Genomic DNA, 60,948 nt, shown 5'->3' with positions numbered 1-60,948 from the left:
AAAACAGTAAATGAGATTTGTAACAGAAAAACAACAAAAATACTCAAATTTATCGGGGTGGATGGTAAAATTATGATAAAGACCAGGATGTTGCAGAGCAAATAAATTAACAATATTTTTTCGAGTATTAGATGTAAATTAGGAAATAAAATACAATAAAAAATATTAATAAATTTTGCAGAGGAAGAAGTACAAGTATTAGCATAAGAAAAACTTAGGCTAATAAATAACAAATAATTTTAATGTCCTAAGTAGTGGCCAATTTCCAGAAGGATTAAAGGTGGCAGAAATAGCGCCTATTATTTAAAAAAGGCGAATAAGACAATGTAAACAACTATTGACCAATTTCTTTGTTAAACATCTTCAGCACAATCCTGAATAAAGCAATAAAAGCTAGAATGATAGAGTTCATAGATAACACTGTCAAATTTGACAAAAAAATTTCAAAAGAAAGGCAACAGTTTGGAACCAACAGTTGATATATTAAATTCTGTAACCAGTGAGATAGATAAAGACAGGTACATGTATAACAACTGTTTGTTGACCTGCAAAAAGCATTTGATACAGTTGACATTAATTTGATATTAAAAAAAATAAGAAAATTGAATTTCGAAGTGTATGTGAGCTCTTACGAAATTAACCTATTAGAAGAGGAGGACAGAGGTCAATCAAAAAGGATAGGACTCTCAAGTTTATCAGTGTATAAAAACATTTAATTTTATACCAAATTCTGTGTTTATAGAGACAAATGAAAAGGTTGGGTATCACAACCTAAATACTTTCTGGAAAAACAAGGACAGCTAAACAAAAAAAACTGTTAAAGTCTTTGTTATTATGATTTAAACATTGCTGTCTCGGTAATATTAAAATAGTACAAGGCCTCGGTGCCCGATTTATTGTAATCTGATTTGAGGCCATGACTAATTTATTAAAAATAAAAAAATATATATTTTGGTTTAATTCTAATATAGAATTATTCTGTAAGTTCTGCTCATAAATCAATGGTTTTGTGACCAAATGGCGTTAAACAGTTTAGTAGATCCATACTGTGGAACATATGAAAAGGTTTCCAATAAGCATTTTAATATTATAGATTTCCACTGATGTCTTGCTAGTTACCCACCTTTTTGCTTATTTTCTTTGACCCGTCCACTAAACTTCCCTTTGCTAACGGTCTGTGTGTAGGGCACATAAATAAAAAACAAAATTTTAAAACAAACTGTTTATTTAATTTTCGATACTGTAATAACACAATTAGCTATACTGTTACATAAATATGTTACATTTTTAATAATAACATAACATAAATATTAAATTATCTGAATATCCATGTTATAATTTATAAATTATATAATTTTTTTATTAAGTTAAATTCTGATAATGTTAATTTTCTTTTATACAACTTATGTTACAAGAGAGTACCGAGCAGTCATGAATCATATTCCTATTCCCTAAAGTTTGACGTAATAAAAATTATTAATGTACACGAGGGATTTAATAAATAGGAAAATTAGTTCTTTTTCACTAAGAATGTGAACAAAATTCAGTACCCTAACTACCTAAAAGTTAGCAATACTATTTACAGTACATTAGCGTGTTATTTTAAATGGGGAAAAAAGAAAGTTACCTATTTGTTATTTAATCTACAAACTTACCACACATGAAACAACCATATAATTGGTTTTCAAATACCCTTCAAACCGATTGGAAATAATCGATCAAACATTAAAAGGAGAGATCGTGTGAGAGTGTGGAGCTCATGCTGCACACGATGGTTATGGACCATTGATCAAACTGCAACTCTGTTGTCAAATAACTACTGCCATACTGGGTTTTTGAAAAGCTTCTAGTTTAAATTGGACAAAAATTTTTGTTATATCTCGAAATGATATAAATTAGGTTTATATTTGAAGTGTTTGGCTAATAAATGAAGTCTTACAAGGAAAAATGAAAGAAAGGTAGTTTTAGGAGTTATAAAGGACGTAGGTGGCCTTTACCATAAAGGTCTCTAAAAGAGGCTAAACCATAGCCATGGATTGGTTTAGTTATGTGTAAAATATGCTAATTTTATATTTGGTACCTTAAAAATGGCTTAGCACCATTTTCGGAATTTGTATTCCGGGCTTTTAAAAGCAACAGTAATAATTGACAAAGAAACAATAATTAATTTTATTTGAATCTTTGGTGATTGTTTATCCTTCTTAAATCTCTTTTTTTTTTAAGATTTAAAACTGACCTAAAAATTTACATTTATTAACAAAACACTTGTTAAGTTTCTAAAAAGTTCAGTCACAGAGAAACAAAATTGGTAAAGTGTAAAAAAAATGATTCTAACATCTAGAACGTCTAGGAATAATAAATGCATGGGTGATTTTTAGCAGCAACTATTTATCACAAGAAAATGTTTCTACGTTCCTAACTTAAGTATCAGTAACATTGATTAGATTTGTTTTTTTTCCATATAGAAGATAAAACGTTGTCGCCTATATTTTAAGTGAAATAGCTGAAATAGCTTAAAATGTCTGCTAAAGTAAGCTTTTTGGTTACTATAAGTACAAATCTGTGAAATCGACAACTCGCTCTATTTTGAAAAAAAAACTAAATCGAATCGAATTCATTTCTTTAATATAAACGCTTTTAATTGATAAATGACTAAGTGGTAACAAAAATGGGGAAAATTTAAGTTACTTGAGTGGATTATCTACAGAAAAATTATTATATTTAAGAATTCAGGTATTCCTACAATAGTTCAAGAAGAAAACTTTTATTTTGTGATGTACATATACCAAATTTACTTTTATTGTGATGTACACTTTTTGTTATTGTATGCACAAAACAAACGACAGTTGTCAGATTTTTTAGTTTTTTTTTTAAATTTCAATTAGGTACATGTTAAATAAGTTTACATTTCTTAATATTTTTTATCACAGTTTTATACAAAAATATCAGAAAAAATATCGAGCAAACACAAGATAAGGGTCCTTTAAGTGGGAGTCATAGCATCCATCGGATATGATAATGTTATTTATTTTTTGATATAATTTTTCCCAAATTTTAAGTTTATCATAAAAAAGTAAAGAGACTGGATCGTTATCTTGGTATTATACTTGAGAAACTGAAGTAATTTGTTTTCCATTACTATCTTAAAGAGCTAGAAAGAAATATCCGAATTAAATAATAATTTTAGGACTACGCCTGCGTACTACATTTTTACAACACCTTTTATACGATCGTATATACACCAACTATCACCTAATAGGTTAATTTTAAACACACATAGCAACAACACCTTTACCATTTACAACTACATAAATTATTCTCTTGCATAACAATACAACGTATACAAAAACTATGAGGTACTATTTGGATTTACAAAATTTACAATTTCCGTGGGAAATTGGTGAAAACAAAAACAGTTCAATTTTCTATCTATTTTTTAACAAAATAATGATTAAGCGGACAATTACATTTAATCTATTATATGCTTCAGTCTAAAATGAACATTTATTTATGCGGAGCGCAAATTTAATGCCATTACCCTATTTAAAGCAAGGTGAAATACGTTAAATTGTACTTCTTGTAGCACCTTTTTTTTACGTCAAACAGTGAATTTTAAAGAAAACTGATTTTGTTGCTTTTAGAACAATATTCACGTATTTAGTCTTCTTTTTATTCTTTAATATGAATATTTATTCACTAATAAAATAGCGCAAAAAGAGAAAACAGCATTAAAGATAATCTCTTTATATAATAAATTTATTCCCTAGTCATATACTTTATGTACACCATAATATTGACTAATGTACATTTTTTAATTGAAATTTTTTTTATTCAACCCACATAAATTATTAAAAAAAAATCAAAACAACATTAGCGAAAAACAAGATTTATAAACAATTATTATATTTCCTTTGAGGCACAACCAACGAAAATCACACAAATTAAACATAAAAACTGGTCCACTTTAACTACTATACTGTCAAATTAAATTAATAAGTTCACCTTTTCTTATCCAAACGTGTATAAAAACCATTATATACACATTCACACATAAATATATCGCTCTTGCCTATAAACATTCACACTTCCTATAATATGTGAAATTTGTCACTATTTGCTAACTCACTCGATCTCATAGCTGTCATCGATGTCGGTTAAAAAATCGATGGATTCAAAGGAGGTATGCGCCGAGTGTTAAGCGGCCGCTTCCCTATAAAATGGGTTTACTCCCTTAATTGGTAACGGGTGGGCTTCAGTATTGTAGACCCACTGGTCTAATGAGAAATAATCTTCGTCGGAGAACAGCAGGTACAAGTACTAAAAAATAAGAAAAAAAATTACTGAGACAAAAGATCAATTTTATGAATTATTGTCTAAATTGATTTAGCCTCGTAAAAGGATTATCCGTTTTGACTAGAACATAAGTGTTATTACAAATACTTAAAACAAGTTTTCGTGCATGCTTAAGAACTCCACAATCCATTCATGTAAAATAGATTATATCTAATCAAAAAAAGAGTGCTCAAAGTTGTAACAAGAGAAGTGAGGATTGGCCCGTCGCCGTACCGAATTTCAAAGCCAGATCAGGTGTATCATTAACCGCATATTTACAAATTTTTGTATAATGTTCACTTATTTTCCATAAAATACAAAACAGAATATATAATGTTGTTTCGTAATATTGTTATATAATATTATTGTTTTGTATATAATGTTTTTAAGGGAGGAGAGACCAGCTATTGGCAATTCCAGAGGGATTGCAAAACCGTCAGTTATACCAAAATCGTCCGATGCATTAATTTGTGGTCAACTTAGTTCGTTATGCAAGAGAATTATTGCTACAATCAACAGGGCTTTGTCAAGGAGAGGCCTACATCCACAAATCTGGTGGTTCATCTTTTGGCTAAGTTAAAAGCAATGCGTTTTAGTGAGTTGCCTTTAAAATGGTTGGGCAAATGCAAGGCATTACTTCATTGCTCTATGAAGTTTGCAGATTATATAAAAAGATACAAGTTATTAATTCTGAATCTGTTGCAGCCGTTTTGCAGCATATCTTGGATAATTTCGTTAATCTTATTGGTATAGTAGAAACCTCCTCTTTCTTAATGTCAGTCAGTGTTCTTACATGAGTTTTATAGTTAATATTAGTTTTTAGATCTGGGAATCTTGACACCCAAATCATTTTTTGAGATCATTAAAATATAATAATATAAAATTCAATGAATATTCTGTGTTTTGTTCCAAGGTTAATACGTCATTTTAGGTCAATCTTTAAGGAATTAATTAATTTATTTATAAATATGGATTTATCTATCGGATTATTATAGGTCACACATTCTGATCAACCAAACGCCAAGCCAAAGCGGTTTTTTTTCATTCATTCCAAAAATGTTTACAGGATTAGCAAAAGTTGTTTACTCTACTTCCAAACGTTTAACACCGCCACATATAAAATTATAATTACAATCATTTGTAAATATAATTTTATACTGCTTAGTTATCAAGATATCTCTGACTTAAATTATTTAAGACCTAAAAGTAATTCAGTCTGCTATTAGGTAAGCGTTTTTCTAATTTTCTTTTGTATATCAGCTTTGGCCTGAACAATTTGTAATATTTGATTTTAAGTTATTAATTATATTTTTTAAGTAAAACCATTGTAAAATCTTTTAGATAATTTAAGAGGTGACATAAAATACGATGTATATAGTGTTCCCCGACTATAAGACAATCTGTTTTTAGTCCCGGTTTTCTGTAATAAAATTATACTATAACAACAAAGCAAATTCTGGCGTTATTATTTATATTGGCTTAACCCACTACCTAAAAGAGTCCAGTACAACGTTAATGAGTTCTATTCTTCTATTGAGAAGAAATGAAAAATTTGACGTTAGGTATCATGGAACAAACTATGGAATTTGTCCATATGGTCGATAATTAAGTTCTGAATCGACATTTATCTTTTGATTCATTTGGAGGCTCACTCACAATTTTAAAGAAATTTTATGCATGTGTTGGAATAGGTTCAAAATTATATTATGATATTTATATCTTATATTTAAATGTATTTGCAATTTTCTACCAAATTCTTTATGTTATGATTGTAACATTTTCAATGGGGTTCTCCCGTTTGTTGATAAATAAACACTTCGCTTACCTTCAAAGTTTCAGCCAAGAAGAAACTTTGCTGAACGTCGTCTTGTTGGGGATCTTCCGAATACACATTTTTAATACCTGTGTATCCACCCGGCACCCTACAGTGCTTTTCCAGAGCCTTGACCGCCTCCCATCCCCAATCCCGATATTTTTCATCTTTGGTTAACCGGTAGAGATAGAAGTAAGACTCTATGGTCTCCGGTCGGAGAATGTAGTATTTTTCTGAACTTTTTAGGGCACGAGCTTCTGCTCCTTCGGTAAACCTAACAAAAATGTATTATTAAGTTTTGATTAGGCATAAATGATTTTTTTTATTATCACAAACCTAAATGATTCTGGCCCCAGCTTAGTATACGTCCTGTCATATGACTCATGGCAAGTATGAGTAATTCTCTTGGCAATATCCATGTATGACGTCGAATGGTCATCTTTAAGTGTTCTAGAGGCTAAAGCTAACATACCACCTAAAAAAAATTACTAAATAAATAACACATACTACCACTAGTAAAGACTTTATTTTTGATCTACTGTACCTTTTATGTTTATAATTGATTACACCTTAACCCCGACATATTGTAGTTTTAATCATATAAAAATAAGTAAAGTAACATAACAAAGAGAAAAAGAAGTCTGACATTGCAGAACTTAAGAACATTACACACAAAAAATTGCAAATATGCATGTTAAGGAAATAAGTTATAAATGACCATATTTATACTTCTTCACAAAGTAGTTGTTTCATTTTATTATCATTTTCAATTAACCTATATAAGTTTAACTCAAGTATAGGAAAAAGAGCCTAAAACCATGGTTTTAGATAATTCATAGAGTACGTTGAAGCTTATTCTACAAGAGTGAATGAGATTTCTCCGAAATAATTTTTAAACCAGATATGTGGGACTTTTAGTTTTGACCAATTTATGAAGAAAACGAGCAAAATATAGCTTTTCTCGCTTGGAAATATTTAACCATTTCAGTTCGGAAAGTATATGTTAATGTTTAACCTTCTGAGCTTGAAATTAAGAACATCTTTACTCTTGTAAGCGTTTTAAAGATTATAATAAGCTTTTTGAAAAAGCCTAGACACATGACTTCTAAGCTTGTTATCAAATTCCTCAATAACTGGTCTGACCAAGTTTTGACAAGACCATATCAGGGGTAAAAATGATAAAAAAAGGATCCAAAAGTGACCCTTAAGGTCTCACCGAGCCTTTAAAGAATTGATTTATTAAATTTGGGTTTTTTAGATGGTTAGCAATTCCTACATTTTTGTTAGATCTGTTATAGATATTAAGTTGGTCAAGGATTTTCCACATGTATCAATGTCAAAGTGCTTAAAACTGCGATATTTAATAACTCTAGGTTTAACGGCAGAGATTTAATATTTATTGTATAGTGTATAAGCGGATGATCGGAATGCTGATACAAATCCTGATGATGATCGGAGAGAATGATGACACCAATTAAACTGGCCTTTTCTGGGGAATAAGTTAGGCTTGAAGTTAAAAGTCTAAAGTTATTGAATTGACTGGTTATGTTAGTATGTCGTATTAGATAATATTAATATCCCCCATTACAATTAGTTTATTACCTATGGATTCTTTCAGTTGTCGCAAGCCAATGATCACATTAAAACAAAAGGGGCGATAAATAATGCCCAATACCAATTTTATTTTGTGAGTAAGCCACTGCTGTTCAAAAATTTCACTTTGGTTTTCAGTTACATCTAATTCGACTACTTTAATATCAGATCTAATGTACTCCCTTATTTCGCCTCGCCAAGATCCCCGATCAACATGATAAAACTTAAAATTATTTATCTTAGTTTCATGTTCACTAACGCTTTGAGTTAACCATGATTCAGTTACATGTTATATGGCCAATTTAATTTATCTATTGAAGCTTTGATTTCATTAAATCTCTCTATCTTTATGTTATTTTGAAGATTCGTAATATCCATGATAAATTATAAAAATTAAATAATAAATATATCTACCTGAGAAGCAAGCCAAATGATCCATCTTGTGTTCTACCCTTTCAAACTTTAATTCTGCAAAGTACGTCAGCCCGCCAGGTGATTCTTGAAGCATGTGCTTCATGGCAGCCTCCATCGCTTCATCGAACATCTGTCGAGCTTCATTATCTTCACGTCCACTTTGCAGCCATGCTTTCAAAAGATATTCATAGTAGCTGTCGCCCAAGGCTCCCATTGACATGTGATCTAAGAGAAGAGATAATAAACGTAGATATGATTTTGTTATTTTTAAAATTAAATTGCCTAATATTAAATAGTAATTTCACTTACGTTGTCCCCATTTTCCACTTCTAGGGTTCAAATAGTTGGGATATAGGCCGTTCGGTTTCTCTATAGTATTTAAAACTTGTCGAATTTTATCCACTTTGTTCCTGTATATAGTTTTGCCTGTGATATCGCTTAGGTATGAAAATTCCAGATGCAGGGTGCCGAATTCTGATAAGATGCTAGAGCTTCCGCTTGCCCATCCATAGTTTTTACTTGACTAAAAATAATAATATAGAATAATCTTTTAAAACCAGCATCTCAAGTTACTTACTCCGGTTTTAAAATTGACCAGGGCATTAGGAATGCCAGTGGGTGTATTAAATGCTGGGAGCAATTTGTCTGCAATTTTCTGGGCCTTATCTCTAAACATGACGTCCCCCGTTAAAGCGTAACAAGTCAGCAAACCCCCAATAAATCGAATGTTTACTTCAAATACTGATACGTCAGCAACCTGAAAAACAGAGCTTGTATATTATAACTCGTAGAAGTAATTTACAGGTTCATTAATAGAGTCAATATTAGAGAGTTAACAACTTGAACTCGAGAAAAGTAAAATTGGTTGTTTAGCAAAAAAATTACGAATATCGTGGGTAGTTCAAAATAATCATTTAATTATATTAAAATGATTTTATTGTACAAATAAATGGTATACAAATGAAGTTCAGTCTCAGGGTTATAATACAATTAACAAGCAATAAAAAAATATTCTTTATATGTAAGACTAAAAGAAGAGTAAAAAAGTGTAAAAACCAAAAAAACATAAGTTTCGGTCTAATTGTCTATATGGGTCCTAAAAATCATCACCCAATGTCATTTGAACTTTGATCTCCTTAGTTTGCAATAAGAAACCGCACTGTATACTTCAAGTCATTAGCATGTAAAAGTTGCTTAAAATACATTTCTATATAAAAATCTGTTAGTTGCTTGCTCATGTCCACCTACAGCGGAGCGGAAACAAACAAATTAGAAACCCATTATAAGATATGGCTTCTTTATAATCTTTTTCTTTCTTTACTCTGACATTGGCTATTTATAACAGGAACGTAGATTATTACCGCGAGCCCGGAAAATTAACAAAATAAAATTATTTTCTGCAAAAATATAAACGGCAAAAAAAAGTGTGCACGGAACGGACAAAACAGTTTCGACTTTCGGATGAAATCGATTATCGCGGGTAATTTACCGAGTTGAATCTCGTCCCAGAATTGGATTTATGGGACCGCGAGAGATTCGCCGGGTTTTCGAACTCTCGTTGTTCCCTATGGTTTTATGCTTCTCACCTGCACACCCGTGCAACTTTTGTGGCTGAAATTCATACCAGACCGAAAAAGTTTAATTACGTTTTGCTTTTATTTAGAAAAGCACTAAATTGAATATGTTGTTTTTTAATTACAGAGTATTTAGAAGTTTTTAGCAACAATGACAGAGTAGGACAATAAGAGTTAAAAATACATCCCTGTTCACGGACTTCAGATGAATGCATTCTAATATGATATATATACACTTTTCTCTGATTCAAATTTAAGAAAACTGTTTTCCCTAATTTTTTCCTCAATTTAATTCCCTAATTTTTAATCCTTACCACATTATTAACATCAAATTCCTTATCGACCCAATCCCTGGCCTTCTTAAACTCATCAAACATTCCCATAATGTACAATGTGTCCAAACCGTCTAATATGGATGCTCCCAATGGCTGAGTGCCAAATATACTACCTGGGTGTCCACGTTTGGACACTGGACGGAGTTCGTTCTTGGCCCACGCATATTTGACGTAGTTGTCCCATGCGTGTTTCATCATCTGCAAAAGAAATTTAAGTTAGCTAAATTATTTTTTTAGTTGGTATAAAAGGAAATACACATCAAACATATCACCCGTCAGTTTAATTACTTTAATTTGAGCATTGTCAGGCTATTTAATTACATTTGTTTCATTCCTTACGTGGAAAAACCTATAAGGTGGATTAAGTTATAATAATGGTTATTCACATATGAAATAATATGAATTACATTTTAGTAAGGGTTTAAAAAAAATTACAAGGTTTTTAATTAAATATACTGTTACAAGCACTTATTTTGATTTTTTTTATTTGGCTAATAACCCCTTGTTTGAATCTTGAGGTGCAATATCAAATACGCTATATGACTTTTGAATGATGTAACTTCAATTTAAAAGATTTTAATTACTATTTTCTGTTATATAAACATATAGCTTGCTATGATTGACGTATGTATAAATATAATGAAACATGAAATGTACAGATGAAAAATTAGACAAAATTTAATTAACGTGTTTCCCTTGTAATGGGACAATATTTCTTTAGTTACTTATATATTCACTTATTAAAAACACAAATTCCCCAAAAAAGCAAGAAAATTTATGATTAAAATTAAAATTGAAAACTCAATTGAATTTAATTAAGCAATTTGCCATATAATTTAATTTCATCCATCATGTTTTCTTGGCCTGAGGTAGGTTACCATGTCTGAAAATATTTAATCCTTCATTTCGCCCATGCATGACTTCACTCTAATTAACCATATTTCTGGGGGTTAAAAGGGATTTAATAATTTCACTTGTGCTTCACATAGAAAAACCAACAGAATTCCATAAATCCCAATTCCAAGTCTTGGAATTTCCCGTTATGTTGATGACACTAATATTTAACATGAGGCTTCATTGACTCATTAGTTCAATTCTAAGCCCTCAACCGAGCCCAAGACCGTATCCACAAGGTCAAGAATCCCCATAACTGTGCTCCTCCCTAGTCTGAAGCCAACTGAAGGTCACTGAATAATTTGTTGTTTTAGACGTATTGAAACAAGTTGTTTTGATGCTAATATTTTCGATATAATGGACAATGAAATTGGTCTGTAATTTGCAACTAGGTATTTGTCTCCGATCTTAAACACAGGTGTGATAAAAGCTCTCTTTAGGATCGTTTGAAATACAGACTGAGAGGAATGTAAATTTTGTACAGATTTTATAAGTTGCACATTTAAACCATATATATTTGCACATTTTACAACTTCGAAAAATTCGATACGGAGGATCCTAAAAATAAAAAATCCCAATGGGCACTATCGGGAAAATTCCAACGGTTTTGACTTAGTTTCGTTCTTCTCAATCCAAGGAGACTATCCGTGAGGTCGTAGGTCTCATATTAGCTGAGATCTCGCATTTTTAGGGCCCATTTTTGACCTCAAAAACGGGTCAAAAAATGACTTTTTTTCCGAATTTTCAAAGTGCTCTAATTCCACTAGTTCTGGTCGAATTCCATTATAAACCGCTATTTTCATGATGTAGATGATGGGAACAAGCCGCTGATAGAGGTTTCTATAGTTAGTTCGAATTTGAAGAAAATCGATTTTTCGCATTTTTAGTGCTATTAATAATAATATTTTTAAAGTCCCTTAGTTCTGCTCGAAACTCATTATAACCCGGTGTTTTCGTGATGTAGGTGATGGGAACAAGCCGCTGGTATAGTTCAAATTCGAAAAAAATAAAATTTTAGTGAAAAATTCGATTCGGGGGGGTATACCCTAAAAATAAAAAATTCCAAACTTTGGAGGTCCATATCTCGGAGCTGAGACCTCGCATTTTTAGGGCCCATTTTTGGGCTCAAAAAATGACTTTTTTCCGAATTTTTAAAGTGCTCTAATTTCACTAGTTCTGGTCGAATTCCGTTATAGAACTTTCCAGAATTTTTGCACTTATAAGGAGTCTAGGAGGAAAAAAGAACTAAGGAATAGAAATATCGAAAATTTTTAGAAAAACTTTAATAAAATATTAGAGTTCTAATTTAACATATGGAAGTGCTTTGTCAGAAACCAGTTAGTTGACGTAAAGTAATACAGGGCATCTTAATATAGTTTTGCCATCCCCGGTATACGTGTGAAATTAGAAAGAAAAAGAAGGTTTAAAATAAAATAGTCATACAATTAATATTACAAAATCGATTTTTTCTACTAAGTCGATCCTTTAAAGTTTAAACACAATAACACTAAAAATGAATTACTAAAAATGTTACTAGCTCGATGTTTTAAATGTAATTAAAAGCGCGATTAGATCCAATACACTTTGAATAAGAAACATCGAAATATACTCATAACAAAAAATATAAAATGAAACAAAACTCAAATTAAAACAAAAACTATAATAATATTAAATAACAGACAGTATTCAAACTGTTTGTTTATAAGTGTTGATTCTGTTAACTCCAATTATAATTTTATTTCAATTGGCAACGATCCATCAGCATTTAACGTAATACTAATGCAATGAAAACACTAAGAATTTGGAAGGAATAGAAGTGTATTTTCTTTAAGGCTATTATGTTGATCGCTATAACAACGCCCAGTGAGATCTCAGAAACTGGTATATTCAATTAAAAAGTCTGCATATTTAAAACTTCTACAAATAAATAGGAAATATTCTATTTTTTGTTTGTTTTAGGTAATACCTAAATCTATAATTGTGGTATCTACGTGCGTTGAGATTCAAAAGGTTTTTGTGCTGATTGTTCTTTATCATGCAATAAAAAATACATTTTCTGTTGTTTTCATTCAAAATTTTTTACCCAACACGTGTCTTATTTCAAGTACCTGCTAAAACTATTTTTAGTGAGTGCCGTATCTGTGTCAAGTACAATTCAAAAATATATTGAAAACAAGATTATGGTGGTTAGATTTAACTTAATGTTATATTACACTTAATTATAACAATATTTCGGAACAATTAAATATATTGTTCCAAATGTAAATTATATATTATTGGTCGCAAGATAATTATAAAACACGAATATATCCGATGCCGATTGCTTCCTGTGTAAAAAAAAATACTTAAAATTGATTACACTTGTTAGTAATCGTGATATTGCTAATCTTGCATCCTTGAATTGATTTTTATTAAAGTAAAAATATGGTTTTGTGAAAAATCCAAAGTATACTATTGCCTAATTTTATATTATCCATGTTTAAGTTTTGTAGACAGACAACGATTGCAAATAATCCAAAATAACTTACAACTTAAAAAATTCCATAATATTTCTCACAAAATTAATCATCTTCAGTGGCTTAATGTTTCTTTTTCGTATCAGTACTTTTTGATAATATTTGCATTTAAACTACTTAAAACATCAGTTCCGCAGTATTTAAGATCCAAATTATTGTATCGACAGGATGTTCATATAGTACCCATTAAATCTTTCTATGCCGAATCATCACAAGGCAATTTTTCAACGTTGTTTTACATATAATATAGTATCATTGTATAATAAGTATATCAAACATTTTAGTTTAAAAAATCTTTTTACATTTCGCAAAAGAATTTAAGAAATACTTTTTAGGTCTTAGCAAAACGTTGTTGAGGTGTAGCCTGTTAAAATTATGCTATTAGATTATATCGTATTTATTAATTGTTAATTTAAAAAAATTGTTACATAAAATGTATTAATTAAACTAGTTAATTTAAGAAATTTTAATATAGTATTGTTTAATCTATAATTTGTTGTAATGTATGAAATTTTAGGGTTAATGTTGAGTAGCTGGCCTTAAAGTCAGCTAGACTTCGCCTTTTGAGAAATGTACTTTTTCTCATGAAATCATATTTTTCTTAATAAAGACATTTATTATTGAAAACATCTTGTCGGACTTGCATTGTCTTATTTATTTAATGTAACACGACGTTTCGGTTGGTAAGTATCTCCAAATATCTCAGTTTCTCGTATCTCAAGTATCTCAGTTTACACTTGATAAGGGTTGGAGATACTTACCAACCGAAACGTCGTGTTACATTAAATAAATAAGACAATGCAAGTCCGACAAGATGTTTTCACTGTACCATTGTCTACCACCTTCAAAAACACATTTATTATTATTATTATTATTATTATTATTATTATTATTATTTTATTTGTATGATATTGAAGATCGGCTGATTCTATTGGAAGAATATTAAAAAACTGTAGTCAATGACCAAAGGGATGAGACTGTACCACATATTTAAAAAAAGTACGTAAATATAGGGAAGCCTTTGCAAATGTACTTAAATTAATTAAAAAACGTACTGTAACTTAAGATATGCTAAACTGGACAAATACCAGAAAAATGGCTTCAGTCAAAATAGGGAATTCCTTTTTAGCACGTTTCTATTTAATTGATTAGTGTTAATAAATTTTATTTGTAGTTGGGCCAGTTGACTAACGGCCATTTGCGATTTCCTCTTCTAGTGTGTGATACTCGTTTAGCTGGCCCCAAGAATCGTGATGTTCGTGTTCCGGGTTGCTGCATTCCATGGAAAAAATTTTACCTTATATTGTACTGGTGGGAACCTGATTCTTTTACACGGGAAAATAGCTAAATAAAATAATGCCTATTAATCTAGCAGTAATAGAAATGATTAAAATTAACTGGAGCGTAAAGTGTTTCTTCCTTTATTATTAAAGGAAATCAAGTGCATTCTTACCTGCACTTTAACAAAGAAGTCTGTGGCATGTGTTTCTCCCTATGTTAATATTACCTAAAAATTTCAACAAGGACTCATCGTGAGACAAACCCATTTTACACATTCCCATATGAATAGTTCTCACGCTTTAAAGTTGTCAATAGTAAACGTTACAATAATTTGTTAAACGTTACATATAATTGACATAGCAATAATTAAAATAAACTGTTATTTAATACTTGCTTTAAACGTTATTTTATTTCGTAGAAAGTTACCATTAAATGAAATTATGCACCTAAATAGTTTTTTTTTATCGGGAAGTTTTAAGAAAATATGGTTCGTGTTCGTGGAATTACCATGAATTATTTTATTGTGCTTTGTTATTAAGTAATTTGTTAGCAGAAATTAGACCTCTATCATATTTCAAATTGAAATAAAAACTCTTATTATTTAACGTACTTGAATATGTATATTTTTTCTTGGTACTAACTCAACAAGAGTATAATACTTTATGTTTATTATTAATATAGAACATAATACGTGTGTTATTAGGATGTAGACGCCTGAATACATAATTCTTTAAAAATGTTCTTAATCATGTTAATTTTTTTAATGCATGAGTTGTTGAGTAATGTTTCTTATCGTTCAGGCCGTAAAGGATTTTCTCCTGATGATTTCAGTTGATAAAATAAAGCAAAGCTTAAAAACTATGGGAAAATTTCAAAAAAATGTGTGCTATAAAATATTTATACATTCAACTGCTTGAAAAATAAGGAATTCTTTCAATGATCCAGAAATTCCCTGGAAGCAATGCTTACTTGTTGCTTACCTAAATGTGCTGTTTATTTATTCCAGGCAATTGGATTTTTTTAGAGCATAATTTTTATGTTTTCTGACTTGAATTCATTAAGTTTAATTACTAGGAAAAATTCAAAAATGTCTTCAGATATAACGAAATTACATCAATATCCTAGAAGCAATTCCAAAAAAAACCTCAAACACAATTAAATAAAAAAAACTGACTTCTGGCCAATTCTTTGGCAAAAACACCTAAATTACCTCTTTCACTTTCAATCTCCTCAACTTCAAGTCTGTGATCTCCTCTAAAGTAACATTATCCAGATTCGACCCCACATCTTCATCCGCCACCGACTTCGTCACATCCAAATACCCCTTTGTGGTAACTAAAACATTTACTGCTTCATTCACATCCTCATCATAAAATGTCTCCCACGAATCGTAGTTTATATCATCGTTAGACACGTTCAAAACCACTCCAGACATATTTGGACTAACGTAAATATTAATTGTTGGTTGCAGAACTAACGTCGTCGCATTATCCAATGACACCTCCTTAATAGTTTGGTTCATAACAAGTTTCTGAATAAATGGCGAGTTTGTGACTATGGTGGAATCGTTTTGAGACGTTAAGTAGGTGCTAATTTTGATCGAATGCCAGTCGGTAGAGTTAGAAGCTCGTGGTTGACGGCTCAGATAAACGGCAGTACAGGCCATTACCAGTAGGGTACTGGCCATCCCAGCTCCTAAGGAAATAGGGGATATATTGCACTGAACCTTACCTGCAAGCGTTTGGAATGCTGAAAAGCTTTTCAGGTTATATGTTCATTTTAATTGGTTAATAAGTTTTATAGGAATTAATAATGATGCGCACGCAGGATGTCCGTTCAAGAGAATCATCAAGGCACGCCCATACAATAATATGACGTGTGCGCACCGCATATTCTGATTCGAGCATTTAAATTATACGAAGACTATGCAGTCATTTGACAGGTGTTAATGTAACTCTTGAACAAATCTGCCCCTTCTAACTTTTGTCTCGCTTTTTTACTGCTTTGGGCGTCCTAGTTTTTGTTTAAATATGAAATTTTCAACTATATGTGGTATTTTGGCAATTGCGCAATATATTAAAATATTTTGGTCCCTATTAAATAAAAATTGAAATGGGAAATGACAGATCCAACTATTAAAATGGCACTCTTAAAATTATTTATTATTAATTATTCACTTCTTTGGATGAGTCACTAATTATGAGAATCATGCCACTACGTACTAACTTAATACGTCACGAGTGGATACCAACATACCACTGAACACAGTGAGGAGGAAGAAAAAGAATTTTACTCTCAGATTAAAGACCTTATAAAGAAACTCCCTAAAAAAGAAATCTTTACCTTGATACTCCGAGAAGTCTTCGAGTAGTAGCCGTAAGATAACCGGCTAGTTTAAGTTTGCTGTCTTTAAGAATTTAAATTTTAGAATTAAACTGGTGTTCAAATCTGACGGTGCCTTTAGGGGCGAAACACGTGTTTCCAATTAATCATTAAGTCTCTTTGACGACATTTTTAATGGACGTCTACTTTCACTCATGTTAGTGAGTGACTTCAATGCGAAAACAGAAAAAGGAAAAGAAGGTAAGAGAAGAAACTCTCAGTGTATTTGCTTCCGAACATAACTTGATAATAACAAACACCTTTTACGAGTTACTACGTCATGCACCTAGACTTTTCCTAGAGACGACCATATCATCCGGAACCAGATAAATCGAAGATATAGAAACAGCTTCACAAGCGTGAAAACATACCCCGGTGCGTACATACAGTCGGACTACAATTCACTTGAATATAGGACAACATTTAAGATTATTGTTTTGTTTTAAACAACCAAAATCTAAAGAAGCTGAAGAATCACACAGTAAGGAACCAAGTAAACAACAACGACAATTGCCGATAAGAACAAATAATGATACTTGCTAAAACCATAACTGATGTCCTAGGTACCTGAAGAATGAAAAAGCGAAATATAAATCATGGCAGAAGAAATGATGTTACTAATGGAAGATCGGAAAACAAAATAACAGTTGCTCAGCATGCAAAAGCATACAAGGAGATATACAGATGAAATTTCGAGAGAGAACAAAAAGAATTGGATGAGAAATGCCAAGAAAATAGAAGTTTTTTAAAGCAGATTCGATGAGTTCAATATAATAGGAAGGTGAAAGAAGTTAGAGGAAACTTTAAAAAGACAAATGTGGGAAAATTCATAGATGATGCAGTAGAGCTGATTGAGGATAGAGAAGATATTAAAGAAACTTGAGAAGAAACCCTGGGCCTTCATGCTGAGTCCGGACCTGATACCATGAGAAAGAAAGTTAAACCTGCCATTAATCCTTTAAGGAAGGGGCTGGGTGGAGTACATTCGGAATCCCTCAGGTTTCTTGACGATGGGTCCATAAAATTCCCTACTGGCTTTATTAATAACATCTACAATACCGCGAATAATCCAAAAGCATGGCTTATATCTGAGTTTATACTGTTACTAAAGAAACAGGGAACCAAAGCGTGTGATGACGACAGAACAATTAGATTTATGAGTAAAGCTTTTTCTCAAAATCATCATTCATCGAAGAATCTATAGGATCTGCCAGGATAAAGATTGAAAATAGCAGAGATTGTTTTGGACTTAGTGAGTGTCTTAAAATTGGTGAAAGAATGGTTGGTTTTACCTATTACTAAAATAATCAATTGGAGAACGTACTTTTCTAGATATCTGGAAAAGGGCCCTGATAATTTCTGTATTTAAAAAGTGAAATAAAAATAATATGTCTAATTTTTACCCCATATCCTTATTACCAATTCTATCTAAAATTCTGAAAAAGTGCATTGCTATAAGAATCTCTGAGTGTCTAGAACAACTAATTAATTTACTAGTCAACAATTCGGCTTTAGAGCAGGACTGAGTATCACTTCTGTATCTTCAAAAATATCACTTTATTCCCATCCTTCTCTTATTTGTAAACTAGGACAAAGATATATAAAAGAGAAATCAACTTTTCCTCTTATTTCTATATCATGGTTTCATTTTATTAATAGTGTCTGGATCATCTAGAAAAAGGGTTTTTCAGGTTTAGTTTGTCCAATTATAGAAGAAAAATATTCCCATTCTCTTCTAATTTGTAAACTGGGACAAGGATATATAAATTTGAATTCAACTTTTCCTCTTATTTCTATATCATGAGTTCATTTTATTAATAGTGTCGTCGTAATGGAACAACAGATCTGTCTCTTGCATTACTGAGGCCTTTGAGAGCGGAAGATATGTAAATACCATATTTTGTAATCTGCCTTGTTTCGACTGTTTATCGCATGCCCTCCTATTTCATAAACTTATTTATTACCAATTTAGGGGTAATTCTATTAAAATGATAAAATTATATTTAAGGGAACGCTCGCAGGTAGTAGGAGTAGGAGAGGTCCACAACCGTGGCCTCTGCGATCTCCCGATTTAAACTCATTAGAGTTTTTCATATGGGGTTAACTAAATCAATTATTTATACTAGTGCTTGCATTGAAGTTGGAGGGCAACTCTTTCAACAGCTTCAGCTTTTATAACCTCTACTCCTAGTTTGTGTTTTACATCATGTTAATCACTTTTCCGTTTTGTGAAACCCTTTGATTTTATAAGAATTAAATTGAATAAATAAATTGGTTGTTTTCATTGTTGTGTACATAAGAACTATCAAAAAAATTAAATTTAGCACCTCCTAATTATTTAGAAAAATTGAAAACTAAATTAAAATTTCAACGCCGTGTATCTCCGTCGGGAAGCATTTTCAGGCCGCCTAGGTTTATAGGAAGTTTTTTCAATATTTTGCCCCAAGGAATACTCCCTTTAATTTTCCCCTGAATATATTTTGAAAAAAAAATTTTATAATATAATCGGGTGCCTATTTATACGTTTTATTGGACTCATAAAACAAAGTCGTGATAGACAAGCTTCTGTATAGGCGCAGTAAAATTTCATCACAATCCATTAATAACATTTATTGTGAAAACCGAACGCACGATTTTTTTTTAAGTCCTGATAACTGGTTGAAAAAAAAGGAAGGATTTTATGACAATAGGGTTGCAAAGTGCTTTCTATAAATGCAATTTTTTTTTTTAATGATTATGAAAATTTCATTTTTTTCAGCATTCCAAACACCATAAGACCTTTGAGCAGAAAAAAACATAAACAAAGCTTACCTGCAGCCCTATACATTTTAAAGAAGAAAAAAAACCGTTTTCCAACTATAAAAAAAAATTAAAGCACTTCGGAGTAAACGGGTCGTCGGAACACTACAGCGGCAATTTAAACGAGAGAGAAAAAAAAAAGAACGAAATTCCGAAAGTTCGTAATTTCCTACGAAACCGACGTTAACCTTAAACGCCGGACGAAACTCACTGTGTGCCTCTCCGCAACGGCAACAAATGTTAGCCGTTAGATCAAGAATCAAGACAAGAAGGAACGAAATAACGTCGGCTGATCCACTGCAAATAAACCGACGTCGACGGTAAAGATAAATACGGAGAACACACACATGGATAATGCTTAAACATCCGCGGATCCAGCGGTCATCATCATCATCATCTGCGAACCATTTTCATATACAGAGTTTTTGAAATGACCCGATGGTGTTTTAGTGGACGTAATTATTGGGCAGGAAAACGAAATTTTAGGGAATTTCATTTTTTTTTTGTAAGTTCACATTCTTTATTTCAGGTTTATAGTAAGTGACCTTATTTATTTAAGTACAAGGCTCTCCTAGAGATAGACTAAGCAATCCAATAACAGGAAAGCACAAAATATCTTTTATGAATTTAAATACAAGTAAGCGCTTTGCCAAATATTAAATTTTCACCAAACCTAACAAATATATCAAGTAACATAAACCTAACTACCTAGGTATTTATACATATGAATACAAAGTATCTATACATATAAATAATGACAATAGGAAAAATAGGACAATATTTATCGTTCCTTGCGAAATTTCTTAAGTATCGCTCAAATGAAGCCATACTGGAGAAAAATATAACATTATTTAAGTTAGTTTCTTGAAAATTATTAAAACTACGCATCTGAAGAATGAAGAATTAGAAAAATACTTTGAAGAATATCTTGAGATGATAAAGGTCGATCTATTATACAAAATATAAGGATTAACGTTGATATGTAAATTTTCCAGACAGAAAGGGCAGTCTATTAAATTATTAATATTTTTATAAAACAAAATTGTTTCTACGACTCTCTAAGACCTTCATACCATAAAACTTTAAGTTATAATAGTAAGTAAAAAAATTTATTTATCTATTAAAGCGGAAATTTACTATATTTACAAACTTGCGTTGTACACTCACAATTTGGTTAATATATTTGTGATACATCGGATTCCAAGCTACTATTGCATATTTTATAGTAGGTTTAACGAATGCATTGTATAATAATATTAATGATGTTTGATTACTAAAACCCTTTATAATTCGAGATATAAAACCGAAATTTTGTAGAGCTTTCTGAACAATGTTTTCTATATGAACGTCGAAGAGCGGTCTAGAATCCAACGCCACACCTAAATCCTTAATAAACTCTACATACTTCAAGATAGTGCCCCCGAGATAGACATCACATTTGTTTTGTGTCTGAGATGGTTTTCTGCTAAAAAGTATAGAATGACATTTTTCTGGATTAATAAATAATTTATTTAAGGTACAGTATCTTTCAAAATGTGCAAGGCACGAAAATCTGATACCCTCTTAATTGTTGTAAAAATTTTTAGGTCATCTGCATATGCAAGATATTTACAGATAGAGAAACATTGACCAATGTCGTTTAAAAAGATTGAGAACAAAATCGGTCCCAAATGAGAACCTTGCGGTACTCCTGAAGTTAGGGTTGTACAAGAAGACTTTACTCCATTTACGACAACGTACTGAGAGCGATTCGTTAGATAACTTTTAATGAGTTTGAGTAGGGCTCCGTGCACACCGAAACTCTCCAACTTTACGAAAAGTGTAGGATGATGTACCTTATCAAAAGCCTTGGAAAAGTCGTTGTACACGGCACAAGTTTCCAGACCCCTTTCGCTTATACTCTGAATAAATAGTATTAAGTTGGTTATTACCGATCTTTTTTGGAAAAAGCCATGTTGGTTAATAATAATATGTCTTTATTTTTACAAAAAGAAAAACAAATAGGAAATGGGTGGCGCCGATTTGATCGCCTCTTCCACGTAACCATCCCATCTATACCAGAATCCATAAATAAGTCACAAAAAGAGTTTCGTTGAATTAAAGAAAAATGATCTTCGGAATACACTGGTTATGTCTGAAGGGATTCGATATAGACACGAACGAACAAGATGAACATCTGATCCCTTACCCATCTCAGAATAGTCAAATACAAAACATGCTTTATTATCATGGAGTCTTCAATTATCTGTCAGCCTTTATGTCATATTTTTAACCTTATTTTGAAAACTGGCAAATTTCCAGGCGTCTGGAAATGTGCTAAAGTAATACCAATTCACAAAAAAGACGATATAAACAGAATCGACAACTCCCGACCTATCTCCATACTTTGCAATTTTTTCAACACTTTTGAAACTATTGTTTATAACAGAATTCTTCCCCAAGTTCAATCACTAATTTCTATAGATCAGCACGGTTTTATTCCTAAAAGTTCATGCATCACTAACCTCTATAATGTGACTCATTTTGTTTCTTCGGCCCTCGATAGAAAAAGTCAGGTTGATGTGGTGTATACTGATTTCAGTAAGGCTTTCGATCAGATAAATCATAGCATTTTGCTGAAAAATTGAACAAGCAATTCAACTTCTCAGAAAGGCTAATTTCGTTGCTTTCGTCATACCTTATTGACCGTCTACAGTTTGTTGAGGTGGAAGGTTGCAGATCTAATACCTTTGTTTCAACTTCTGGAGTCCCACAGGGATCCAATCTCGGCCCACTTCTTTTTATATTTTTTAAGAATGATCTTATAGAATTGATTTCCTGCCTTAGACTAGCTTATGCTGATGATCTGACAATACTCTGGTGTATCAATAGTATCTTGGACTGCTTGTTCTTACAGAGTAACTTGGACCTAATTAGGGGGTGGTGCAGTCGAAATCAGTTATGTCTTAACATCTCGAAATGCTGTGTGATCTCCTTTCACCGAACCAAGGATCCTGTTTTGTTTAATTACAATATAGACAATCAAATCCTCTGTAGAAGAACAGACAGTGACCTCCTCGTTGAAACTTCTGGGTTTTGCCATTCGAAATAGCCGACTCTTTAACAACTCACACTCAATAAAACTATTGTACTTTTCCTTTGTTAGATTAAGACTGGAATACGGTTCCTTGGTGTGGTGTCCTTTCTATGAATGCCATGTTGGCTACATCGAGAGTGTTCAGAGAAGGGTTTTAAAGTTTCTTATGTTACGTGAGGATGGAATATATCCTGTTAGGGGACATGATCATGATCTGATGTTAGGTAGATTTAATCTTAACTGCAATCTCTGGCCATGAGGAGAACAATTCATTTTGTAACATTCTTATGGAAGTTGGTCAATAATCAAATAAATTCTCCTCCTCTCTTGAGCGATATTCTATTTCATGTACCACGATTTGCTTCTAGAGTAAATATCACTTTTGCTTTAGATCGCGCCAGAACTAACATTAGGTTTCAGGATCCCGTATATCAAATGTGCAGAATTTTTAATTCAGTATCATCAACCTGTGACATATTTGTATGCTCCATAAAGGATCTAGTTTTGCCTCTGACAAACCAACAGTTACCATAATTCCTTTTCTTTTCCTTTTTTCCCTTGTCCCATGAATGCCTTTCTTTGTTCATTCTAATATTAATTTACATCTCCTTTAATTTTGATATATACATGATCTTACTATAGTAATTTAATACTTGTTTACACTTTCAAAACATTAATTGTAGATTTTCCTGTAACTGAGCTTCGCCTGTTGGAAATAAACTGCTAAATAAATAAATAAATACACGCTTACTTATAATATAAAATAAGAACATAAGACAACACATTACAACACATAATTAAAAATGATGTACTACATATGTGAACTGTAAGAATAAAATTAAAAAAAAAACTCAATAGTGGGTTTAATATACAAGTATAAACAATAATAATATGAAATTTAATTTAAAATTCAAGACGTAACGAGAAGTTAAAATTTCATTAGAGTAATATCACACATTCTAACCTTTACTAAAACTTAATTATATCCTATTGGCCTATTCCCAATTATCTTCAAAAAACTCTATTATGCTATAAAACTTTCCCTTAACGACTTTTTAAAGCGAGGAGGACTTTTAGAGGCTTTTATGCAATTTAGAAGATGGTTAAACATTTTTCTGCTCAAGTATATAAGGGAATTCCATAACCAATTTTCAGCGTGGAATGCTTCTTACTTGATATTTACCTTGATATTACTTGCACTTCTGGGACTCTGGATTTAACCAAAGTAGGGGAACATGTCACGTCACGAATCAGCTGATTGGCGTTTGGTATTTACCAATTATTACTCAGCTTTGGACTTGGAAGTCTATAAGGTTATGTTTAAATTGTTGAAAACTTATTGAGGATTGCGGTGTGATGTGCGACTTTTTAAATTGAGAAAATGAAATATCAATTAGCCTAAAAATTATCAAGGCGAAAAGGTTGAAGTTGAGGACCTTAAAATGACAACGATTCCTAACATACAATTTCCTTAATGATATGTTAGGAATTTTATGTTATATTTGTTACACATATGTACTTATATTATTTTTAATTATTACATGGGAAAGTATTAATAAGGATCCGGTACTTATTAAATTATTGTTATCTTTATCTATTTTCTTAATGCCGGCAATAAGGTGTTTATGGCTTCACCCATGCAAATTTACGTGGCATTATTTAATTTGGATCCAATAAAAGCACAACTGGATAAAAAAGGGTGGCTCAAGCTCTGGAGGATTAAAAAATTCGACTTCATTTTTTAGTCAAACAGAAAAGGAAAAACAAAACCAACATCAACTCTTTAATTCCTAATAACCAATTCATTTCAGCTACTGTTTGCTTAGATCATAATTTTTAAGTGGTGGCGGAACAATACGTCACACTTATCTGTCAAAGTTGTCAACCAATTCTGCGCTGAAAATCGGCTCATAGTAGTTCACTTTTCGGGGTGGGCATTATAATATTGTAGTGTTTTGAGGGGCCATTATTTTCAAGATACGATTTATATTTTTTATATATTAGGCAAGCAGGTTCAACAATAAACAAGCAACACAAGGTAAGTATCTTTAAACAAGGGTGTACATGAGCCGCATAAAGTTTTATGAAATCTATATCTAATGGCTCTTTTTGCAAAACAAACAGAGACAAAAAGCCTTTGACTACAGCAACCTCAAAATGCTAATCCGTGCCGTAGGTGACTTTCAATCAAAGACAAATAAACCGATTTTGCAGCTTCTAATCTCAGTTCATTTGAAACCACTCTAACAGCATAACATCCTCTAGCCAGTTTTTGCCTCAATGCCAATATATGGTAACAAAACTTCAATTTATCATCAATAGCAATTCAAAGAAATCTGCTACAATTATTCACTTCCAATTCTTTTTTGAACATAAAAACTTTACAATTTAGTCTTATCTATATTTAAAGACAACAAATTAGCATCACACTACTGTTTAACCATCAATAAATCTTCGGAAATTGTTCTTATTAATGTGTTTTTATTATTTTCTGCCCATAAGATGGTGGTGTCATCTGCAAAAATAGTGAAAAATCCTCTTCTCTGGAGAGACGCCAGGTCATTTATTGTATACAAAATAAATAAGATGGAACCGTGAAACGAACCGTGAGGAACTCCATGGCTCCCTACACAAGTTCAGACAAAGTGCCATTTGACCTGACATACTGCTTTCTGTCTGACTGAAGAGACTTGAACCGTTCTAGTGCAATTCTTCCAAACCCATAACTAAAAAGCTTGCCGAGCAGTATTCCATGGTTGACACAGTCAAAGGCTTTAGAGAAGTGACAAACTGCTGCAGTAAACTGACCATCATTCAGGCTCCAATACAATCTCTCCAGGAATGGAAATTACATTACTCGTGCTAGTGCGCTCTAGAGAACCAAATTGATATTCACTTAATATGTTGTTTTTAGTTCGGAAAGATCTATTCTTACTTTGACCAGTTTCTCAATAACCTTAGACAGGCAGGGCAAAAGTGAAATTGGTCTGTAATTTATAGGGTCATTTGGTTCGCCACCTTTAAAGAGAGGTATCACAAGGGAAACCTTAAGATTACTTGGAAACGTTGCAGTATCAAAAGAACCATTTATAGCATGTACCATTAAACCCAGAGTCTGATCAGGTAAACTCTGCTAAACTCTAATGAACAGTCCCTGAATCCCATATATTTTTTATTTCTGTTTCGTTTAACAGTTTCCTGATTTCATATAGATCAGTATGTGTCAAATAAAAATATAGTGGCTCCTGTTCAGTGACAATTTAATGAGATCATGGGGTTATATTGATGATACTAAGGTTAGTGCTGAAATATGAATGTCTAGGAATCGTATAATGAATGGTTTTTTAAAAAATCGTTTACCGGAAGACCAGAAGGTGGTGATGCATGGTTTAATCGAGAACAATTAGAAACGAGGGACCATTTGAGATTTCTGGGAAAACTCAGCAAGCAGTATGGTAGTGATGAAAAGAAAGATTGCTACAAAAAAATACAAAACTGTATATTAAAAAGCCATTCGTAGAGCCACAATTTCTGCTAATAATTTTCACATTGAATAGTCACCAAACCCGGTAAACCCGCTAGAATTATCGAAAGAAATGTTGTCCCAGGTACCTTTTCTTTTTCGGAAGTAAGTTTTAATAAAGTAAGAGACATAATACAAAATCTAAAAATTAAAAACAACAGGGACATATATGGGTTTAATATCAGGGTCAAAAAATCGGTTTTAAATCTGATTCTGGTACCCCTTTACGAAGATCCCAAATGTATGAAAAGGGCTCTTGTGGTTCCATTGGCATGAAGGCAGACAATTACAGACCAATAGCTTTATTACCTATTTTACCAAAAATATTTGAAAAGGTCATATCTTCTTGCTAGTAAACCGTTTGTTTTCCAGGGCAAGAACACGACTCTGAGCAGTGTTGTTTCGGATTTAATGAATGCATTTGATGAGTGGGCTTGTGATGTAGTTCTCTTCTGTAATCTCAGTAAAGCCCTTGAGTACTGTTGGAGAAGATCAGTGGTTTCAGATGGATAGCATCCAATGTGCTTAGTATATAGTGAAGTGTTGTCTGCTCAGAAAGAAGTAACAATTGAGGTGCCTCAGCGCTCCATTCTCGGCCCAATTCTTTTTCTCATTTATGTTAATGGCCTGCCCTTAGTAGATCCAAACTCAAGGTATACCCTCTTTGTGGATAATACTTTCATTTATGTTGTTGGTGGGACTTTGGAGGATTCCCTGCAGGCCTCTAGGGATGCACAATTGAAGGCTGAAAGGTAGTTTTTTTCAAACAAACTGCTTTGAACCAGGATAACAGAAAAAATTAAATTCACTCACATTCATTGGACAAGTTTCTTGGAGATCACATGGATCAGTGGTCACATCCATTGCACAACATCGCACTATGAAATAGTGAAGAGAATATGACTATCATATAATCTTAATTTTATGTTAGTACTAAGAAGATCTTTGCTCAAATATAGATTTTTCAGTTCACAGCAAATCTTAGGCCGAAGTCAATTATGAGAGCCAGGTTTTTAACAGATTTACTAAATGTGACCTTTACATTGTTACGGGAAATTTAGAAATTGACGCTTTGCAAGGTATTATACCTTGCTGGGCCAAATATTATCATTGTAGTGTTTTTCTCATTTAAAACTAAATTCTCTGCAGCAGACATAAGAGCTATAATGAGAGGTCTCAATTTATTTAAGAGCAGCATTTGTATTAACTTGTATTGATGTATTGAGTATATAGAATAATGGAAGTGAACCTGACTGTATAGGTGGTAAAACTTTGTATTTTTGTAAGAATTGATTTAGTTGCAATAATTTTTTCTAAAATTGTTGAACCTGTTGGTAGGATACTTACAGGTCTATAGCCAGAAAGGTTATTTGGTCGATTAGTTTTTTGAATATGAATTTCCACTGATTAAGACATGGAGCAATTGAAAGGCAAGTTAAGTTGTTAATTATGAAGGTAAAAACATCAATGAGCTCAGGAAAAATTATATCTTATATCGATAGCAAATGTGGTGGCTCTTGTACAATAAAAGTACTTGCTCTTTTTTTGACTGAAACGAAAGAAGTACCATAAAGATCTATTTGTAACACTGAAAACTCTGCTCTGCATAACTTATCTTATACCCTTTCTATCATATTAATGACTTTTTCAAGTAGATGACTTATAAATTGCATGTTTCTTTATCTATGTCTTTAACTGTCTATCATTTCCATTCTTGATTGTTGCTATTTTTCAATATAATTCGGTCTACTATCAATGTTTTCCTTACACCTGTTTATTACAATGAACAAAAACGAATTTTATTTATTTAAGATTAAAATCTTAATTTATTACCTAACTTGGTGCTATCTTGAATTTGTCGATTGATTTACGGTTACAGTAGCATTAATTAATAAACTGTATTTACACATATGTTGCTAATTTAATGAAAAAAAGTCGAATAGAGCATAGTAAGTCTATAAGAGGATCAATAAGCCCTCTGTTACATTATTTATTTAATTTAATAGCCCAGAACAAGCTGCATATGTAATTAAATATTGAATATGAATGTTATTATTAAATTTATCGATAGATAAATAAGGATATCTTTTAACATATGAATTTAGATGTCAATGTAAAGCACTTCAAAGATTACATTGTATTAAATAATAAATCTATTTATTTGTAAAGTCAATTGGAGTAATAGTTAAAACCTTTTAAAAAACGATTTTAATTTGCTTTACCCTGGAAAATATGCAAGCATTTTTCATTTTTAATGCACTATACAACGTTTAAAAATGCAAATTTTGTGAATATCCTCAGCGCTTCCATAGATTATAGCTGCAAATTACAGACATTTAATATTAAATAAAAAATGTCAAAATTCAGTACACATGCAACATGATAACATGGCCCCTAACAATGAAATGTGATTAAAATCCAAAAATATATTTTCTAGTTGTTTTTATGTGAATTTAAAAATACTGAGATTTTCGGACTCGTTTTTAATATTTAAAAATGTGACCACAATATGTTTTTCTTGTACCGTTTGGGGGCCATCTTGAAAACTTAAATGGAACTTGAAAGAGTCTCAATGAGTGCTTTATAGTCCTATCGTTCTTTATTGTTAAAATCATCGCTTCGTCAAATTAAATTATGTTACAAATGTAAAACCAATAAGACTTATCACTAATAAGCTGTTGGTCACACGACCAATCCGTGATAATCGTGGCGATATCTCCAAATCGGTGACCCTAAGCGGTCGATTGACCTCCTCCCCTGATAGATAATATTTCATGGAAAAATATTTTCATTTGATGTGGTTGGACACGCGAACGGTGGTGTGATACGAGATTACATTGAAAAATTAAGACACTGTTGCGTAAATGTGTTAATCGATTTTTAATTGCTGTACAGAACGTTATAATCATATTTATATATAAGAAATTTATCATTGTAGTTTAGTCATTTAAAGATCTTCACTGTACTCGACTTGTTCCTGCGCTCGTATAAGTTGTTATTTGGGACTTACTCTGATGTCAATGTCTTAGCTCGGATTATTTTCGAGATTTTGTTTGAATTCACAAAATACTCCATTCGTAATTATGTTTATTGCAAAATGGTCATTTTACAAGTGTACCAGTTATTCTTTTGACACAAATTAGAAACAACAGAGGGAAAAGGGTTCGTGAAATAACATGTATACAGTGCGGCTCTTAAATGTCCTTTGATGAAATGATGTTTGCCAAATTTCAAATTTTTATATAAAAGCATTCAAAATATCAGAGGGTGGGATATTTTGAATGCTTTTATAATATAAAAGCATGATTTATATTATAAAAATTTGAAACTTGGCAAACATCATAAGCGACCTAAATACTACTTTTTGGTCCGTAGCTCATTTTGCAAAACTTCAAAATGGCGACGGGAGGCCATTTTGAAAAATAAACTCAAGTAGAAAGGGGGTCATGCTATACATCATTTGAAAACTCCCACTGAATGCTTTATGGTCCTAGAATATTAAGTCATTAGTTCTACCCATAGCAAAATGGCAGCGTTTTAAAATCTTATTTTTCGCGTTTTTATTTCCATTTAAAATAATTAAACTTTAGATCACACAGAAATGTAACTATTTCACTACAAAAGATGTTGAAAATGTGCAACATTAACTTCAAGACAGTAAAATAATCTATTGGAGAACTGTCGAACTGTTTGGAAAGTGGCATGCATCGCAAGTGGTAAGTATTAGTCAAATATTCTTTAACATTTCTGCTAAACTGAGGCGGTGCTCGATCTTGTTGAAAAACTGTTTCTAACTCAAATTCATGAGGATTGTCTTCAATGATTTCAAGGATCAGTGGTTCTACTGCATTTTCCAACATGTTTAAGTAAAGGTCCTCCGTCAAATTTTCGTCTAAAAAGAGAGGCCCAACAATGTGCCAGCCCCCACATATATTTTTTCTGAGTATTGTGTGTGTGTTTCACGAAACATGTGGGGATTTACGTCGCTCCAATAACGGATATTTTACCATTCAATCAAGTCATCACTTCGCAGAATTCCATACGTCTATCAGGATCATCTTCTGTCAATTGATGAACCATTTGAATTTTATACGGATGAAATTTATGTTTTTTTGTAAGTACCCTTTTCACAGTAACTATGGAAGTAGACTGTTGTGAATCTCTTACCATATCCACTTGTTTTTCTTCTGGATAGCTGGGACGCCCTGGATTTTTCCTACTGGCAACACTACCCGTCTCGGTAAATTTCTGAATTAGCTCGCGAATATACTTTTGACCTACTGGACGGTCAGGAAGGTGAACATTAAAATTTTTGGCCTCATGTACATTAGGATTTTCACCGTAAATGAAAATAATTTCAATTTTTTCAGCAAGGGGACGTGGATGAGGCATTTTCGATTAAATTCAAGGACTAATAAAATTGCACTAAACGAAATAGAAAAAATATTCTCTCCTTCCGGTATTATTCGGTTTTAAAGGTATTGGTAAACCAAATAAGTAACTTTTATGGTAATAATGTGACATTGACAAAAAATACAAACTCTACAAACAATAACACACTGTTTACATGGTTTACAAAAAAAATTAAAGTCATCCTCTAAAAACCTTAAAATTCTTCACTACATCAGGAAATTCATGGATAACCACTACTTTCATATTTATTTTAATAATTATCGTTCTATCTATAGGAGACTTATAAAACTCGCAAAGGATTTATACTATATAAATCGTCTAACAAATGCATCTAATAAGCAAAAGGAGAGTTGGTAAATATTAGACGATATTCGCAAGAAAAACCAATTTTCCTCAAGCATTAATGAAAGTGAATTATCTGTGAACTCATTAAATGAATTCTATTGTTTTATAGCTGAAAATCTGACTAAAAATATAACCCAACCTTCTCATCCTCTTAGTCTTCTGTTGAATTTTACAAAAGTTAAAAATTCATTTTTTCTCATTCCCACAAACTTGGCAGAACAAAAAACCAGCCATATTGGACATTAAAAATAAACACAGCGCAGGAGATGATGGCCTATCCATAAAAATGTTTACAGGTTTGTCTGACAACATTTTGAATAGCTTAGCCCAAGCAACTAATATTTCTTCGGAGTCTGGTACTTTTTCCACATGTTTTAAATTGGCTAAGATTATTCCTTTCTTTATTTCCAATTTATCCTAATATTAATTATTTTCTCAATTCAAACAATATTCTAAGTCATCTTCAATTTGCGTTCCGAGAACAGCGCAGTACAAACGACGCCATTTTTCATTTTTTGGAAGGACTATATTCAGGCATTAATAGTGGTTAAATGCAGCAGCTTTCTGTGACCTTTCAAAAGCTTTTGACCGTGTAAATCACTTTGATGCAAATGGTCCACCTAGGCTTTAGAGGGGTGTCGCATTCTTGGTTCGAGTCGTATTTGTCTGATCGTCGTAGCCAGAAGGTTTTGATTGGGGCTTCTATATCTGAGATACCACAAAATAATAGGGGTCCCTCAGGAGTCAGTTTACTTTTCTATTATTTAGGGCCCAGTACTATTTTTACCTTTTATAAATGATATTACATCTTGATATAATTGGGAAGTTCACCTTATTCGAAGCCTTACCAACTAAGCCTTAAAGAAGCTATTCTCACAGATCTTCAAAAGCTCAAGTCCTGGTATGAGTCTATGGTACTATTCTATTCTATTCTGGTCAAGTCCTTCTATTGCTAAACTTCTCCAAATTATATTTTGTCGTTTAAGTGTCAGGTGGAGCTCTCCATGTTCATCGTGTTGAATCTCGGCCTGAGGCTAAATTCTAAGGAGTTATGGTGGATACTGAATTGAGTTGTAAATCTCATATTATAAATTTTTCAAAGAAGATATCATTCGGATGTTTCGCTATTGGGAGTTTGGATGTGTAATGGCAAAATCAGTATACTATGTTTTAATACAGTCAAGGTTCAGATATGGGGCTTTGTTTTTAGGAGTTCTCTAATCAGAGCCACTTTTGGTGTTGCAAAAAAGTGCTATAAAATACATTTATGGAGCAGCCAGTAGGGAACACTGTAAGCATTTGTTTAAAAAACAAGGCATTTTAACTTGATATGGATTAATTATTCTTGAACCAATTATTCATAAATATCGACACACACTGAGAAAAACAGGTTAGCTAAACATGTTAGTTTAGTTGCTATTACTATAAAATTTGTTGCTTGAATTTTTATGTCTCTATTATTCCAGCTATTTTAAATTTAATTTAAAAAATATTTTTGTAATTTGATTTGTTTTTGTTATACAGAGGATTAGTTTTGGGTTTTTAAATTTAAAAACTACTTATGATGCTTATCTTGGATAACTTTAAGTTATCTTGCAGAATGCTAATATATTATTAAATTATATAATGGGGTATTCCGTCAATAATAAATAAAATAAAACTCAGTAGTGTAGGTCTACAAGAAGAATTGGGATGTGGAAATTCATTTTTTATTTATTTTCGAGCATGATTCTTTAAATCACTCTTCCGTGGATCGCAAGTAGAAAATTCCAAATTTAAATGAGCTCCCAAGAGACCACAAGGTATGATATTCAGTTATTTTATATACGCGGTTTCGATGCGATACTGCATCTCTTAATTGGCTAAAACTCCCCATGTTCCTCTTGCATTCCCAGCATAGTTCCGTAATATACTCACGATCTGGCGAGTAAGACACAGAAAGCACCAATTAATTCTTTGTTACTTGGTCTTCTTCGCGCCGGTATGCCGGCAAGCCGCAAGGCCGGCCATTTTGTCAACCCGTTTATACTTTTTAATCGGCTTACCCACAAGTTGCAAATTTTATACTTTACCGACCGAACAGAAAAGGAACAGGATCATCAACAGGTTTCTTTTTTCATCTTCTTCTTCCGATTACGGAGATTATGAACTCGCAGGTGGCAGGATGTTTCTTAATTTTCAACTATGGTTTGCGGGTGAACGTAAAACTTACTCAATCGTTTCAATATCGGTCCAGACAATCGAGTCAAATAATAATTTGACCGCAGAATGTGTGAGAATCTGCAGGTAGAAATGCGCCATACCATGACGTATATCGGATTCGCAACGTATTTCAATATTTAAAGAAATTTAGATTCATGTTCGGTAATATACACTCACGAACTTAATAAATATACCTGGACTGCCAATCCATTGAAAAATAAATGACCACTACTAGGTGGCCGCCATTTTGCGTAATTGGGTTCTTTCTATGTTGGTCACTCTAGACAAATTTCAGTGGTGCCAATTGTAGGGAAACAAAACAATTAAAGTTTTTGGGAGGTTATGCTTACAAAAACAAAATAGAAAATTACATTTAGTTAAGAATTTAACATAGTTGCGTTAGTTTTGATATGTTTTTTGTACTTGTTTAAGACTCTCGTTAAAATTTACGAAGTTTTAATTAACTTACTGGGATAGTTGAATGCACATTAAAATATGTGTTAAATATAAACATGAAGAATCCTAATACCATAAAAATTATGATCTCCATTTAACTTTTGAAATTTTTGAACCTTTGGTTCAAAGATAAGTAATATTTAAATTAATATTTATAGCTGCTATAGGTGACTTTCTTAACATAGGTACTTAGGTTAAGTTCGGTTTATTGGGTTAGATGGAAAAACAGATCATTTGTTTGTCTGTACGCAAAACTGACCTGAACCTCGCCCAATTGATTATTTTGTATATTTATAATCAATAAAAGACCTTTACTATTATCACGACATAAATGAACGACATAAAATGATGTAACTAAAAAGAGAGCGAAAGAGAAGCGTTACAGGTAAATGTTTTAAACGACAGGTAAGAGGTATAGAACTAAATGGTATAAATGTTTAAAAATTTGTATTTATTGGCAACTAGTTTTGCGACCTATCGAATTCTATACCTCTTAGAGGAAAGCTTTCCAGAACATGGACAATATCCTTATGCAAGGATATAAATTTAAGGCACCTTCGTTAATTTTTGAACTATGATTTTTATATAATAACAGGTTATCCATTTTATGCTTGGGAAAGTAACGTTAAATAAAACACACAAGATATTCAGATGGAGACGAAATTTTTATTTTGTTTTAAAGATTGAATCATTCCATTATATGTGAAACACAAAATCATTTAAATGTCCACCGCGGGACCTCTGACAAACTTCAATCCTTTTAAGAAAATTTTCAATCACTTTTCGGCACATTTCAGGTGATATCTCGGCTAGAACTTCACGAATATTGGCTTTAAGTTGTTGAAGAGTTTGAGGGTTATTGGCGTAGACACGATCTTTCACATAGCCCTACAAAAAAAAATCCAAAGGTGTGAGATCACAGGATCTTGGGGGCCAATAGATATCACCTTTCGGTTACCTTTCCACCATGCTAATTAAGGGTTCTTTTCTGCAATCAACAGAATGATGAGAGCATTTAATATGCTTAATCCTGATCCCTTGGTAGACTCTGTTAATTCATTTAAATGTTATGTTTTACGTTTTTGTATTTTTTGCTATACCTACTTTTGTTAACTTTCATATTATTGATTATTGTTCTTTGCCACTTATTATGTATTTTATTATATTCTTGTAAATTGACTTTGCCGTTAAAATAAATAACTTTGTAAAAAAACTTTGTAAAAATGAGGTTACCCCTAAACTTTATAAATAGATAAATAAGTTTATACTTAAAATAATTGCTCAACATGCTTCCATACCGCTCAGAGTTCACTGTTAAGGCTCTCCCACGATTGTTTTCAAAAAAATAGGGACCAATGACACCACAAGACCATAATGCACACCATACAGTTACTTTTTCGGGATGCAAAGGCACTTCTACGATCACCTGAGGATATTTAGAACCCCATATGGCGGCAATTCTGTTTATTTACGTATAGCGTAAAATAAGCCTCATCACTGAAGAAAACTCTGCTCGAAATATGAGCATCAGCAGCTTGTTTTTCAAGCACTCAATTTGGGAATGTTCTGCGTTGTCCATGGTCTGTAGGCTTGTTAAGTTCTTGAGTGAGTTGGACTTTGTACGGATGGAGCTGTAAATCCAAATGCAAAACTCGTCACAGTGAGTCGTAAGACAAACCCAAATTTTGAGCACGCTGAGGAATTGACAAATTTGGGTCTTCCTCCATACTTTGACTCGCAGCAGCGATATTTTCAGCTGGAACAGTAACCGATCCAGTCTCTTCAAATTTTCTTACTATGTTCGAAATTGTTTGCTCTGTAGGACGATTATGTCGACCGTAATCAGCTCGTAAAGCTTTAAACGTTGACACAGGAGAATCACCATTTTTATAGAACAATTTAATAATTTTAGTACGTTGTTCGACTGTTAAACGATCCATATCTATAAATAGCAAACCTTCAACTAAAAAAAAAACGCTTCACATGACGTTTATTTCTGATAGGTGTCAAACGGCAGTGTTGTACTTAGCCAACCTCGAATTGGATAACCCGCTATAATTTCATTATTTATGAGTGAAGAAAGTCACGAGTCACGACTTTTTATACTTACACACATGATAGATAACAGGTCAAACGTCAGCGTTGTCAACTCCGATACCTTTATTTAATATATCCTTGGGTGGCAACACTGAAAATGTTCAGAGTGACCAACATTAAAAGGACACAACTACAATAAAAATGGCGGCCACCAGGCAGCGGTTATTTTTGGTCATGGTGGACATTTGCATTAGCAGTCCAGGTGTATTTATTACGTTCATGTATACACCATATCACTTTTACAAAATCCTCCACAATTCTAGAACTACTTGAGGAATATTCGTAAAACCAGTGCACATCCTAATAGTATGTTTGCTAAATTCCATAGATTCCATATATTTCTTGAAGGCCTTTGATGGAGTAAATACCAAGTTACTAAGTCAGAAATTTCAAAAAGGGATTTCACTGCTCATTTCACTTATTGCTTGGCTTAAGAGTTTTCTTACAGGAAGTAAGAGTTCAGGAGTTCCGCAGGGACAATAACACAGTTATTAACAAAGTTAAACAGTGTTTAATTTATTTGTCATCGATTTGATGAGTGTTATCAAATATGCTACTTGCAGTGTGTTTGCAGACGATCTAAAACGGAGTATTGAGTGGTGGGAGGTCACTATCTAATAATCCTTCGCTAAATGTGAAAAAATGTTTTCGTCCAAGTTTCTTCAAGAATGACACTTTACAGTCTGTTTCTATAATCAAAGGATAGTCTTGGAGCCTAGTTTGATTAGAAATTGTCTTTTTCTAAGCCTATCTCAAAGATTAGCATAGAGTACAACAATTCTGGGATTTGTTATCCGTAATTCTGAGGGATTATCTTGGTAGGCTATTAAGTTACTGTACACTTCACTAGCGCGAACTAATCTGGAATATTCCACTATCATTTGGTCCCCACAGTCGGATTCACATTGATTGTCTGGACATTTTCAAAATAAGTTTCTTCGTTTCATAGGGTAGAAACTTCATATTGAATTTGAAAACTACCATAGATCTGATACATTAAAACTCAATACCCTAGAATATACACCTATATTTTTTTATCACATTCCAGTTCATTCAACCGACTATGGACAACATTCCCCTATTGATAGACCACTGCGGGTTTTAAACAATATTAATATAAGCATTTCTTTGTTCCCTAGCGTTCAAAGCTTCAAAATTTACCGCAATTTTCATATTAATTATAAGATAATAGAGGATATATTTATGTTTCGGTTGCCTTTCCATCATGCTAATTACAGGTTCTTTTCTCCAATCAACAGAATGATGAAAGCATTTAATGAGCTTAATCCTGACCCCCTTGGTACTTCAAAAATTAAAGTGCTGAAATTGTCAATAGGGTTATGTTTTATATTTTTGTATTTTTTGCTATACCTAGTTTTGTTAACTTTCATATTATTGATTATTGTTATATTCTTTGCCACTTATTGTTATTATTATGTATTTTAATATATTCTTGTAAATTGGCTTTGTGGTTAAAATAAATAAATATAAATATTTTTGGGTGCACTCAGTGTGGCTTTAAAAATTAATTGAACGGGTTAGATTTAGGTAATTTATAAATGTTTTTCTTGTAATTATATTAAAATTTTAGGATTCAGAAATATTATTGTTTTCCTATTTAGGTAATTAATTGCTTTGTTATCGCTACTAATTTGTAAAATCTTTTTTATACTATTTAATTATATACTTTGTAAAAATGAGGTTACCCCTAACTTTATAAGTTTATACTTGCTCTCTTACTACAAATCACCTTCTTCACGTCTCAAAATTGCAAAAAAGGATCAAGTTGCAAAATGTCCTGGTATGCCTCTTCTATCTAGAATCTAGTAGAGGTCCAAATATTTCATAATCTGACATAAATATCGAATTTAATATAAGCATTTTTTATGATAAGATATTTATGTTATAAATATGCATAGTAGATTCAAATATTATTCTTGCATAATACAAACTGAAATTCCGCAGAATTATTAATTTATTTTTACAGCAGTGTTTTAGTAATGAGTTTCTAATTTTAGGTTTAGGCCGCAAATATTATGATGATATAATTCATGAGTTTACCACAATTTGTATGTTCTAGCTATAAAGCAGGAAAGGCAACGATTACGATATCTGGAGGAAATGAGGAGACGAGGTGGACAAGGGTTTTAATTGGTGCAAATTGTGCCCATAAACACCCAGTATATAAGTACCCAGAAAATCATGAAATTAGTATAAAGCATGTGGTAAAGATTTTAATTTAACAGAATCAGGTTGTCGAGCACAATATCAACTGTGATATAAGATACTGCTTTATTCTCTTAATCTTTATGGCTGCTGTTTGCATAATGCTCATGAAAAAAAAACGCGGCCAGTGCAAAATCCCAGTTTACTCGCTTAACTTATTTTGACTTTATAACAAGGCAGGTGGCGGCCTTATCTACACGTCAGGGTTTCCAAGAAAATATATTCAAGACGGCAGCCTGTTTTTAAAATATAATAAGGTAGATGGGATCTTTGAATTTCGCCAAGAAATCCAACATTAAGCTAGCACTAGCTCAACCCGATAGAATTCCTCCACACTATAATAAGCCTTGTTTAGGAATTCTTTCTTTAACGGTCTGAAAACTCTCTTTGACGAACTGAAACCCAAATTGCTTAAATGTTATCAAATTAAAGGAATGAAAATATTGCCACATTCTTTTTTTTACCAATTTTTTCATGAGGGTTACCTGAGTCACCATCTTTAAACAGAGGAATTGTCATTGCAGACTTCAGACAAGACGGAAACAGACCCCGGGACCAAAACGCATTAATCCAGGCAGATGCATCCAGAACATTGACAGATAAGTGCAAGAGAACCTCAGCAGGAAACACTTGTGTGCAAAGAACCAGTACAGGAAACACTTTCAAGATATGAAAAGGGTGTCAAACATGGTCAATGTCAACTACCAGATGAAATTAAAACATTCTATATTTCAAAAAAAAGGTAAACAAATTTTAAAATTGCGAATGCACTTTAATCAATAATAATAATAATAATAATAATAAATTTCTTAATTATAGGGTCTGAATGTAGTTTATTATTATACCTGTGTTTCATTTTATGACTGGTTGTGAGTATGATGTATATGTAATGTCCTGTAGATAAGCCAATTGTTTTGTGTATATTTTATTTTTGAATACTTGGATTTTAAGGTAAAATGAAAATTCTGCAGTCTCCCTCCACTTATTTATTAAGCATTTATTTATTTAAAATTCCCTACATGTTTCGGATACAGTGGTGTCCATCATCAGGGGATAAAAGATTTAAAATTGGTATTGGATATACGCCCCAGAGTTTGATTCCATATCACCAACCTATTTGTTATTATTGTTTTTTTTTTACATTCTGTTGTTGACAAGGACTAAACAGTGTTCAGTCAGTATCTTGTTTAAAATAGAATCATGACCCTTTGTTGCTTGTATATGCTTAAAACAATAACAATGGTATTTAAAAAGCACCAGCAGGAAATTGTAGAAGGCAGTTCGTTTGGAACTTGTCTTACATACATCCTTCGATTGCCCATTCTACATTCAGAGCAAGTGAGAAGTTGTTTTATTTACATGGGTAAAAAAATTTTCAATCACCTTCCTCTTCATATACGAAAACTTAGCTCTTATATTAGATTTAAAAACCATTTAAAAAGATTGTTAGTTACTAAGGCATATTATACATTAAACGAGTTTTTTAATGATGTTTTGTCCTGAGTACCAAATATGGATGTGTCATTTGAAAAAAAAATTATTGTAACTCTATTTGCTTTCTTATATCTATTAGTCCTAAGTTTGACTTGGATACTTTTTGAATTTGAATTTGTAAACATTGTATTGCCATGAATAAATAAATAAACAAAAGAATTCTTCTATGCATAATATTTGTGAGAAGCTACTCATTGCCTCATGCTATTTCATACTTTTTTCTCCTAACAAACATTAACTTCCATCTAGTAAAACCAGCTCTATTATTCGTGCTCCATTGGTTGGCTCGAAATTTAGTTAATGAGCTGAAAACAATGAATAGATCTTCACTATTTACGACGTACAATGCAGCAAAATTGATTACCGTAACAGAGTCCTCCCTAGCGAAATAGAGCAAAATTTGCTTTCAAATTTCCTGTTGGGGCGATAATTTCGTTTCGAGATTCTCGATGTCGGCGAGTCTCAGATTTCGGTCCCGGTGGACGGCAGAAAAACCGGAAATTACTTAAGGAAACAGTCGATTGACCAGAAGCCATCAAAATGATTTAATGGTTTTAACTTGATATGGTATATTAGGTAGGTAGTTTAGATTGATTAGGGTGGCTCCCTGTTTTATGGCATTCGCGTGATGGCAATAAAAAGGACAATGAAATTGTTTTTTTTTAAGTTATAGGAGCCAATACAATTGTGTATATTGGTATCCCAGATCGACGTTCATAGAATCTGTATAGAACAGAAACTTGATCAACCAAAGTCTAAAGTTTTGAAACCCATTTTGCAACATCCCGAGTGGTTGGACGGTAAAAATTAAATCACGAGGACAAAGATTTTGATTATTTAGATTAAAATATTATTTTCTTCAATCGCTTAACAATTAAAATTAAAAAACACTTCAGCAGATGCTTGAGAGGCATCCATTCTATTAAGATTATGTTTTAAACTATTGTAAATTATATACAGGGTGGCTAAACAAAAACGAAAATACTCGGTCAAAATGACACGTCAATTTAGATTACCAGGGGGAAACATTTTTAGAGTATAATACCACCCTCATCTGTCATCCCTTAGCCAGGGTGGAACTAACCTCAATAATTATAAATAGAATAGTGGGTCGAGTTATACCATGTTTGAAAGGTCTTTCGATTCTCTTTATGGCTATACCTAGTTTTAAGGAATTTACTTCAGATGTTCTCGAACTATTGACTATTTTATCATTTAATACAGTTTTGTAGAAAATAACCGAAATTCTTTGTCAAACTATTAATTTACAACAATCATATATAAACACCAGTCCAACAAATGCTGAAAATGGACACTGTTAACCTCCACGTAATAATACAGATTTTGAGGTTGGTGCTGAGTGTCAAAGGTATTTTAATTAGTCTGTCCTTGGTCACCTTGGTGGCAAAATGGTGTACAAAATACAAAAATATAATTTAGGTGAACACTAATTAGATAAGTCTTTTCAGTAGTATTAGAAAAAAAACTTAAACATGTTGATATTTTTTTAACAGAAGCAACTAAAATCGTTTATAATAGTACAACTCACCCTACATTAAACATATAATTAATTTGGAAGCTTTGAGCAGCCAGGATACACATGAAAAGATTGATCGAAATAAACTATTTTCGATATGAGTTCGAATATAATAAGTTCAATTGCATTTGTAAAGGAGTAGCTTTGAAATGTACAGAAATTCTACTATTATTAACATTGGAAAAAAAAATAAGTATGTTAAAATACAAATAAACAATAAATAATAATGTTACTTAGAGGTCAGTTCAACTTGGTCAGAGTGAAATTGGATCATTGATTCCTAGTTTATCGCGTTAAACAAAGTAATAGTCAAAATGGTTTATATCCTACAAAAGATAATGGAGTTATTTTTTGCTAATAATCAAAATGCATTTCGAACAGCGGAACATTGAAAATATTGTAAAGAAAACAGAAACATGCAAAACAAGTATGTCATCAGTCATAGGACTAATTACAAAATTTAGGGAAATAGGATCGGTGGCCAATAAAAAAAAGGAATGTTGAGAAATTGGTACAGAATAAAGCTGTAGCGGTTGCGGTTTTGGGACATGTTGATATGGATCCTACACTAAGCACTCAACAGTTACCTTCTGTATCAAGGATCAATTGAGGAAGTATACAAAGGATTCTAAAAACTCATGATTTCCACCCCTATAAAATAAACCTGGTACATGAAATAAATGAAGACGATGAGGATCGGCGCTTGGAGTTCTGTAAAATAACTAGTCAAAAAGCATTAAATAATCCCAATTATGTGCTTAGCATTTGTTTCTCAGATGAATAATCGTTTTTCTTAAATGGCACAATCCACACATTTATCACCAAGTACATAATCAACATCCCCAAAAATTAAACGTTTGCTGTGGCATTCGATCATATTATTGGACCATTTTTTATACCCGGTAATCCTGATGGAATGTACCTCAGGTCAGTACAAGAACCATCCGGCAATAACGAACATTATTGAAAATGACAATAATAAGGCGCCCCCTCATTACGCAAATAGCTGTCCGCAATTATTTAAATGAGAAATATCCTGGTCGCTGCATTGGACGGAGAGGTTCTGTTGAATGGCCCGCGCGGTCGCCTGATCTTTCACCTCTGGATTTTTTTTTTGTGGTCATCTAAAAAGTAAAATCTATGCAACCCAACCAGCTTCAATAGAAGAATTGCGCGAAAGAATTACACTTGAATGCCAACAGATAACTCCTGCTATGCTACGAAATGTGCGACGTCGATTTGAATAAAATCTGTATTATTGCATGGAGGTTAACGGTGGCCATTTTCAGCATTTGCTGGACTAATGTTTATGCATAATTATTATAAATTAATATTTTAAAAAAACCGTACTAAATCTTAAATTAGTCAATAGTTTGACAACCGCTGAAGTAAACTCCTTTAGACTAGGTATAGCCGTAAAGAGAATCGAAAGACCTTTCAAACAAGGTATAACTCTTGACCCACTATTCCATTTAAAATTTTTGAGGAGAGTTCCACCCTGGCTAAGGGATGGACAGATGGGAGTCGTATTATACTCTGAACATGTTTCCCCTAGTAATCTAAATTGACGTGTCCGAGCGTTTTCTTTTTAAAATCTTTACACCCTGTATAGGGTAACAAATGTTTAGTGAAAAATAATATTACTAAATGAACCTGCAACTTAGTACACACTACTTAAAACAGCTGTGTAAAAGTGGCCAAGTTCTATATATAAAGTTATAATGATGGCCTTAGTAAAGTTACAGGTGAGAAGCGTCTGGCAATTGGCAACTAAAAGGATTTCGAAAACCGAGCAGATTAAAACGTCTGGGTGATTTAATGAAAAAGAGTATAAACTGCTCCAATTCACTTAATGAAAAAAAAGTACAGTTCTGTAAAAATCGCACATACCAGAATCAAAAATACTGAACTAGTTTTCTTATAGAACGCTATAATTAATTTATTATTATATTAAACTAATTAGCATGTTCAATATGTACGATAAATCGTCACCTACTTCGTGACTTGCTTTGTGCTAGATCTTTTGTTCACTTTACACACATATTAAGTACGGTCCCAATTAATTACACATTAACTCTCGTTTAAAACTCTTAAACTATTTAAGACTTAAATAAAATACACGATAATATCTTCCCGACGAAAAAAAGGAAGTTGCTTGCGGTTCTGCCCAATTTATAGTCGGCCTGAGTCAAAATCTGCATACAGTGACATCATCAGTTTCGAAACAAACCAAAAAACGAAGAACGGCCGATCTTTAAAAAAAAGTTCTATAGCAATGTACAAAGGCATTTGCATATTTTGTTCTCACAAATAAAAAAGGCTCTAAAGGGTGGTCCAAAACTGACATTTCACTTTTTCTGCTTAAAAAGGTATTTTATTGCAGAAAAAAAGACATTCAGATTGGTGATTAAGTTCAGTATTTATAAAATAAAAAATGTGTGTGGTACAAAGTAACATCGGAAATGAGGTTGCTAAACTAAATGAGCCGTGGCGATCGTATATGCGTGACGAAATTCGGCTATAACAAGCCCTTGTTGTCACATAAACCCGGTTATGTGGGTAAAAAATACCATTTGTTCGTTTATCATTTAGAGATATAATCAATGGTAAAAATACTTGCAGTTTAATAAATTAAAAAACAAAGAAAAGCTAAGATTCTGTCAAAGAACAGAGTGACTATTCATGTTGTTTCTGTGTGGAAAAGTTAGACCTAAAGTTAAACTGACTGTTTCCAAGCCATTTTCATTATATGGTTAATTTAAAAATCTATGTCAAAGACATTCCTCTACTTTTGCATGAGAATTAGTTTTGTAGTTTAAAAAAAAGGCCTGAAAAAAAAACAATTATAAAAACTCACCTATTTAGAATTACTTTAAAATTTATGTGTGTGATTTGGATTTAGTCCTTTTAGATTTAATTAAATTTACAAAAATTAATGATGCTAAACTTTGTGCTTCTCAGGCCTACACATTTTAAGTCACCCCTTATTGTTAGCATAAGAAGATAACTTGGTGTTATTGATACTGGATTTGAGTTTTTTTTTTGTTGCAATTGTATGTACATAATTTCCTTAATTAATATTAGTGTCTGTAATTGGCCCTCAGGCTGTTTTTTTTAGTTTTTTTGTTTTAAATTTGTTTACCGCCATACTATTAAAGAAATAAAAAGTTATTGTCAGGTAGTGGTCTGGGACTAATAAAACTCAGTGCTACTGTCTAGCATCATAATCTGGTTAGTATAAATAGAATATCCAAAAAAAAAATATATTTTGTTAGACTGACTCTGTGTTTTAAGTTATATTTATTGTTCATTTTATTTACAATTTTTAATTAATATGAAGTAATTCTTTTTACTGCAATTTTGTTTAAGAGAAAAAAACTCATCTATCATTTTGTTGTGCCTTTATAAACATAATTTTTTATTTTCTTCGAGTTTCTCCTGAAGAAGTCACTAAAATATAGGATGAAATATTGAGAAAAAACAAATGAGTTTTATTAGTCACAGACCTCTCTACAAAGAGAATAGAATTTCACTTAAGAAATCTTGCAATAAATATCCTGAGGCTGTGGATGAAATGAATCAATGCAAAGTTTATTAAAAATGTATTCATAAAAAATTCTCTCTACAGTTTTAATGAAGACATAAGAGTGTTTTATTGTTTATTTGTATCTTTTAAAAGGGTTTTGTGCCTTACAGTGACTTTTGCAGCTAAATATATTATAATCTTATACCAACAACATAATTTTAAAAATCCATAAACAATATTTTATATGTGGCTTTAAAACAAAAAAGTAAGCAACTTTTTTAAACCAAATACCCATTTACCCATTTTGATAATTAATTAGCCCAACAATTTTATTTTTTCAGAGTAATTTTCTAGTAAAAAGATAAAATATGTACTTACCTCTTTCACCTTGTCCCTCTTCTCTCTTACACTAGCTTCCCGATCTTCTCCTCCTTGCCTGATTGGATAGCTTTGAGCGGCTGCTGGAGGTACAGTTACGATTTCGGGTCCTAAGACTTCATCCAACTGATTGACATTGCGGTCTTCAAGGTTGTCTTGATCCTTCGGAGGTGCATCGCCTGTTGAAATTCGTCTTGGTACAATTATGGCCTCATCTGGACGTTCGAGCACTTTTAGATCAGAGTCTTCCTCTATTTTTGCCTACAACAAAAGAAAAGAAAAATAATTAAAATCATTGGGTGAGAACTTTTATAGATATGACTTTTATTCTTGTAAAATATTAGTTACTTGATAGAAGATGATAATATGGCCTTTACAGGGGGTATTATCAAATGGGTGAGAAATGTGAATTGTCCTTGGACCACTGTTGTTTGCCTTGTATATCAATAACATAACATCAAGCTTGACACTTTGCTAAATACATCAATTTGCTGATGACCCTGTCATCTTTTTTAGATCTAAGCCACATGAGACCCTATCTATGACTCATAATGAGGAATTAAAGTTTATTCTTGGCTGTGTGTCAATAAAAAAAATTGTTACAATCAAAAGGTATGATAATTGGAAACTCTAAAACAGATAAAGGAAACTTCACTAGAAATTTTAGTATTAAAATGAATAATGCAAATATTGAATTTGTTAACAGAATAAAATGGCTTGGATTTATATTAAATAGTTAAATTTAAATGATTATTTTGAGTGTCATTGGTAAAGTGGGCAAAAAAAATAGGTTTTTATCTTGTTTAAGGTACAAATTTTTAACAGCATAATAACGCCACATTTTCTGAAACAAAACAGATATAAATAAGTTGCAAGTACTGCAAAACAGTGCCATACAAACAATTTGAAATTGTAGTAAATATGAACCAAAAATAAATATTTATGTTAAAATCTTTAGATTCGCTGGATATAGAACAAAGCTTTAAATATAAACTTCTTATATTTATTTATAAAATAGAGCATGGTCTTCTACCTTCATATACGCAAGATTTCCTAAAAAGAAATATTGAAATTCATAGTTATCAGATAAGGCAACAGCACAACTTTTATGTAAACACTATAAGAATGTCTTCAACTCCTTTTGGTCTTTTTGACAAGGGTAAACTAAATGTTCTTATGAAAGAAAATTGAAATTCTTTAATCTCAATCTCAATTTATTCATGTCATTATACATAAAGTATTTACACTTATTAATATAATACAAAAAAAAAAATAGATGAACATAATAAAATCCTTACACCTCATATAAATATGGTTAACACTTATAAAACTACCAACAAATAGTTACAGTTATAACAATTTCTAAAAATTAGTACAAAATTTAATATAAAAATTCAAAATTTATAATGCAAAAATTCATCATTCATGAATAAATGCTGTTCAACAGGAAAATTTTCCTTATTTTGTTCCTAAACTTACCCCTATCTAAATTTTTAATATCATTGAGAAGACTGTTATATAATTTAATGGACAGATAGCCTGGGCCATTTCGACACCTTTTTAACCTGTGGTAGGTGGGGATGAGCAAATTATTTTGCCGAAGGTTATAACTGTGAACCACACCATGCACCCTAAATTTCCCCAAATTGTCTTTTACATACAGGAGGTTTTCGAGTATATATTGAGAAGGTAAGGTTAATATTTTAAAGCTTTTAAAAGCTTCTCTACAATCATCCCTGAAACCCAAGCCTGCCAATGTTCAAGTTGCTTTGATTTTAAGAGAGCAATACTGTTGTTGCGAAAATTGTAATATATTAGTTTGCTTGGGAGGAGATAATGAGACACATGGTTGAATGCTTTGCAGAGGTCACAAACAAGAACAGCATTATACACTAGATTTTCAAATGACTCACAGATATCAGCAATAGGGTTTAGTATGCCCAATGTTGTGCTCCTTCCGGAGAGAAAGCTAAACTGGCAATTTACAAAACACCCATTACCCTCAAAGAAATTAATGATTTCACCGCCATGCATTTTTCGATTATTTTGGAAACAGCAGGAAGTAATGAGATGGGCCTATAATTTGAAGTTTCGTTTTTGTCACCCTTTTTAAAGATTGGTACAACAAATATATTAAAAACATTTTCATTAAAGCAGTTGTTAATTAAATTGGTCAAAGGTACAACTATAAGGCTTTTAATAGTATTAAGAAGCTTGATGCCAAACCCAAAAATCTCACAACTTGCCTTGTTCTTTGAAGAATTTATGATATCCCTCACTTCATTACAGGATACAGGACAAAATTTAATCAGGTGTTAATCAAGTATGTATTAGGTTTTCTAGAGGACTAAAATAATTTGGTTCTGTATTAAAAAATATTTAAAATCCTTACTGTATAACAATTTTTATTAAAATTAAAATTGATTTGGGGTAGTAATCTTTAAATATTTTCTTGTAAATGTATAGGTTAAAATTTTGTTTAATCGAGGAATAAACAAATTTTTTTCATATAAAAGATTACTACTACTACTATTATTTATATATTTTATATAGAGTGATGGTAATAGGTGTATTTATTATAGGATTTAATTGCTAGATGTTGGTGACTACAGTAATGATACAGTAATGTAATAATACAGATTTCTAGATCTCTCAACCTTTTCAAAAATAATTATATTCCAATTAGTTAAGTATATCTAATTGATCTTAATTACATTTAATTACAAAAAAGTTGATTCAACCCAAGGCAATTTATGACGTTAAGTTTTGAACAGCGCTATTGCCCATCCACCCTTGTTAGAATCACTGAGAGATAATTATTTGCTTCCTACAACTACCAATCCAAGGGAATCTTTAATAATGAAATAATAATAAAATGTAGGATCTATATTACACTCTTCTTTTAAATATTTTTTAACTTAAAAAAAATACATTGACCACCAGATGAGCTTCAATGGATGCTTCAAGGTCCTTATACAAGACTCAACCACTAATTTAAGTTATTGACTTGGGTTGTTATGCCTGTCAAGCTTGAAAATGTTTTTATTCTACTTTCACTTTTTCAAAATTATTTAAATGATATTCAGACACAGGTCTGACATGGTTTCTTTGTAAAATGATAATGACAGAGAAATTAACTTATTAACTGTTAACCCTTGGTGAACTCCAAAGGTCAATAGCTATAGAAAAGGTTTGTTTTTAAGTACCAGCACTTATTTGTTTACCATTTTCTGTTTCAACAAATTAAGTTAAGAATGTATCCAGAAGCAGCTAATTTAAAAAGATGCAAAATAAGTAAATATTTACCCTAAGTTTCTCCCTGTCCCCAATAATATGGGGGTCATCTTTGGCATCCTCTTCATGCCTAATAAACTTTTGGGCCTCCCTAGTGTCCTCCAGTTGTGGAGGCGGTGGAATCAGTAGGTCAGGCCCGGCTCTTTTTATGTGATCATAAACTCGGCCCCCTGTGCCCCTGAACTCTGGGAGATAAAAAAATGTACCAAAACAAACCAGGCAAAACGTCGCGAAAACCAGGAATATGATAAATTTTTCTTTGGACCTAAAGGAACGTCTAAAAGGCACTGGAGTGTTTACGAAACGTTGGTAAGTAGGCAGTATTCCCCCGGTGGCACTCATTATTTCGAAAAAGTCTAAAAATTTTGAAAATCGAAGCAACAAATCAAAGGCAACCCATTTAGCACGAAACCGAACTGACACTGACACTATTTGACAAATAAATAAATTGACAATGACAATAAACAACTGATTGACAGATGTGACGTGGGGCGTGACAAGCACCTTGGAGGGCAAACAACTGGAGCAAAGTAAAGGAATGCGCTGTTGCCACTGTTCCTTTGTAATATTTAATCTGAACGAAGATGCTAAAGGATTTGGAGATAATTGAAGTGTCAAATCTCCTAAAACGACATATTTAACTGTAACTTAACTTTAACCTCTTTGGTATTTACTGGAAGATTTGTAGTGCAGTGCAAATAGGCTGTTATGCACATAGGTCTCGTAATGGACCCGTCGTGCCCCACCGACGGTTAGCATAGGTCAATAGCCTTAGAAAAAACCATGAGGCTCTCTGGTTTGATGGACTTAAAGTTGTTTGGTACATTGCAGATGTTACCCAAATTGAACATAACGCGCGTCAGTGCTGGGCACTACCTGATAATGTGGTCTGCAGGGTCATACTCCTTCCAACACCACCGACATGCCAGATTGTCCCCAATACCGATAGTGTGAATATCGTATCTTGAATGTTAATGTCCTGTTAAAAGATCTATCACTAGCCGAACTAGTGTATTATCCTCTCTCACGTCAGGTGCTTCCTTCCATCTTCGGAGGGTCCATTTGCCAGCAGATTTCATTGATGTAATGGCTACATATTTAGCTATATTGATTATGGGTTCAGGTTCCACCGACCGTTTCTCCGATCCCAGTTTAGCAAGAGAGTTCCCTTCCTCGTTTCCAGCATAGGCTGAGTGGCCAGGCACTCAGACAAGCTGAACCCTGCAGCTCACCTTCACCAGTTCCTCCAGTACGAGCTTGGGGCTCACCTTTTGCACCGTAATATCCTCACTAGCAGCCTGTCCGAGCAGATTGATACGACTGTATCCGCAGTTTAGGATATTCCGTGCGAGTTTCCATATACAGCAAAAACTTCCGCCTGGAAGATAGTAGCGTCCTCTGTACCACAGTTCTGTTGTGCATTATGGAATTATATGATACCAGATGGTCCCCCTTTTTAGCAATAGAGGCCCATTGAAGTGGTGCCACTCCTCTCTGCCTGCAAGGTGGGTCACAAAACTCTTACATCCGCAATTTTTCCAACATTTTTAAAGTACTTTTAAAGGATTAACTGTGTTGTTATTTTGAGTCCTTATAAATGAACAATTTGGTTTTAAGGAGGGGAGATCTACTATAATGGCATTGGCCCAGATAAATTGTGAGGGTATAGTGGAGGGCCTGGAGATGACTTCCTAGGATCAACTTTTGTGATCCCTCCAAGGCCTTCGATTGTATTTTTCATAGCATCCTAATTTCTAAGCTAGCCTTTTATGAACTTTCTCAGTCAAGCTGCAATTTGGTCAACAGATATGTGGTAGACAGGCGTCAGTCTACGTATTCAAACGGAAGATTGTCTGGAGAAAGGGTCATGAGGTATGGTGTACCCCAGGGCTCCACATTAGGTCCCTTGCTCATATGGTCAGTCCAAAATACAAGACTTACTCCCTACGCAGATGGATGACACCAGTTTTCTTGTAAATTGCCGTAATCACAATAGCTTGAGGGAAATTGTATTTATAGAGTAGGAGACTGGTTTCTTGCAAATATATTAAATCTCAACCTAACAAAAACGGAGAATGTAATTTTTTTCTCTTCGACCAAGAAACACAGAGGAGAACACTTACTCTTCTAAGGTGACATTGTTAGGAGTCAAAGTTAACCTTTGTCTTGAGAAGTCTTTGAGACACATCTGTCTCTCTGACTGCTTACCATTACTTGTCTATTTTGTGTCAATTTATACTCCAGTAAATCCCTAATTTTTGCTTTCTCCGTACATGGCCACCAAACGATAGCCCCCGGTGTTGCCGAAAGCCTTCTTGTAGGTCCATAACGCGCAGATGGCCTTTGTTAATCCTAATGTCTGCGTGGTCATACCTGGAGAGTTTAAAATTTAATGCGATTTCCAGAAATCAAAATGTCCTAGAATATAAAAATAACTACATGCGACCCAGAGACACAACAGGTAGTGTGGCAAAGTTACGTCTCCTCGTACATAGTAGGAGCTCTGCTTTTTTTACTAAACGCAATGTGGTGGTGTCCTTTCCTGGACATAGACTAGCTCTGTTTCAATGTTTGATCAGGCTATCGATCAGGCACCACAAACTTGGAGAAAACGAAACTCTATCAAACTCACCAAAAAGGGTTCTGAGCCATGGCATTCGAGTGCTTGTCCGATAACTGCGAAACCTTAGTGCCTTACCATCTCCTAGAGTACCCTCCACCTTTCTCACGAGGTGTAGGGCCAGATTCGTGGATTTGCCCGCCTAGTAGACGTATTGTTGCACATGCAGTCATCTTTTCACCGAAATACTTTCTTTCAGATATCGCTCTATCAGCCTCTTTAACAGAGAAATAGTAAGGTTGATAAAGACAACTTTCACGTCACGTCATAACTTTGATACGTAGCCCTGAACAGTCCGACGATATGTGGAGAAAGTACATCAAATTCATTTTGTGGAAGGCATGTGGGAATGATTTTATTTCCTGCTTCAACCCTCTCGCATTAGCCTTCTACTAGTCTCGTAATCGATACAAATCGAGGCCCAAGAGCTACGAAGGAGATCGTGAGGATAGGTCCTACTTCTAAAAGTAGAAACCTGGAAAGTGAGTGCGTAGAATTATCTCTAAGGTCTCCCGCTCATTGGTTGTAAAGCCACCATCTGGTAGTGACAGCAACCCGATTTTAGTACCAGTGTCCTTGGATCTTACGAGTATCCCAGCGGAGGGAGAGCTCTGCGGATTGGACATCGGCCTTTTTGCTACAATAAAACAATCCCAATTACGAAAATAATCTTAATTTATACACGAAATTCATATTTTTTAGCATTAGAAAATTAATTTTCTGTGGCCATAAATCTTTACTGCTTATGATACCTACAATAAAATAACAGAGAAAGTTAGTTATTTTCTTCATGCTCAGGGTCTTATACAAGATAATCAACATTTAACTCGGAAGATCTTTATAAGTTCTCATAAAATCGCTAATGTAAGGCAGCAAATCTAACAAATCTTTGATTTTAAGATCTGCTTTTCTTTGTCGTTCTCTAAATTTTGCACATTCCTTAACAGTTTCCGCTATAAACTGATCTTGACCATGCCTTGATAAATTGTAGAAATCTCTAAATAGATTCTGCCTTTGGACATCTTCAATTTTCTGCCAACATTATAGTTTACATTCGCATGGCTCCTTTAGCTCTTTTGCCCTTTGTAGGATTCCTTTTTTTGTCTTATATTCTTTTCCTTTTTCTTTGCGATCCCTTCTTTCATTTTCCATCCAACTTTTTTCATTCCTTACACGTTTTTTAGTTTTTCCTCAGTCATCTCTGCAAAATTTCCAGGGTCCATTTGCTCATTTTGATAATTTAACGTTATTCAAACACAGAACACAGTTTACTAATAATATAATAAAGTCCAGAGATTGGCCTTTTTTCTATTAACTAGAATTGGACATAGGCCTTTTCAATAATGTTAAGTCATTAATAAACTAACTTCCTATGCCTATAACTCAAATATGGGAAATTTGGACATTGGCCCTTTTTCTACCAAGGTACAGATATATCTATTGATAATTGATAATTAATAGTTATATATATATAATGCTTTAAGTGAGTTTGCTAAAATTTTTGAAATGTAATAGATTCAATTAACAAATGTGTAAATGTGTTTGGCAACATAGGAATGTTTTTGAAAACATTTTCTTCTGCAAAACCTTGACATAGTGACATGACATCCCGCAGAAAAGACAAGTGACACTGTTGACTGGTAGTGAAACAAACAAGGAAGAACAATAATAATTTCTTCTTTTTGCTATAAATTATGTTATGTTTATAACTTCTTGTTTATAAACACTATTAAACATAAAGCTCCTTTAATTTACTTTCTAGTGATTTTCTTCAGTTTCTTTTTTTATTAAATATATATTGTTTAAAACAGTGAAAACTCCTTAGCCTATTGGCTGGTTTCAGAAAATAACTATGCTATATTATTATATTATGATTATACCTCTTATAAGGCAGGTTATATTCTAAAAAAATTAGATCTTAATAACTGCCAAAAAAATGTGCATTAAAGAAAATAATAGACAAAAGTTAAAAATTGATCACAAGTAGCATAAGTTTTTGGACAAGTACCACTCTGCTGTTATATTAGTTTACAAGATAAATTTTGAACTCTAATGAATATCCCACTCTTAAGCCTATAAGGCAATTTCTTGATTAACTATTAATAAATTTTCTCACTGCAAGGCACTTCTATCTTAGAAACTATATTTTCTATAGTATATATATTTTTTTAACCTTTGTGCTACCAAGGGGGTACATGCTGTACCCCATACGTAAATAATTACTTATATTTGAAAGATTAATTCTTCAAATGTATTGTCCTTTTATCATTGCCATTAACGATACCTTAGTCAACTAACAAAATCATAATCGGTTAATTACAATTAATATTTTTTAAATTATAATCAATTTTGTTGGCTGGGGTACAATTTGTACCCCGCTTGTGGCTTGAAATCTTCTGTTCTCAACATATTTTCATGCACAATTCTTGAAAAAATAATCTCGCGTTTTTAACCTTGAACATCAACATAATGATAAGGCCATAAGTGGAATAGAGAATGACTTCAAACCAGACATGATACTCCATTATAATAATACAAAAGAGGCCGTAGATACTATGGACAAATTGGTCAATCAGTACAGTGTATAAAGAAATACAAAAAGGTATCCATTTGTACTTTTCCAAAAAGAGTTATATCTGAATCAAGTGCTACCTCAAGAAATCTTGCCTATGCTGCCAAATCCAGAAGGGTCATTTGGATGCTGCCATTATTGTCCAAGAAATGATGACAAAAAGTGCCGGCTTTATTGTGAAAAGTGCAAGAATTTTTTTTTGTAAAAATCACGGCCATCAAAAAAAATCTTAATTATTGTAACAGGTGCAATCAAAATGACAATTGAAATTGAATTATGTTATATTCATATTATTATGTTCAATAAAAATAACTTTATTTTGAATAAAATTTGATATTTCCTTATGCTTAGTAAGATTTTCCTATCCATACTTAAAAAAAAAACAAGAACAACCAAGGGGGTACAATATGTACCCCCTTGGTACTACTCGTTCGTTCAAAAGCTTGGTAGCACAGAGGTTAATTCACTATATTAACTATAATAAATTGTGATCTCTTACAATAAAAAGAAAATTCACTTAATCTGAACAAAGATTTATCCCAAACAATGCATAAAGCATTGGTAATGGGGATGATATATGCCATAAAATTGCAAGATACATAATCAAAAATGTTAAACTGACATATAGCACTAATTAAAAGTAGTGCACACTTTTTATAGTGGACTATGCAGAGCAACATTTGTTCTAACATTGTTTCAGAAAATGTCACATTGTCGAGTATTAATTTCATGCACAGTATAAGCAAAGATGAATGTGGTGTTACTTTTAAGCTGATGGTTAATAATTTCAAAAATCAAGTTACTTTATTCAACCTTTAAAATTGTACTTAATGGATGAGTTTAAGGACTAATTTGGATTATTAAAATTTTTCTGTTAGTTCTGTAATGCAGATTAAATCATGTTTGGCTTACACGATTCTGGAGGGTTTGAATTTTCCTGAAAATAGTTGTACATGCTACAGCCCACACAAGACTAAATACCTCATAATTGACAAAGTATTTGAACTATACATTTTTATTTTAGCTTTATAATAAAAAAAATCCCTACATCTAACAATGTAAACTCCTGTAATAGCTAGAATTTTGCTGTTAATGTACTCTAATATAAAAAGTATTAAAATCCATGCTTATCATTGTAAGATAAAATTATCCATTCCAACATTCACACTAACCTAGATCAATCTTTCATAGTATTCAAAATAATTGAATCACTTACCCCTTTCGATTATCATTTTCACACACCCACAAGTAGTGGGTTAACAAAGTGCTACTTTCAAAGGCTTCTTATAGGTACCATAAAGAAATTTTTAAGTGTATTGATATGTAGTCTAAGTTTACATACAGGATGTTAAATATTATTATATCTAGTTATTGGTATTGTAACTTGTTCAATGAAGTTTATTTGTAGTAAATAAAAGTATATTTTATTATCAGAGTTAGCTATTTTATTTTATTAGAACATTTTTAATTTGGCTTAAAAGATGAGAATCATATGCCTATTCAAGACCTGTTGGTGCAGCTCATGCAAAAAAAGTGCAATCTAAGACATGTTGAAAAAAATTTAAATAATAATGTTATAAATAATTTCAATCTTGTGCCTATTAACTTTATTTACAAAGTATATAATATGCTTTAATTGAATGATCCCTACCTCTTTCTTTAACACTAAAGGTCCATTTCAATTATTAGTATTAAGAAGATATGTGTGGACATGATGCAATTTAGTATACAGCAATCAGATTTGCTTAAAAGAGCAGTTCGGGTAGCCCTATAGACTTATGTTTATTTTCTTACAGCTATATACTCTTCAATGTGTCATGAAAAACTTTCCCTTCAATTTTTTTTTGTTGATTTAAAATTAACAATGATCAACGGTTACACCATTTTGCAAAAAGGGTATAGGGAGAGTAAGCAGGGTAACAAGAAAAAAAATTAAGGCTTAAAATTGCAACAAATCAATAATATAGAAAAGCAATTGATTGTACCTATATAAAGCAATACCTATATTATAAAAAGGAACTATGGTTGTTCCCGAGATCTGTTTTTTTAGAAATTGTTACTGACTTGTGTATATTCAGGGTATATTTAATAAAACATTTGAGGTTTCTAGAAACTAGATAATGTTGAGTGATTAGTACAAACTATGTAGTTACAGGCAACCTTAACTAATGTGGTCTATATGATAGAAACCTAAGCAAGGCTGCCCCATTTCTTCTATAGGAACTAAAGATTGTTTTTGTTTTTTTGGAGAATATATTTAATTAAACTAACTTCTATTAAAACTAACCAACTTATTAAACTTACACTATTTTGTTTTGTAATTGTATCTCTATTTGTTGATCTCAAAATACTCTTGGGTACCTATAATTTGAGTGTGAACATGAACAATAATGTTTCAAAAAGTAATTTCTTGATTATTTGTAATTAAAGAAATTTTTGTTAATGTTAATTTTGTTAAAAAATATAATATAAAATTGTTTAAAATTACTTAAAACAATATAGACATATTTAAAAAAGTAACCAGTTCTTGATCACCCGTTTATCCGTTTCAGTTAGGTGGAGCCACTGTAGGCTGTAAGGTTTAAATTTAAAATTTCCCGCTCTTAATGAAATTCGGATAGCCATGCGTGATGGGTCTAATACGGTTTCAATACCAAAATTAGTTCGAAGTAAAAACGGTAGAGGGCACCTTCATTTTACTTATTAAGTTTTCTTCCCCAAAAAAAAAAAAGGTGGCTGATACGCTGATGACAGCTCGGATGACAATGAAACAAACAATTTGAATTTTTTGACAAATTAGTCGATTTATTTTCATTCTTCTAAATTTCGGTTTTTAATTCATAATGGATCCAGATTATTCATTAACCATGGAGTGGAGTAGCACTGATATCAACATGCCTAGCACCTCCTATCAAAGTAACCCAAGACCTGTTGCCAAAGTTATCCCAATGGAACTTCAGAGCGAAGACGCCACTCTCGAAAATTTCCAAAACTTCTTTCGGAACGAATACCCCGGTCCAGAGGCGAATACCAGGATGATGGCCGAGAATTTGCAAAACGCGCTGGCGTTTGAAACGGTTTGGAAGTTTCAGGACAATCGCACCCCTAGGAGAGCCCCGAAAAGGAAGTCCGAAGGACCCCAAGGGGGCGTCGAAGCCAAGAAGAGGAAGACCTCTGATCGCAAACACGAACGGGCCAACAAGGGGTAAACCTGGAAGAATATAATGGTATTTATATTTATATTTATAGATTTTATGTTTGTTTATTGGAATGTGAATTAAAGTTTGGATTTGATAATATGGAATGAGTTTTATTTTATCTGTTGTTTTTTGGTTGTAATAAAATAAATTTACAAAAAAAAGGATAAAGTATCTAGTTTGAATGAATAACTTCCGTATCCGGATTTAACGGCGCATGCGTATAAGCGTGAAATTTATTAATCCGGATATATATTGCGTCGCTGTGGCGTGAATCATGCGCATTACGATGCGTAGGGTAAGGAAGATAGTAGTTGGCAAACCACTTGGGGTTTGTAGTTGGGGCTAAATGATTCCATTAACTGCTATGTGGATAATGCTATTGGTGAGACAGTGGATATACACCTTTCTGATCATATAGGACAAATATTTAACCCTGATATAAACCTTAAAACTGAGACAAGGCCTTTTACTTTTAGGCCAATGTTACACAAGGAGGTCTTTTAACATTTTATAATACAGTGGAACCCTGCTTATGGGATCATTTACATTATTATTATCTCATCAATTTGAAGTTTTTATTAATAAAATCCAACATGCATACCTGAAGTCACTCCCTGAAAATCCTACTATTAAAAAATTACCAGTCAAACACAATCACGCTTAATGATGCCCTCTGTACAAGGAGGGATCACTTACACCTACTAGGGGATGGATGAAAAAAATACAATACCTTTGGTAATAGAGAAGAATATAAGAGCTTTAAAAAAGTGTATAATAAGGTTATCAAAAATGCTTAAAAGCAAGCCAATCACAGTCTAATTGCATCTTCAACAAGGGCAAGACCATGTGAAACATTATCAACAGTCATAGTAAGTATGAGTCACTGCCAACTATATAAACCTGATTTTGACACATTCTTTTTAAAAATCCCTGATAATGTAGTAAACAATATTTTAAAATCCTCTGGAGAGTCTTAGTGAAGTTAGCTATAACTTCGTGGACTAACTAACTGGAGATATTTATGAGCTTAGAGTGCGCCTTTTAAAAACTATAAAAAACATCAGTGTTTTATATATATGTATATATATATATATATACACATCAAAATGGTCTAAGGAACACTTAGAAAAAAAGTTTTTTTCGCCTTATAAATTTTTATATATTTATATTTTCATACTGAATAGATACTACCTTTAATATTAAGAAACCAACGAAGTAAAATAAATATTTGGGTACAAAAAATCATGCCAGAACAGCGTTTTTTGCTACTTGCACATTTTGTCAAGACCGTTTTATAACTTTGCAAGCTCAAAGAAATCCCACGGTAACAGCCTCTGTTTTGGTTCAGCAGCTCTCACGAGTGCATAACGTCGAGGTTTCAAGTCAAACTATTAGAAACCGTTTGCATGAGAGAGGACTTCATGCCAGAAGACCCCTAAGGGTTCCTTGGTTAACTTTAGGAAATCGAGGTGCAACATTAACGTGGTGCCAAGAACATGCTAATTGGAATCAAGAAAGATGGGCCACAGTTCTTTTTACGGATGAGTCTCGATTAATCCAATTGAGCATGTTTGGTTGAGCATGATTGGTTAAAAAGGCAACTTCTTCAACGATTTGACTTTTTTGAAAGCGCTCTGGAGCTTCGTCTTGCTGTGACACATGTTTGGGAGGGGTTGCCCCAAGAATTAATTAATAATTTAATTTTAAGCATGCCTAGGCGATGCCAAAGTGTTAGGTGGACCATCTGGCTACTAGTTTAATTTGTATTTAGTAAATTTTTATTTTTATAATTTTTTTTTAATAAACGGTAATAAATGGGATTTTGTTGTTTATTTTTATTTGGGCCCTAAATTATGAGTAAATTATAATCTACAAAAAAAAGTTAATAATTATTATATTGTTATTTCATTTGAATAATGTAAAAAAATTGCAATAATTAACTTTTTTCCAATCTTCTCAAAAATATTAACATATTTGTATGTGTTCCCTAGACCATTTTGATGTGTGTATATGTACATGTTTGCCTTGTGTGCATATTTTGTAGCTTCACATTAATTTTACTTTACTGTAACTCTACACTGCTATCAGTGACACAGAAAGTGTCCTTCTTGTTTTTTATTATGCTTGCTTCAAAAGTAACAAGCGAGAGAACGTATCAAAGTATCTGACAAGTAAAGACCTGAAGGTCTTCGGTTGTGAAAAGATGAAGAAAAGGAAAAATAACGTGGCTTTCTATACCATATGAGCAAAAAGAACAGTGCCTAAATAGAGACCTGTGTCCCAGAGGCATTATTATTAAACATTTTGTGATTTTCTGATCTGCAGCGTAAAGGTGTACCCTCAGAAAAAAATTTAGACAAGGAGGATGCCAGTTGAAACAAACAGGGATCCTACACATTAATGCGGAATCCCTAAAAAATAAAGTACTACATTTAGAGTCATTTATTATTGACAAAAATTGCAACAAAAGCAAACTATAGCTGTTTACAAAGCAAAAACAAGCCATTTAAGGACCTATTGTTTTAGTTATGTATTTTAAGTTTTAATAAACCTAAGTTTTGTCCTATTCACATGTCATTTTTGTTTATTTTTATTCGTTTTAACCATTTAACCTTGTCTGAGGCACTAGATCCAAGTATAAGTTTAACAGAACCCCTTAATCGTTATCCCTGATGATGGACATGTTCTATGTCCGAAACATGTTGGATTGATGGTTTTAAAATAATTTTTTTGAGGGATGACCGGAATACTTTCAGTTACCCATTGAACTATTAACTCTACTGCAAGAATCGACTACTTCTTCAACTTTAAAACAAAAGGTATTACAAAATATGAAAATGATGTATGCCTTAGGTAACAAAAATGATTTTAACTTGCTTTTGAACTTTTTAATATCTAATGTTTGTCTAATAGGTAGAGGAACACATTACACAATTGTGATTTTTGTTACAAATGTATATGAGCGTTTTCTGGTAAAGGAGGATGTAGGGATTGGTAAGGGAAAATCATCTACCTGACGAGTCATAGGACCAGTGTTAGAGGAAGTTTTAGGATATTTATGAATACGAGTAGCTGTTTACAAGATAAAAAGAGAAAATAGAGTTTGTATTTTTGAAATATGAAGAGGAGCTTTTCTTTTCCTTTTGGGGTTCGTCCATTATGCCCGAATATACCTGAGCCTAAAGGCTTATTGTGCTCGCCCATACATCTATACTCCTCAGCCTAGCACCTCGCTGCCCTGTACCAGCCGGTTTTTGCTGCTGTGGTAACTAATGCTTCTGGGCCAATGTTGAAGAAGACCTTACAAGAGTTTCTTAACTTAGCAGAACATAGGTATCTAACTGCTTTTTTTGAATCACAAAAGATGTGTTCACTAACTCCTTGTTGCTTAAGCCCCAAAAAGGCATGTTATGATGATAATGACACTCAATAAGAGAGTAGTACACTGAACCTGCAACCACTTCTACCAGTTTATGTCTTGCAATTCTTACTGCAAAACGTCAAGAGGGTAATTTTGATGCAAGATTTGAGATATGATCTTCGAATCGAAGGCGACTATCAATGGTAATACCAAGGAACTTACAGTTTTCTTTGGTTTACAAGGAGGACTTTTCCCTAAACATCATGCCCTGGACGTCACACTTAAACCCCACAATAAACGTCTTACCGACATACCGTTACTTTATTGATGAGTTTAACACCATACGATTCTTTGCAAGAAAAGAGTTCAATGGATATGGAACTGTAAGTGTTAAACATTTTAGTGTAAATTGATTCTAATGTACATTTAGGTACAAATGAACTAAATGAACGGAAACTATGTGATAAATTGGCTTGATGCATTAGGCTATAAAGGCCGTAACGTTTTTGTGAGTGCAAATATAGATGCTCATCAGTCTGAGGTAATAGATCTTGACATATCTGATCATTCAGGCCAAATAGGTTCGCTCAGCCAATATTGCTGCAAATGACAAACGCATACATTTTTCTAGCAACCCCACAAATAACATTTTGATCTTAGTAAAGCTTTCGACTTTTCAACCATGGAATTCTTCT

General features: G+C 32.6%; 1 protein-coding gene across 1 annotated transcript; it reads right to left on the bottom strand.

Annotated features, from left to right (window-relative positions):
- Positions 1 to 1,207: 1,207 nt before the first annotated feature.
- Positions 1,208 to 48,937, bottom strand: LOC126748257 (mannosyl-oligosaccharide 1,2-alpha-mannosidase IA). Its single transcript, XM_050457363.1, has 9 exons — positions 48,513 to 48,937; positions 45,207 to 45,467; positions 10,041 to 10,259; positions 8,730 to 8,909; positions 8,462 to 8,675; positions 8,153 to 8,377; positions 6,482 to 6,620; positions 6,158 to 6,419; positions 1,208 to 4,317 (listed from the first exon to the last, which is right to left on the bottom strand). The coding sequence occupies exons 1-9, from the start codon at positions 48,840 to 48,842 to the stop codon at positions 4,195 to 4,197; spliced, it is 1,953 nt and encodes a 650-aa protein (XP_050313320.1). The 5' UTR covers positions 48,843 to 48,937; the 3' UTR covers positions 1,208 to 4,194.
- Between the last annotated feature and the right edge of the window lie 12,011 nt (positions 48,938 to 60,948).

Source organism: Anthonomus grandis, chromosome 22 (genome assembly GCF_022605725.1).
Source record: "Anthonomus grandis grandis chromosome 22, icAntGran1.3, whole genome shotgun sequence".
NCBI classification, from domain to species: domain Eukaryota; kingdom Metazoa; phylum Arthropoda; class Insecta; order Coleoptera; family Curculionidae; genus Anthonomus; species Anthonomus grandis.
Note: the sequence above shows the minus strand (reverse complement) of the source record. Positions and strands in the feature narration are given on the sequence as shown.

Bases quoted from the DNA above. Each gene is read 5' to 3' on its own strand.
- LOC126748257 (XM_050457363.1), bottom strand. From the start codon at position 48,842: ATGAGTGCCACCGGGGGAATACTGCCTACTTACCAACGTTTCGTAAAC. The intron at 45,468-48,512 runs GTAAATATTTAC...CTTTTGTTGTAG, and splicing joins GGGACAGGGAGAAACTTAGG to GCAAAAATAGAGGAAGACTC. The intron at 8,676-8,729 runs GTAAGTAACTTG...TATTATTTTTAG, and splicing joins TGGTCAATTTTAAAACCGGA to TCAAGTAAAAACTATGGATG.